This window comes from Triticum urartu, chromosome 1A (assembly GCF_056163025.1).
Source record: "Triticum urartu cultivar PI428250 chromosome 1A, HENAU_Tu73, whole genome shotgun sequence".
Taxonomy (NCBI): Eukaryota; Viridiplantae; Streptophyta; class Magnoliopsida; order Poales; family Poaceae; genus Triticum; species Triticum urartu.
Genome location: NC_141873.1, coordinates 114,948,013 through 115,020,101, shown reverse-complemented (window position 1 = coordinate 115,020,101; position 72,089 = coordinate 114,948,013). Strand labels below are relative to the sequence as shown.

The 72,089-nt window shown below is 47.6% G+C and overlaps 1 protein-coding gene across 8 annotated transcripts; it reads left to right on the top strand.

Moving 5' to 3' along the window:
- Nucleotides 1-24,900: 24,900 nt before the first annotated feature.
- Nucleotides 24,901-31,222, top strand: LOC125551064 (uncharacterized). Of its 8 annotated transcripts, none has more exons than XM_087515120.1 (9): nt 24,908-25,289; nt 25,391-25,489; nt 25,613-25,690; nt 25,809-25,979; nt 26,076-26,177; nt 26,257-26,307; nt 26,386-26,529; nt 27,276-27,867; nt 27,964-28,396. In XM_087515120.1, the coding sequence occupies exons 1-8, from the start codon at nt 24,908-24,910 to the stop codon at nt 27,311-27,313; spliced, it is 1,065 nt and encodes a 354-aa protein (XP_087371246.1). In that variant the 3' UTR covers nt 27,314-27,867; nt 27,964-28,396. The 8 variants fall into 8 exon arrangements, with proteins under 8 accessions (XP_087371241.1, XP_087371246.1, XP_048570182.2 ...); XM_048714225.2 differs by having other exon boundaries at nt 24,910-25,289; nt 26,664-27,867; XM_087515115.1 differs by having other exon boundaries at nt 24,901-25,289; nt 25,809-25,973; nt 26,386-27,867.
- The last annotated feature ends 40,867 nt before the right edge of the window (nt 31,223-72,089 follow it).

The following is a 72,089-nucleotide window of genomic DNA, read 5'->3' as shown; positions in this document are numbered from 1 at the left end:
CATCCTGACATGGTATACAAGCTCAACAAGGCACTGTATGGCCTCAAACAAGCCCCTCGGGCCTGGTATGACACACTCAAATACTTCCTGAAGAGCAAAGGCTTCATACCTGGTTCTCTCGAACCCACTCTCTTCATGAAGACATATGATGGTGAACTGTTTGTGTGCCAAATATATGTGGATGACATTATCTTCGGCTGCACCAATCAGAAGTACAGTGAAGAGTTTGGATATATGATGCAAGAGAAATATCAAATGTCTATGATGGGAGAGCTGAAGTTCTTTCTCGGTCTTCAAATACGACAGCAACACAACGGCATCTTCTTATCTCAAGAGAAGTATCTCAAAGATTGCCTGAAGAAGTTCGGTATGCAAGACTGCAAAGGCTTCACGACGCCAATGCCAGCCAAGCATCATCTGGGTCCTGACGACAATGGTAAAGAGTTCGATCAAAAGGTATACCGCTCCATGATTGGTTCTTTACTTTATCTATGTGCATCTAGGCCAGATATTATGCTTAGTGTTTGCATGTGTGCTCGATTCCAAGCGGCACCAAAGGAGTCGCATCACTTAGCTGTGAAGCGAATTCTTCGATATTTGGCTCACACCCCAACTCTAGGATTATGGTATCCAAAGGGCTCAGAGTTTGATCTGGTTGGATTCTCGGATGCTGATTATGCTGGTGACAAAGTTGATCGCAAGTCTACATCAGGCACATGTCACTTTCTGGGACGATCACTTGTATGTTGGTCTTCAAAGAAGCAGAACTGTGTATCTCTCTCCACTGCTGAATCTGAATACATTGCTGCTGGATCTTGCTGCGCTCAGCTTCTGTGGATGAAGCAAACGCTCAAGGACTATGGCATTCATCTGAAGTAAGTGCCACTCTACTGCGACAATGAAAGCGCCATCAAGATTGCCAACAACCCAGTTCAACACTCGAAGACAAAGCACATTGAAATTCGTCATCACTTTCTCAGAGATCATGTTGTGAAGGAAGATATTGATATCATACACGTCAACACTGAAGAGCAATTGGCAGATATCTTCACCAAGCCCTTGGATGAGAAGAGATTTTGCAAGTTACGGTGTGAGCTAAATATCCTGGAATCCTCAAATGTCCTGTGCTCAGGCACACATCCTAACCCTTATGCATATTGATGACTTAGATGTGCAACACACGAAGTAAAGTATATCTTCAATCGACGAATACATACATTCTAAGTGTGAATACATTAATGTGGAATTTGACTTCGGAGCGCCACGATAATTGTGTGCCGTGTCTGGGTCTAATACTTCCTATACGGTGGGTAACGCCACCACCAAATGTTCTATTTTGAAGTGTTTCACTCATGGCGTTACCTTGCTATGTCTTCACATTTGTTTTGGCTTCAATCTCAACATGTCTTCATGATTATCTTCACTATGTTGATTATATATATATACTAGTGTTCTGTCCTCTACAGCATTCACTTATAGCTATGTCTTCTTGTTGAATCTTTTGAACTAAGTGAATGTGATTGGACCCTAACCTCTCTATGCTATCTATCTCAAACTCTATCTCTCCAAATCATATGCATTCTATTGAAACTGTCGAATGTCTTCTCTGCGTCCTTGTCAGCAGAAGATACAAAGACAAACCTTAAATCCACTTTCAATGCTCATTCCTCCACCTGAAACCCGGAGAAGTAGGAACAACCACCCGATAATCCAGGCGTGCGTGGGACATGGAACAAACCCCAAAATTCTGCATGATGGCCACATGTTCCTCAGATGCGAATCGCCAGGGGCACCTGTGTAATAACGCAGTGCCGCCCCTGTACCTATAAATACACACTTCACAGTGGTCATTATCTCTTCTTCCACTCTCGCACGAACCCTAGCGCCACCGCTAGCCCTCGACGACGCCGGCGACGAAGCGCTTCGCTGCCGCAACCTCTCCGACGCCGTCTTCACGCCGACCGCGAATATCGTCCTCTCCGCCGTCACCGTAGGTGTCCTCCATCACCAAGTTAGGGCACGGAAGATCGAACTGCTCGACCTCATATTCCACTCCGTCTAGCAGTTCTTAGTGTGGTAAATAAAAGTTCCTTTTTACAGCACCGTTGATCCTATGGCTTTGCCACTTTCTACCACAAGCAGTTTCTATTCACACAAGTTAGATCTCTCTCATACTGCATCTCATAACATGCCTAGTATATTCAGTTATGCTTCACAAAGTAGTTAGATTCCTCACTTGTACTGATCCCTGGATTCGTACAAATCTGGAACCAACTCCTATCTATGAGTGAATGTCTTCGCACGATGAGGTCAATGTCTTCTAAACTGATTTATATTCAAAATCATCTGAGAATGCATATGACCTCTTCCCCTTCCCTCGCACCTTAATGCTGTCACAGGTACATGTCCGTGGGAGAATCCCTTGGTTCTCATAGTCTGCATTCATTTGCAGAATTCTTACAGCATCATATAAATTCTCCCGAAGCAAGTTCCTATCTGTCCAGCAAGCGAAAATCTTTGAAGCCTTTGAACGTGTTGAAGCCTTTCAGTTTAAAGTTCATGGCTTCAGAGAAATCAGCAAGGAAGGGTGGCAGAAAGCGTCGTGGAGAAACATCTAGAGATCTGCCAGATGACCTCTCAGAACTGTACAAGACAGATCCTAAAGAGGATTACAATCAGCGCAAGACCCGAATCCAATGGATTCGAAGATATTGGGCAGAACAATGGTTCAAATACCGATTTGTAACCCAGGAATATGCTGAGAAAAATGCCATCAAGAGACCGTGGGGAGACATCCTATACAAGAATCTTCAACCCAGGTCTAGAGATGAAGCCATTGAACAAGGCTTCTATCCCTGCATGGTCCGTGGGCCACAGCCTGCTGATGCACACCCATCGTCACTACTATGGTGTCGTGACGACATTCTGTTCAAGCGCAACTTCCAGTTTGCCCAGAACTCAGCGAAGCAAAACAAGAAGACATTGGGACTAGACTTCAACCCTGGTCCCTCAGCTCCAAGGGTTGATGGCACACGAGATGCAGAACCCAATGTCGTCGGTCCTTTCTACAACCTTGAAGGCCTCATCACCCATATCTTGGTTCAAGGGACCACGGTGAATGAGCCTGGAGCTGACGCTGAATCAGATAAAGCGCCTGCAGCGCCGAAGCCAAAGAAGTTGAAGAAGCCTAAAGCTTCAAAGCATGCCCCTTCACCAAAAATCTCACGGGCGAAGCCACTGGCAACTGCACCTCCTGAAGACAGTGTGCAGTCCGAAGATTTATCATGCATCTCCAAGCCCCAGAAGGTCAAGATGCCTCTGCCACACACCGACCAAGAGCTAACAGCTGCTGCCATTCTGCGCAATGATGCCATTGATCTGTCAAGTGATGAAGATCTTGCAGATGAGGCACTTGAGAAACTCATCAAGAGCAAAGAAGAAGCAGAAATCTTCAATGATCTGCCTCTCTTTGATGTAATAGTCATTCACAACTTCATTGATGAATGGTTTGACACGCCAAACATCAGTTTCGACGATCTCCAACTACCCATTGGCCTTAGTGTCGCCTTCCATGGCGCCATTGCTTCAGAGTTAGCTATCGCCCAGCGCATTGTTGAACTGAAGCAGAAGATTGACTTTGAGAAATCTCAGTTCAAGAAGCATATGGCCAAGCTTAGCGTGCAAGACGTGAAGAATTTCAAGATTATGCTGCACGAGCTCAAGGAAGCCTTTCTAAAGAAACGTGCAGAAGCTCAGGGTTCTCGTGAGCGCATGAAGGTCCTGGCTGATAGGTGTGTGCAAGCCTATAATGAGGCTGAGAAGCGCAAGGCCCTTGGGCGTCCTGGCATCGACCCCAGGATGGCTGCCAAGAAGCAGAAGAAGCCCGCTATGGCTGAACCTGAAGTACCAAGGCAGGAGGCAGATCCCCTTGTCTTCCCAACTAGCATGACTGGCCCGAAGCCAAAGGCCAGGTCAACCGCTTCAGAACTGAAGAAGACCAGGACTACTGAGGCTGAAGCAAGGAAGAGAAAACATCCTGAAGCCTCTGCTACTGCCCCCGCCAAGAAGAAAAGAAAGACCAAGAAGGAACGGGCTGCTCCCACAGAGCCCTTGATTGTTGAACCCATTTCCATGGTTAACCCGATGCCGATCCACAAGAACGTCAACTGACTGTCCATGAGCCTGCTTTCACAAAGGCTCATGAAGCTGAAGACTTTCCAGCAGCTGCTCCCATCGCTGCTGAAGACATTGGTCATCATGACCATGTTGAAGATGATGCAGCCCTTCCTTAGCTAGAACACCAACAGGTATCATCGCCTGTGCTAACGCACAGCAAACTCATCAGCATTGGTCGTCCACTGACGCCAATTGCTCAGGATGCTTCATGGGCTGATCGCCCACAAGAGGAAGAAGACTTTGAGGCCCAGCCAACTCCAACTACACAGGCGTCGCCTGCGTTGCGCAGGCTTCGCAAAGGTCCAAGGCTTCAAGTCTCTGCTGAAGACAATCCTGCTCGTCGAGTGGAGGTTGAAAATCTTGAGGCTGCCACCACCAACACCACTGAAGCCACTGACGCTGTCATGGCTGAAGCTAATGTGGAGCCCTCACCAACAAAAGCACCAGAAGTCAGCAAAGCCACTGATCCCGCCACTTCTGTTCCTGAGTCTGCTGCCGGTCCCCAGTTCGACTATCATGTTGAGCACAGGCCTCAGGTACAGAAGCCAATCCCAAGATTGCCAAGGTTCCCAGGTCCTGCATCAGCACCTGGCTCCTTCAATATCAATGGCTTCAGAGCAGACAACACATTCTTCAACGGCTCCAGGAACCCCTACTCCAGGGAAAGAATATCATCTGATCGGTTCTGGAGTTATCCGCAGTGAAGCTATTACTCATGCGTTCTTTACAACCAAGGTCGCATCTTCCCACACAAGCGCCTTAACATTGAAGCAATAGCTGGTCTGCCCTGTCTGGAAGAAGCTCTGTATTGCTTCAAAGAGGTTGGACTGCTGCCGTTCGTCACTGACCAAGAGCATTGGAATGAAGAGTTGCTGCTCCAATTCTATGCCACACTTCACATCCACGGGTATAGCAGAGATCCAAAGACTTGGGTCCTGGAGTGGATGACTGGAAACGTTCATCACGAAGCCAAAGCCTTCGACATCATTGAGCTCACTGGTTTGCCCACTCCTGGCGATCTCTACGAGCATGGCTGTCAGCTTCATAGTGAAGCTATTGAGAGCATCTTTCAGAAGACTGAACCTAATATGAGTCAGATGCTCAGTATGATGAAGCCATTGCCCCAAGATGCTGCTTATCCCACGGAGTTCTTCGTTGAAGACCTTGAGTATCTGCCAAGAACCATTTATCACATCATAAGGCGAACTCTCTGGCCAATCAAAGGACATTCTCCCCATGCCAAGCTGGAAGGTGCAATGAAGACTTTAGTCTTCTACATTCTTCATGGAAAATGCTTCAATACACAGGATTTCTTCATTCACCAACTTGTTGCATCTGGCTCTAATCTGTTTGGTTTGAAGTTCTACGCCCCTTGGGTGATGCGGCTGATCAAACTTCACTCCACTATCTCATATCAGCCCTCGGCCTGCAACCATCGGATCTTTTTGCCTGATGTGGATATGTCTATTGAAGCCATCTATCCTGAGCCTGCCAAGGAACCTCTCAGTCTTCAGAATGCAGAGCATCAAAGTTTCACTCAGAACGTTGAAGGCGTTGAAGCCGTAACTCGTGTGTATCCTTTGGCTGGCACTACACGTGCACCGCATCCTGCTCTCACTGAAGCCACTGACAGTACAACTGCTCCACGACCCAAGAAGCGCACTCGTGTTCTCAATGACCGAGAGCTTCTTGTGGCTCTTCATCAGAAACAGGATAGGAATCATGACTAGCTGAAGCATCAGATGCAAAGCCTCCTGGTGGATGTTAATCGCATTCGCAATCTTGCCACCAAGAATGCTTTTGTTTCCCATGAAACCTCTCGCCGCACATGGAAAGGGCTAACACTGATGTGTTCTGAAGATGATCTTCAAGAGGATGGCTTCACTGAGCGATTCAAGTTTGACTCCACACCTCCTCGAAGGGCAGTGCTGCGACGAACTCCATCCCTTGAAGACTCTGAGTTCTCTTCCTCTTCTGCAATTGTGAATGCCAGAGTAATCGAGGATGAAGATGATGCTACTTCACCGCCACCTCCTTCAGCACGCTTCGACTCTGCTCCAAGCTCTTCAGCACCACCAAACACAACCAACGACCCTGCTGCTTCACCTACTCCTCATGGGAACGAGTAGATGCTCTATGTCTTCAAACCTTTTTGGTCCTTACTGACAAAAGGGGGAGAAGCATATGAGGTTGATAGTCTTCAAGCGGGTCCATATGGGCGGGTGCTTTATATTTTGCTTCGTGCTTACAACTCTCGTTTTGCTACATTTGGTTCTTTGAGTTGTAACACTTAAACTCGATGGTCGTCTGCTACTTATTTGCCACCTTGTGTTGCGATGATAAATTTCGCATGTGCGACGATAAATTCCGCACTTAGATCATTCTGCAGACGTCCTTTTTCCATTATGCATGTCATTATCTTCATATACTTTCACATGCATAGTGGATTGTCATCATAAGTTGAAGTGGATCTCCACAAGTACAACCTGCCATGTGCATTTGCATTCCAAAAGCAAATTACTTATATGCACATCTTCAGGGGGAGCCCTTGCAACTTATGAAGACAATTCCTTATCCTTTACAATTTCATAGATTATATTCCCCGTTGAAAACTTCAACTAGTTTGTCATCAATCACCAAAAAGGGGGAGATTGTAAGTGCATCTAGTGCCACCCCTAGTTGGTTTTGGAGTATTGACGACAAACCTAGTTGAGGGACTAATGTGTTTGTGAGAATTGCAGGATAACACAGGTAGAAGTCCCTCATTGATTCGGTTTTCCTACCAGAGATGACCCCTAAAAATGTATGAATACATTGAAGTCAAAGGTGGTATATGAAGATATTCACATTGAAGACTATGACAAGAGAAGACACCACATGAAGCCTATGGAGCTCGAAGACTTAGATCTTCCGTAGTTCTCTTTCTTCTGTGTTGAGTCATAGGAACCACCGTACTGTTAAGTGGGGTCCAAGAGAACCAGTCAGAATGACTGAAGTGATGCTTAAACAAAACCTATGCCTTCGAGTGAAGACTTTGAGAGCGAATCTTGTCCAGAGTCGGGCAAGTCAGCTTTGCTTGAAGCCCAAGTAAAGTTGCCGTGTGAGTTTGAAATCTGACCGTTGGAACACGTGTCAGTTCCTTAGTGACCCAGGGTCATTTCGGACAAATCAGGCCGGGTTGCCAAGTGGCTATAAATAGCCCACCCCCTACAACCATAAACGGTTGGCTGCTCAGATTCAGAGTACGGCTTTTGTCGTTTGAGAGCAACCCACCTCGAAGCCTTTGAGAGAGAATTCCTTGCGAGGATAAAGCCCTAACCACCCAGAGCCAAAGAGAATTAGGCATCACTTAAGTCTTCTTGTCTGTGTGATCTGAAGACTTATTACACTTGAGGACTGTGCATCCTCCAGCCGGTTAGGCGTCGCGTTCTGAGCATCCAAGAGAAATTGTGGATTGCTGGTGAACAAAGTCTGTGAAGGTTTGGGAGTCTACCTTGAAGACTTACCAGAGTGATTGGGCGAGGTCTGTGTGACCTTAGCTCAAGGGGAATACGGTGAGGACTTGGTGTCCTGAGCTGCGTGTTCAGGACTGGGTGTCCGGGACTGTGTGTCCTAAGGTTTAAATACCTAGCCGCCCTAACCAGACGTACAGTTGTCACAGCAACTGGAACTGGTCCAACAAATCATTGTCTTCAGCGAGTCACTGGTTTCATCTTCCCTTCCCTTTACTTACTGTTACTCCTTGTGAAGTCATTGTATGTTCGCACTATCTTTTGTCTTCACTGAGTGACTGCGTGTTCTGTGTGGCTTCACAATATCTTCCTACCTGATCCTTACTACATTGCTGCTATTAGTCATTGTGCTTTCACCCTATTGAATACTTGACTATGGCTTGCCTAGTGTAGTCTACCTTCCGCTGCAAGGTAATAGGTTTATTTCTATCGTTTGTCTTCATAACTTCCACGTTTTGAAGACTTTCATAAAAATCGCCTATTCACCCCCCTCTAGTCAATATAACGCACTTTTGGAGAGACACTTGGCACCATTAGAACTCATACATTCCGATCTTTGTGAGATGAATGGTGTGTTGACTAAAGGTGGAAAGAAATACTTCATGACATTGATAGATGATTCCACTAGATATTGCTATGTGTATCTGTTAAATAATAAAGATGAGGCTCTACACTATTTTAAAATCTATAAGGCAGAAGTTGAGAACCAACTTGAAAAGAAAATTAAACGAGTCCGGTCAGATCGTGGTGGAGAGCACTTCTTGAGTGAGTTTGATTCCTTCTGTGCGGAACATGGCATTATTCATGAGAGGACGCCTCCCTATTCACCCCAGTCAAACGGGGTTGCCAAGCGGAAAAACCGTACTCTAACTGATTTGGTTAACGCCAAGTTAGATACATCGGGTTTATCCAAGACATGGTGGGGGAGGCTATATTGATGGCATGTCATGTCCTGAATAAAGTTCCGACAAAGGATAATGAAATCACTCCCTATGAGAAATGGGCAAAGAGAAGGACAACACTCTCGTACTTGCGTACTTGGGGCTGTTTGGCAAAAGTCAATGTGTCGATCCCCAAAAAGCGTAAGCTTGGACCAAAGACTATGGACTGCGTTAATTTGGGCTACTCTAAGAACAACGTTGGCTACAGATTTCTAGTAGTGAAATCTGAGGTACCTAACCAGAAGGTCCGTACAATTATGGAGTCTAAGGATGCTACATTCTTCGAGGATACTTTTCCAGAAGGTCAGTACAATTATGGAGTCTAAGGATGCTACATTCTTCGAGGATATTTTTCCTATGAGAGATATGCAAAGCACTTCTAGACAGAAATCTGAGGAGACTCTTGAACCTGCCATCCCTATGGAATATTATGAACAAACACATGATGAAAATCCCGAGGAGGATGACGAGGAAACCCTTGGTAGGGGCAAGAGACAAAGGACTGCAAAGACCGTTGGTGTTGATTTCTTCGTGTACCTCATGGATGATACTCCTACTTCTATTTCAGAAGCGTATGCCTCACCAGAAGCTGACTGCTGGAAGGATGCGGTCCGTAGCGAGATGGATTCCATCATGGCTAACGGGACATGGGAGATCACTAAGCGTCCCTATGGTTGCAAACCATTGGGATGTAAGTGGGTGTTCAAAAAGATGCTTAGGCCCGATGGTACGATCGAAAAGTACAAGGCTAGGCTTGTGGCCAAGGGCTATAACCAGAAAGAAGAGGAAGATTTCTTCGATACTTATTCACCTGTGCCTAGACTGACCACCATTAGAGTATTACTCCTGTTGGTGGCCTCGCATGGTCTTCTCGTCCACCAGATGGATGTTAAGACAGCTTTTCTGAATGGAGAGCTAAATGAGGAAATCTATATGCAACAGCCAGATGGCTTTGTGATAGATGGTTAGGAAAGAAAGGTGTGTAGGTTGCTGAAATCTTTATATGGCCTGAAGCAAGCACCTAAGCAATGGCATGATAAGTTTAATACAACTCTGACATGTGTTGGTTTCGTTGTTAATGAGGCTGACAAATGTGTATACTGTCGCCATGGTGGGGGCGAAGGAGTTATACTGTGCTTGTATGTTGATGACATACTGATATTCGGAACCAACCTCAAAGTCATTGAGGAGGTCAAGTCGTTTCTGTCTCAGAACTTTGAGATGAAAGACCTTGGTGTGGTTGATGTTATCTTGAACATCAAGCTACTAAGAGATAATGAGGGTGGGATTACACTTATGCAATCCCACTATGTTGAGAAGGTGTTGAGTTGTTTTGGATATTCGGACTGCACACCATCTCAAACACCATATGATCCTAGCGTGTTGATTCGAAAGTCCAAAGGCGCGACTATAGATCAATTGAGATACTCTCAAATTATTGGTTCACTGATGTACCTAGCGAGCGCAACGAGGCCTGACATCGCGTTTGCTGTGAGCAAACTGAGCCGGTTTGTTTCCAAATCGGGTCATGTACATTGGCATGTTGTTGAAAGAGTTATGCGCTATGTGAAAGGTACTATGAACTATGGACTTCACTATACCGGATACCCGTCGGTACTTGAAGGGTATAGTGATGCAAATTGGATCTCTGATGCTGATGAGATGAAGACCACAACTGGGTATATGTTTACTCTTGGAGGTGGCGCTATTTCCTGGAAGTCTTGCAAGCAAACGATCTTAACGAGATCGACAATGGAAGCAGAATTAACAGCATTAGACACATCTGGTGTCGAAGCAGGATGGCTTCGAGATCTTTTGATGAACTTGCCATTGGTTGATAAACCGGTTCCGGCTATCCTTATGAACTGCGATAATCAGACTGTCATCACCAATGTGAAAAGTTCAAAGGACAACATGAAGTCCAACAAACACATAAGAATGAGATTAAAGGCTGTCAGAAAATTAAGAAACTCTGGAGTGATAGCGTTGGAGTATGTCCATACGGCTAAGAATCTGGCAGATCCCTTTATGAAAGGGCTATCACGTGTAGTGATAGATAATGCATCGAGGGAGATGGGTATGAGACCCACATGAGTTGCCATGGTAGTAACCCAACCTATGTGATTGGAGATCCTGTGAATTAGGACCTGGGAAAACAAGCCAGTGGTGAACTGAGGAGAGTACTATACTAACCCACTACGTTGGAGATGCAATACTCTCGATACTGTATGGTAGGATGACTACTGTATTAATGTGTTCTGAAGCTTATATAAGCAAGATGCTATCCTACAGAGCGATCTTTGGAGGAACACACATATATGACCCCGACTGCTGGTCACAGTCTATGAGATTGGGGTGATCTCTAGTAAGCTCATGAATAGGCCAGGAGTGTGACTTATATGCTCCACCCGAGGGGTCAGCCTTCGGCAGCCTAGTACTAGTATGACATGTGGTGAAACTTCTTTACACCAAACTGACATTTCAAGGCATAGTCCATTGTTCAGTTGTGAAGGAGTGTAACTACTTGCTCTAGGTGAAGCTCAACCTTAACAGGTCTTCACTGAAACACTCGTATATCGAAACAGTAATTGGAACAGAGGACACAATGGGCCCTCGAGATCTGGTGGGGGATTGCTAAAATTTGAGATGGGCTCTAGGCCCATATAGCAATTTCAGAAAAATCTCCAAGGGCCCATGTGGGTTATATGGCACTAGGTGTAGTGGGAAGTTTAGTCCCACCCCAGAAGTGGAAGGGGAGTTGGACCTCCTTATATGGGTTTCTCTTCTACATGCTATTGGAGCTTGAGAAGAGAAGAGGCCCTCGTGCACTCCTCCTCCGCCGCCCGCCACGCCATGCCACGCCTCGCCACGACGCGCCACGGGTTGCGGGATTGAGCCGAGCCGAGCTCACACCTACGCGCTTATTTTTGCCAGTCACTAACAGAGATTTCTCAGAAAGCTGGGCCACGATCTAAGACGTCGGATCGTGGGCTGTCACGGACTCGTACGTGGGTCGAGCCCACGTATCTCCACGCGGCTGTGCCTATATAAGTGTGTGGTATCTCCTAACCCTAGCCGCTACGAACAGATCACATCTGCTCCCACGCGGACGCCCACCGTTGTTCCCTTGCTGCTGCTGCCGCCGGTGACTCCATCCTGTCCGTCGCGTACATGGTCGACGGGAGAGCAGGTCTCCGAAACCACGCCCTTCTGGTTCCTGTACGGGGTGAGGGGCGAATAGGTTTTTGGGCAGCGATTAGCCGACAAGAAGGACGCCGCTGCCGCCACCAAAGCCGCAGCCTCTACATGGCCTACTGGAGGGTATAACTCGTTTATCCCGCTCCTACTGTTTTCTGTTTTAGCCATGCTAGCGTTATACGTAGATCTTTCTGCAATTAGCGTAGTATGTGCTAGCTTGACTGAATATCAGTATGCGTTTATTTGTGTCAATGCCATGCTAGTGATTTACTCATGGATTAATTTAAGCGAGAAATTGCCTATTTACTCAACAATCCAAAAACCTATTATGTGTAGGAATTTTTCGGCAAGTGGCTTTGCCGCTGCACTAAAACCGGATAAGTTTACCGGTTCGTATTTTAAGCGTTGGCAGACTAAGACCACTTTATGGCTCAGGGCTATGAACGTGTTCTGGGTCACCGGTGTCTCCACGAGAACGATTGCTCCTGAACAGGAGAAGGCATTCAAGGAGGCCACCGTTGTGTTCCTCGGAGCAGTTCTTAGCGTGATTGGAGATCAACTGGTCGACGCATATTTACATGTGCATGTCGCCAAGGACTTGTGGGAGGCGCTCGAATCTAAGTTCGGGGCCGCCGATGCCGGGAGCGAGATGTATATTATAGAGCAGTTCCACGATTACAAGATGGTTGAAAACCGTCCTGTATTGGAGCAGGCTCATGAGATAATATGCATTGTTAAGGAGCTTGAACTTCTTAAGTGCGAGTTACCAGGCAAGTTTGTCGCGGGCTGCATAATGGCTAAGCTCCCTAATTCCTGGAGGAACTTTGCCACCACTATGAAACATCAGAGGCGTGAATTCTCTATGGAGGATGTCATTGGCCATCTGAGTGTTGAGCAGAATTCAAGGGCAAAGGACTCGCACGAAAACGGGGCCGAAGGGACTTCTGTCGCCAACATGGTGAACTAGAAGAACTTCAACTCCCACAAGCCCAAGGGAAAGAACGGTATCCAACACAATACCGACTTTAAGAAGAAGACTAAGAAGACCTTCAAGAAGAACAAGAAGGATGAGGGCTGGTTTACTTGCGGTTCGGTTGAACATTGGGCCAACAAGTGCCCAAACAAGTACAAGAAATCAGGACAGGACTCCAAGTCCGTCAACATGATTGTGTACAACAATGAGAATGGTGTACCTGGGTACGGTAATTTATTTACTGTTTTTCGGTGTTTCAGCCCACCAATTGGTGGGTGGACACAGGTGCAGGTGTACATGTGTGTGCTGACATTTCATTGTTCACTTCTTACCAGATCACAGGCCACGGGTCCGTATTGATGGGGAATTGCGCGAGTGCTTCTGTTCATGGTGTTGGCACGGTCGATCTGAAGTTTACTTCGGGAATAATCGTGCAGCTGAAGAACGTGCAACATGTCCCCGCCATCAAGAAGAACCTCGTTAGTGGCTCCCTTCTATGTAGAGAAGGGTTTAAGTTGGTTTTCGAGTCTAATAAATTAGTTGTTACGAAATATGGACTCTTTGTTGGAAAAGGTTATGATAGCGGAGGGATGTTCCGCCTTTCCCTCGCAGATTTTTGTAATAAAGTCGTGAACCATGTTCATTCGAATGTTAATGAACCTAAAGTTTGGCATTCACGTCTTTGTCACATTAGTTTCGGTGTTATGACACGGCTAGCGAAGTTGGATTTAATCCCGAGTTTTACTTTAGCCAAAGGTTGTAAGTACCTCTCATTTGTGCAAGCTAAGAAACCTCACAAGCCTCACAAGGCCGCGGAGGAGAGACACTTGGCACCATTAGAACTCATACATTCTGATCTTTGTGAGATGAATGGTGTGTTGACTAAAGGTGGAAAGAAATACTTCATGACATTGATAGATGATTCCACTAGATATTGCTATGTGTATCTATTAAATACTAAAGATGAGGCTCTACACTACTTTAAAATCTATAAGGCAGAAGTTGAGAATCAACTTGGAAAGAAAATTAAACGAGTCCGGTCAGATCGTGGTGGAGAGCACTTCTCGAGTGAGTTTGATTCCTTCTGTGCAGAACATGGCATTATTCATGAGAGGACGCCTCCCTATTCACCCCAGTAAAACGGGGTTGCCGAGCGGAAAAACCGTACTCTAACTGATTTGGTTAACGCCATGTTAGATACATCGGGTTTATCCAAGGCATGGTGGGGGAAGGCTATATTGACGGCATGTCATGTCCTGAATAAAGTTCCGACAAACGATAATGAGATCACTCCCTATGAGAAATGGGCAAATAGAAGGACAACACTCTCGTACTTGCGTACTTGGGGCTGTTTGGCGGAAGTCAATGTGCCGATCCCCAAAAAGCGTAAGCTTGGACCAAAGACTATGGACTGCATTAATTTGGGCTACGCTAAGAACAGCGTTGGCTATAGATTTCTAGTAGTGAAATCTAAGGTACCTGACCAGAAGGTCGGTACAATTATGGAGTCTAAGGATGCTACATTGTTCGAGGATATTTTTCCTATGAGAGATATGCAAAGCACTTCCAGACAGAAATCTGAGGAGACTCCTGAACCTGCCATCCCTATGGAATATTATGAACAAACGCATGATGAAAATCCCGAGGAGGATGACGAGGAAACCCTTGGTAGGGGCAAGAGACAAAGGACTGTAAAGACCTTTGGTGTTGATTTCTTCGTGTACCTCGTGGATGATACTCCTACTTCTATTTCAGAAGCGTATGCCTCACCAGAAGCTGACTACTGGAAGGATGCGGTTCGTAGCGAGATGGATTCCATCATGGCTAACGGGACATGGGAGATCACTAAGCGTCCCTATGGTTGCAAACCATTGGGATGTAAGTGGGTGTTCAAAAAGAAGCTTAGGCCCGATGGTGTGATTGAAAATTACAAGGCTAGGCTTGTGGCCAAGGGTAATGACTAGAAAGAAGAGGAAGATTTCTTCGATACTTATTCACCTGTGCCTAGACTGACCACCATTAGAGTATTTCTCTCGTTGGCGGCCTCACATGGTCTTCTCGTCCACCAGATGGATGTTAAGACGGATTTTCTGAATGGAGAGCTAAATGAGGAAATATATATGCAACAACCATATGGCTTTGTGATAGATGGTCAGGAAAGAAAGGTGTGTAGGTTGCTGAAATCTTTATATGGCCTGAAGCGAGCACCTAAGCAATGGCATGATAAGTTTAATACAACTCTGACATGTGTTGGTTTCGTTGTTAATGAGGCTGACAAATGTGTATACTATCGCCATGGTGGGGGCGAAGGAGTTATACTGTGCTTGTATGTTGATGACATACTGATATTCGGAACCAACCTCAAAGTCATTGAGGAGGTCAAGTCGTTTCTGTCTCAGAACTTTGAGATGAAAGACCTTGGTGTGGCTGATGTTATCTTGAACATCAAGCTACTGAGAGATAATAAGGGTGGGATTACACTTCTGCAGTCCCGCTATGTTGAGAAGGTGTTGAGTCATTTTGGATATTCGGACTGCACACCATCTCAAACACCATATGATCGTAGCGTGTTGATTCGAAAGTCCAAAGGCACAGCTATAGATCAATTGAGTTACTCTCAAATCATTGGTTCACTGATGTACCTAACGAGCGCAATGAGGCCTGACATCGCGTTTGCTGTGAGCAAACTGAGCCGGTTTGTTTCCAAATTGGGCGATGTACATTGGCATGCTGTTGAAAGAGTTATGCGCTATCTGAAAGGTACTATGAACTATGGACTTCACTATACCGGATACCTGTCGGTACTTGAAGGGTATAGTGATGCAAATTGGATCTCTGATGCTGATGAGATGAAGACCACAACTGGGTATATGTTTATTCTTGGAGGTGGCGCTGTTTCCTGGAAGTCTTGCAAGCAAACGATCTTAACGAGATCGGCAATGGAAGCAAAATTAACAACATTAGACACATCTGGTGTCGAAGCAGGATGGCTTCGAGATATTTTGATGGACTTGCCATTGCTTGATAAACCGGTTCCGGCTATCCTTATGAACTGCGATAATTAGACTGTCATCACCAAGGTGAAAAGTTCAAAGGACAACATGAAGCCCAATAAACACATAAGAATGAGATTAAAGGCTGTCAGAAAATTAAGAAACTCTGGAGTGATAGCGTTGGAGTATGTCCACACGACTAAGAATCTGGCAGATCCCTTTACGAAAGGGCTATCACGTGTAGTGATACATGATGCATCGAGGGAGATGGGTATGACACCCACATGAGGTTCCATGGTAGTAACCCAACCTATGTGATCGGAGATCCCATGAATTAGGACCTGGGAAAACAAGCCAGTGGTGAACCGAGGAGAGTAACTATACTAACCCACTCCGTTGGAGATGCAAAACTCTCGATACTGTATGGTAGGATGACTACTGTCTTAATTGTTCCGAAGCTTATATAAGCAAGATGCTATCCTACAGAGCGATCTTTGGAGGAACACACCTATATGAGCCCGACTGCTGGTCACAGTCTATGAGATTGGGGTGATCTCTAGTAAGCTCACGAATACGCCAGGAGTGTGAATTATATGCTCCACCCAAGGGGTCAGCCTACGGCAGCCTAGTACTAGTAAGACATGTGAAACTTCTTTACGCCAAACTGACAATTCAAGGCATAGTCCATTGTTCAATTGTGAAGGAGTGTAACTACTTGCTCTAGGTGAAGCTCAACCTTAACAGGTCTTCACTGAAGCACTGGTATATCGAAACAGTAATTGGAACAGAGGACACAATGGGCCCTCAAGATCTGGTGGGGGATTGCTAAAATTTGAGATGGGCTCTAGGCCCATATAGCAATTTCTGAAAAATCTCTAAAGGCCCATGCGGGTTATATGGCACTAGGTGTAGTGGGAAGTTTAGTCCCACCCCAGAAGTGGAAGAGGAGTTGGACCTCCTTATAAGGGTTTCTCTTCTACATGCTATTGGAGCTTGAGAAGGGAAGAGGCCCTCGCGCACCCCTCCTCCGCCGCCCGCCTCACCACACCACGCCTCGTCACGACGCGCCGCGGGTTGCGGGATTGAGCAGAGCCGAGCTCACACCTACGCACTTATTTTTGCCAGTCACTAACGGATAGTTCTCTGACAACTGGGCCACGATCTGAGACGTTGGATCGTAGGCTGTCACGGACTCGGACATGGGTCGAGCCCATGTCTCTCCATGCGGCTGCGCCTGTATAAGTGTGCGGTCTCTCCTAACCCTAGCCACCACGAACAGATCACATCTGCTCCCACGCGCACGCCCACCGTCGTTCCCTTGCTGCTGCTGCCGCCGGTGACTCCATCCCGTCCGCCGCGTACACGGTCGACGGGAGAGCAGGTCTCCGAAACCACACCCTTCTGGTTCCTGTACGGGGTGAGGGGCGAATAGGTTTTTGGGCAGCGATTAGCCGACAAGAAGGACACCGCTGCCGCCACCAAAGTCACGGCCTCTACATGGCCTACTAGAGGGTATAACTCATTTATCCCGCTCCTACTGTTTTCTGTTTTAGCCATGCTAGCGTTATACATAGATCTTTCTGCAATTAGCGTAGTATGTGCTAGCTTGACTGAATATCAGTATGCGTTTATTTGTGTCAATGCCATGCGAGTGATTTACTCGTGGATTAATTTAATCGAGAAATTGCCTATTTACTCAACAATCCAAAAACCTATTATGTGTACGAATTTTTTGACAAGTGGCTTTGCCGCTGCACTGAAACCGGATAAGTTTACCGGTTCGTATTTTAAGCGTTGGCAGACTAAGACCACTTTATGGGTCACGGCTATGAACGTGTTCTGGGTCACCAGTGTCTCCACGGGAACGATTGCTCCTGAACAGGAGAAGGCATTCAAGGAGGCCACCGTTGTGTTCCTGGGAGTAGTTCTTAGCATGATCGGAGATAAATTGGTCAACGCATATTTACATGTGCATGTCGCCAAGGACTTGTGGGAGGAGCTCGAATCTAAGTTCGGGGCCACCGATGCCGGGAGCGAGATGTATATTATAGAGCAGTTCCACAATTACAAGATGGTTGAAAACCGTCCTGTATTGGAGCAGGCTCATGAGATAATATGCATTGTTAAGGAGCTTGAACTTCTTAAGTGCGAGTTATCGGGCAAGTTTGTCGCGGGCTGCATAATGGCTAAGCTCCCTAATTCCTGGAGGAACTTTGCCACCACTCTAAAACATCAGAGGCATGAATTCTCTGTGGAGGATGTCATTGGCCATCTGAGTGTTGAGAAGAATTCAAGGGCAAAGGAGTCGCACGGAAAAGGGGCCGAAGGGACTTCTGTCGCCAACATGGTGAACTAGAAGAACTTCAACTCCCACAAGCCCAAGGGAAAGAACGGTGTCCAACACAATATCGACTTTAAGAAGAAGGGTAAGAAGACCTTCAGGAAGAACAAGAAGGATGAGGGCTGCTTTACTTGCAGTTCGGTTGAACATTGGGTCAACAAGTGCCCAAACAAGTACAAGAAGTCAGGACAGGAGTACTCCAAGTCCGTCAACATGATTGTGGACAACAATGAGAATGGTGCACCTGGCTACGGTAATTTATTTACTGTTTTTTCAGTGTTTCAGCCCACCGATTGGTGGGTGGACACAGGTGCAGGTGTACATGTGTGTGCTGACATTTCATTGTTCACTTCTTACCAGGTCACAGGCCACGAGTCCGTATTGATGGGGAATGGCGCAAGTGCTTCTGTTCATGGTGTTGGCACGGTCGATCTGAAGTTTACTTCGGGAAGAATCGTGCAGCTAAAGAACATGCAACATGTCCCCGCCATCAAGAAGAACCTCGTTAGTGGCTCCCTTCTATGTAGAGAAGGGTTTGAGTTGGTTTTTGAGTCTAATAAATTAGTTGTTACGAAATATGGACTCTTTGTTGGAAAAGGTTATGAGAGCGGAGGGATGTTCCGCCTTTCCCTCGCAGATTTTTGTAATAAAGTCGTGAACCATGTTCATTCGAATGTTAATGAATCTGAAGTTTGGCATTCACGTCTTTCTCACATTAGTTTCGATGTTATGACAAGGCTACCCAAGTTGGATTTAATCCAGAATTTTACTTTGGCCAAAGGTTCTAAGTGCCTCTCATGTGTGCAAGCTAAACAACCTCGCAAGCATCACAAGGCCGCGAAGGAGAGACACTTGGCACCATTAGAACTCATACATTCTGATCTTTGTGAGATGAATGGTGTGTTGACTAAAGGTGGAAAGAAATACTTCATGACATTGATAGATGATTCCACTAGATATTGCTATGTGTATCTGTTAAATACTAAAGATGAGGCTCTACACTACTTTAAAATCTATAAGGCAGAAGTTGAGAATAAACTTGAAAAGAAAATTAAACGAGTCCGGTCAGATCGTGGTGGAGAGTACTTCTCGAGTGAGTTTGATTCCTTCTGTGCAGAACATGGCATTATTCATGAGAGGACGCCTCCCTATTCACCACAGTCAAACGGGGTTGCCGAGCGGAAAAACCATACTCTAACTGATTTGGTTAACGCCATGTTAGATACATCAGGTTTATCTAAGGCATGGTGGGGGAGGTTATATTGACGGCATGCCATGACCTGAATAAAGTTCCGACAAAGGATAATTGAGGGAGTCCTGGATTAGGGGGTGTCCGGATAGCCGGACTATACCTTCGGCCGGACTCCTGGACTATGAAGATACAAGATTGAAGACTTCGTCCCGTGTCCGGAAGGGACTTTCCTTGGCGTGGAAGGCAAGCTTGGCGATACGGATATGTAGATCTCCTACCATTGTAACCGACTCTGTGTAACCCTAGCCCTCTCCGGTGTCTATATAAACCGGAGAGTTTTAGTCCGTAAGACAAACAACAATCATACCATAGGCTAGCTTCTAGGGTTTAGCCTCCTTGATCTCGTGGTAGATCTACTCTTGTACTACCCATATCATCAATATTAATCAAGCAGGACGTAGGGTTTTACCTCCATCAAGAGGGCCCGAACCTGGGTAAAACATTGTGTCCCTTGCCTCCTGTTACCATCCGCCTAGACGCACAGTTCGGGACCCCCTACCCGAGATCCGCCGGTTTTGACACCGACAATAATGAGGTCACTCCCTATGAGAAATGGGCAAAGAGAAGGACAACACTCTCGTACTTGCGTACTTGGGGTTGTTTGGTGAAAGTCAATGTGCCGATCCCCAAAAAGCGTAAGCTTGGACCAAAGACTATGGACTGCGTTAATTTGGGCTACGCTAAGAACAGTGTTGGCTATAGATTTCTAGTAGTGAAATCTGAGGTACCTGACCAGAAGGTCGGTACAATTATGGAGTCTAAGGATGCTACATTCTTCGAGGATATTTTTCCCATGAGAGATATGCAAAGCACTTCTAGACAGAAATCTGAGGAGACTCCTGAACCTGCCATCCCTATGGAATATATGAACAAACACATGATGAAAATCCCGAGGAGGATGACGAGGAAACCCTTGGTAGGGGAAAGAGACAAAGGACTGCAAAGACCTTTGGTGGTGATTTCTTCGTGTACCTCGTGGATGATACTCCTACTTCTATTTCAGAAGTGTATGCCTCACCAGAAGCTAACTACTGGAAGGATGCGGTCCGTAGCGAGATGGATTCCATCATGGCTAACGGGACATGGGAGATCACTGAGCGTCCCTATGGTTGCAAACCATTGGGATGTAAGTGGGTGTTCAAAAAGAAACTTAGGCTTGATGGTACGATTGAAAAGTACAAGGCTAGGCTTGTGGCCAAGGGTTATGACCAGAAAGAAGAGGAAGATTTCTTTGATACTTATTCACCTGTGCCTAGACGGGCCACCATTAGAGTATTACTCTCGTTGGTGGCCTCGCATGTGTTGGCGTTCTAGGAACGGGGGTCCCCAGACTTGCCTGCCTGCGGCCTGCGGCGTGGCTCAAGTGGGGGCCCAGCGCGACCCATCTTCATCAGCTCAGGCTCAAGACCCTCGCGAGGGACCAAGCCTCGTGGGGCGGACGACCGGAAGCTTCCTCAGAGGCAGCCTCATCAGGCAGGCTCGCGAGGAGGCGGAGAGATCAAGGCAGGGGTACCTCACGAGGAGCCCGTGACGCAAGCCATGACGATCGAGACCAGGCGGGCGCCGGCCTGCGCAGTGTCCTTGTTTCCCCTTTGGTGCAAAGGGGGCAAGCACAGGCCAAGGCACCGGGCAAAGGTTACCATTCTGGTGCAACGATACCAAGACCAACAGCGGTAGGACGAAGGTCACCGTGGAGCCCAAGACGATGTCATCACCAGTACTTTTGGCACCCGAAGACCACCTTTGGTCAGGATAACTTGTACTAGATGTTCCCCTTCAAAATGGCCAATTGTTGGCGCCCTTCCCGCTCATTATTTGGGAAGAGGCCCAGGGCCTCTATAAATAGAGCTAGCGACCACAGAGTAGAAGAACACCCCGGAGAGATCAACACACCCAAAGGGCTAGAGATCTGATAGAGCCCTAGCAGAGAGAGAGGCGACTGAACTCGCCCAAGCAGTTCATCGCACCAGCTCAAGAACACCTCTTGAGAGGCTGTTCTTCCCTTGTACTGTTCATCATCAGCCCCTGAGGCAATCCACCACACCACACACTGGAGTATGATATTACACCACAACAGTGGCCCGAACCAGTATAAACCTTGTGTCCCTTGTGTTGTTCATTGTTTCCAGCTTAGATCACGCGAGGAGATTGGACGTAGATCGGTAGGGGAGAGATCTCCATGCGCACCCCAGTGTTCGAACCTCAAGGTTCTGCTGGAACCCGAAATCCGACATTTGGCGCGCCAGGTAGGGTTGCGCCGGAATCCTTCTTCCTCCGCATCGCGTTCCGTCGCCTCGCCGTTCAGATGTCAAGCGACCCGGCTGCCAACGCCGACCGCTGGGTAGCATGGCCCGCCCACGCCGTGTCACTGGCCCAAGGCGACCTCAACCTTGCGCCTCAGGCAGCCTGCGCTCCGCAGGGCGCTGCGGGGCGCGGGCAACGCGGCCAGACGCCGCCTACCCTCACACCATGACAGGTGCGGGCCGCAGCAAGGGCCTCAAACCACGCCGCGGCCACGGCGTCGTACACCCGACGGGAGCAAGCAAACTCCAGGGTCGCGCTCACGGTGGCCCGAGAGCTGCTACGGTGTCTGCTGCTGGAGGGCGGCCGCGACGTGTTGCTGGAGCGAGTCGCCGAGCTCCTAGACGCCGCCGCCTCAGGGACACCTCCTTTCTGCGTCCAGCTGCCACCCCAGACCCAAGGCAGGCCGTATGGCGGCGTCATGCGCGTGCATGCAACTTCTGGCGGACTCCAGGGCCATTCAGCGCCAACACCCCGCCGGCACCAGGCGACAAGTCGCGCCGGCCTCTTATCAGGCCAGCGAAGGGGTGCCCGCCGTGGCCTTCGGCTTCGACGGACCGCCGCGCCATCACCCCCAAGACGGTGCTCCAAGCCAGGCTGCATGGCATGCGGGGCGCTACAGCGAGGCGCACGGGGCGGTGGCCCCAGAAGCTTACGTGCCCCGCATGGTGGATCAGGGGTGCGCGCTGGAAGAAGATCATGGCTCATTCCTCAGGCCAGGCTGGGGCGAGGAGACGCTAGGAGCTGAGCTCTTTCAGGAACCACAAGAGAGCCTCGACAGCCGCACCGGCTGCGGCAACTATCGGGTACCACTCATCCCTCAGGAGCAAGCTTATGCTAACCATGGGTCGCAGGAGATACAGGTCGCCACAGCAGGTGGCTGCCCCAATTCTGCAGCCTCATACCCCTCAGGAGGAGGGCGCAGGGGGCTGCAGGAGAGGGGCCGAGTTTCGGGTTCGTCCCCATGGCGGTCGGAGCAAGGCATTCTCAGGAGGTAGGCCCCCTGCCGGGGAGGTGCCCCAGGGCCTGCCCCTGGCAGGGGACTCGTGGTCGTCGGGGGAACCGCTGGCGACCGCTCTGCCCCATTGGCGTCGTCCTTGGTTTCCGGTCGCCATCGATGGCGGCAGAGTGAGGCGCAAGGCGGGGCCCTTGTCTGGCGATATGAAGCAAGGCCAGTACCTGTGAAGAAGGCCCAGTGCCTGTGAAGCTCGCCGCCTGTCGGGGATATACCCCGCGGTATAACCCGGCCGAAAATATGACCCGGCCGGACTTGGCGGTTTACTTGAGACCCGGTTTACACTTGGCGATTCACTGGCGACCCGCCCTGATCAGACGGTTTACAAGCAACCTGCCTGAACATTATGACTCATTGATAACCTAGCAGGCGGGACAGACGGATGACAAGGCCCAAGGCCCAGAAGGCCGGTTTATGTTAATGGTGGGCCGGTTTAAGAGGAAAGGCGTGAGGAATATTTACCTTATAAGGAGTTAAGAACCAGACTTGTATCCGGTTTGTATTAGAAGGTAGACTAGTCCTAATCCTAATAGGAATCCACATGTAACCCGCCCCTCTAACTTATATAAGAAGGGGCAGGGCACCACAAGAGGAGAGGTTTTTGATAAGTTAGGTTTAGACAGACAACTCAATAGCTCTCGAGATAGAGCTCCCTTGTAATCGTGATCATCATCATCAATATCAATGAAGCAGGACGTAGGCTTTTACCTCCACCGTGAGGGGCCGAACCTGGGTAAAACATCGCGTCTCTCGTTCCACTCAACCCCTCTCAAGCTACCACATGGATGTGTTGGTCTCGCGACTAAGTCTTGACACTGAGGACATCTGCCGTGACAATTTCAGGTCAGTTGACGCCTACCGTGAGGCCTGCGTACGATGATGTTAAATTCTTGAAGGGCTCACGATCGCCAGGATGAAGAAGAATCCAAGAAATTAGGGTTGCGCTAGGTGCGCTGCCTTAAAGTCGCCGAGTTGACAAGACTGATGCAACACCCAATCCAAAACCAGATCAACTTTGTTTTTTTAAAGCAGTCACGTGTCGGCGAGACTGATTGGATCAGCGTCAAGCGTCGCCATGGTTCAGAAGCATGGGCATTGCAGATGTCTTCTGTCCACAACAGCTGTGCAATCATGGAGCATCAAGTGGCACAGAATTCTAAACTTGTCAGCAATTTTTCTAGCACTACATCGACAGATCAGAGTTCCGTGGATTGATAAATAATACTCCATTGGTCCAGATTTGCCACACAGCTCACGGCGGAAAGGACGGAGCAATACAAATTGTCAGAACTAGCAGAGACTCGCCGAAATAAACGTGCAATCTCGAGCAGGCCTGCCTCCGCTTCGCCGAGTCGACTCCATGGACCCCACTCTTTGTTTTTGCGGCCTCGACCACGGACTCGAGCGCCGCCTCCTTGGATAACCACGCCTTCGTCATCGAGTCCGCCTTGGTGCCAAGAGTCGCCGCACCCATTCCGAGTCGCCCAAGGACTTTTCTTCGGGCTCGGACTCAAGCCGCAAGGTCGCTGTCATCTTCGTCCGTGAGCCGCCTCCGCATGACCCGGCCGTGGCCGCCCTCGCGGTGAGCCACCGCGGATTGAACAACCACCTTAGCTGGGTCATCTCCGGCGCACCGGCCTCGAGTTGCCTCGCCACACCCTCGCACTGACTCTGTTGGGATCCACGGCAGAGGCCTCACTGACGCACCTCTACTGACATTCCACCACAACCAGCCGCTTCTGCTCGAAATCGTTCCGAGCCACCCGGCCTCGAGGCGTCTCTGTTCCGCCTCCGTGCCTTATTCTAAATATACTAAACCTGGCCAGGTTTAGTTTATCACGTTTTTCTGAATTTTTTCTATCATAGAAAAACGACCAATGGATGTGCAACACGTGTAATAGTGGGGGACACAGGCGGGTACGCAGCTGGGTGCACGGAGCGGCCGTCGATGGGAATTATTAAAAAATGATGCCGCCCTTGCTGATTGGTTGCATGCTATGCGTTGCCCTCAGTTCCGTATTGGCTGCATGTCCTGCCTATGTGGAGACCAATTTGTCTACGTTTTGTTTTGGACCTTTCTGCATGCGCTGCTACTTATTTCCTTTTTTTATTTCTATTAGCTGCCACGTATGCTCGCCTGGAGTCGGTCGCCGCCTGCATCTTCCCGATCTCTCGCGCTGGCGGTTGCCACTTCGATGGAATCCTATGGGAATTTCTGCGCCGCCTTCGCTGCCCGTTTCCAATTTGGTTTCTTCTCTCCCGCCGTTTCCTATAAATACTGCTGCCCTTCTGCGCCCGTTCCTCATTCCCTTCGCTTCTGCCTGCCCTTCTTCTTTCTTGAGCAGTACTGACGGTCGGGCGATGGTTGGGCCTGCTGCTGTTCGATCCGGCGGACGCCGTCGGGGCCGCCCTCCTGGGATTCGGGTGGCCGTTATTGCCCGTGTGCGCCGCGCTGGTGATCGCCTTTCTTCCGTGGATTCGTCGTCGGCGATGGCAGCCGCTGGTGGGTGTGGCCGGCCAGCTACAGTTGATTCGGATTGCCGCTTCCGGTATGGTCCTCGCCGGCCGTTCCGTTCTTCTCGGATTGGTGAGCTCCTTTGTTTTTCTCTGGTTGTGCTTTTTTTCATATTGATCTTGTGCTCCTTGGTCTAGGTTGTCGTCGTTTTAATTGGTTGATTCATATTGTAGGTGCCCACCGATTCGATTCGCCGGAAGATTTTAATGTGGACGTTGATAGTCGCCGTCGGGAGATTTCATTAGGGAAGCGGCCTGTAGATTGTATCATTGGTGAGTGCGTTCAATTTTTTCTACATGTATGCGAATGCATGTGCGGCCTCTTATTGCTTTCCTGTGTTTCTTCTTGTTGATTTAATTGTTGTGGGTATTGATTTGTTGCTTTTTTGTCTGCAGGTTCTGCTATTAGTGCGGGTTCTTCTTCAGCGGTCGACGGGTTTGCTTCGGCTGTTCGGTCTGTCAGTGTGCGACCTGGTTAGCTTTCTGCTCTATCAGGCTACTTATTTCATACCTGTGGTGCTGCTCCATCTAGCTGTTCAATGTTGTGCTCATTTTTAGGATTCTAATGTGGTCCGTCCAATGTTTGTTTCAGATAGTTTGTCTGTCCAAGTTGTTGACGGATCGAATGTTTGTCCTGCCGGTTTTCCTGCTGGTGTTTGCCTTCATGGTTCATTGGGCGGCAGTACATTTTCCCGCTGTCGTCCAAGAGTGGTGCCCTTATGTGCTGGTGGTGCCTTCGGTCGGCCTACTCCTCTTGGTAATGGTAAGTTCAGTTTTGTAAATATGCCTGTGCTTTTCTTGGATTTTATGGTTCTCTTTCAAAAATGGTTCTAATTTGTGTACGTGGTTGTCATTTCAGTGTTGCCTACTCCTATTATGGAACACTTGCGTGTTTTGCGTGTTTTGCATGCCTGCCGTAAGCGGACGGTGGTGCGATCGTACTGGTTGGGTCGGAAAAGAGGTGCTCTTCTTGCTTGCTGTGTTTACTTTTTCCCAGTTGCTGTTGCATGTGTTTATGTATTTTTCCCGTTTATTTTCAGTGCGTGGGATGCAGCCTCCTTTTTCTAAGGATTACATCCAACTGCTTAAGGGTGAGTGCATATAATGTATGGTTTACGCGTACGTCTTGTTGTCGATCTGTTTTGCCGACTTGGTTTTCTGTCTTGCAGCTACTTTTAGGAGGCGTTCCTATTATGGCGGGCCGGATTTGTGTTGCCATCACTGTGGGGCTTTCTTTTGGTTCCGTGAAGGATCTGTTCACCATGCTGACGTAACTTCTCGCTCTCCTGTTTACACGGGATGCTGTCGGACGGGTAGGATTTCGTTGTCGAAATTTGGTGATTGGCCTTCTCCTTTGGATAGGCTGATGCGTTTTGATGGAGACGCGGTTTCCTCTCGGTTCATGCGATTAATACGGCAGTATAATTTTATGTTCTGTTTTACGTAGTTGGGTGCACAGGTTGACCGCAGTATCAATGTTGGAGGTGCTCCATATGTTTTCAAGATGAATGGGGTTGTCTACCATCGTATAGGTTCATTGTTGCCGGCTGAGGGTGCAACTCCCAAGTTTGCGCAATTGTTCATGATAGACTCTGCTGACTAGTTGGACTGTAGGTTGAATGTGTTTGACAGAGAAGAATCTTCTTCCCTTGAACCTGATCCTGAGATTGTTTCTTCATTGATAAACATGCTTAATGTGCATCACCGTTTGGTGCACAAATTTAGAATTGCACGACAGAGTCTCTGTACTCCTGGTGTTTCTGTTGTCTCGATTCGTTTTTTGGGCAACGATGGTGGTGCCCATGGTACACGTTTTTCTGGCCCTACTGCTTCTGAAGTGGCTGCCCTTATTGTTGGTGATCTGACACCTGAATGCAGAAGGTTTGACGTCATTGCTGAGACGCGGTCTGGTTCGTTGAAGCATATATCTTCACTTAATTGCAACCTTATGGCTTTACAATATCCTATACTTTTCCCATATGGTGACAAGAGCTATCACCGTGGCATTAGATATGTTCATGCTAGTGGTTTCCCGGCCACATGTTATGCAAATGTGCAGGCCGAAGGTTGTATGGACGGCGAAGATTCCGACGATGATGTCGACTGTAATCCCGAAGATGCTGGCATTTCTCGTGGTCAGGTTACCATGTTGGAGTACTATAAGTACTATGCTCGCTATCGTGAAGGCGAGGTGAATCCTTACACAAGTTGTGGTCGGCTGAGCCAGCAAATTGCTGTCAATGCTTACTTTTGTGTAGAGGCTGATCGTCTAGAGTATCATTTCCGTAAGCAACATAATCTTCGATCTGAGACCTATCAAGGCATATCTGATGCTATGGGTGAGGGTAATTCAACTGGCAAGAATGTTGGTGTGCAGTTTATACTGCATGGCAGTTTTACAGGCGGCCCGCGGTATATGCTTCTGAATTATCATGACGGGATGGCAATCTGTCGGCAGTATGGTGCACCTGATTTGTTTATTACTTTTACATGTAATCCTAGGCGGCAAGAGATTGCTGATGCTCTCGCTGCCGAACCTGGACAGACTACGGCTGATCGTCCTGATATTACTACTCGAGTTTTCAGTATGAAGTATGAGGAATTTCTTGATGGGGTTAAAGATGGTACCTTTTTTGGTGCCGTTCAAGCATGTTAGTTCTTTCTTCTACTTCTTTTCTTTTTGCAATAAGTTAACTCCTCTCTGTATGAATTTCTGACGTACCATAATTTCTTTTAAATATCTGTAGACTTATATGTTGTGGAGTTCCAAAAGAGAGGGCTGCCACATACGCACACGTTGGTGTGGTTGAAGGCGGATACCAAAGATCCTTCTCCTTCGTTTATAGATGGACTAATTTCTGCAGAGCTGCCGGATCCTTTAGTTGATCCATTAGGTTATGCTCTTGTTGATGAGTTTATGGTGCATGGTCCTTGTGGAGTGTATAATACTAAGTGTGCCTGCATGAAGAACAATTGTTGTTCCAAGCGCTTTCCTAAACCGTTGAGCGAGGATACAATGGTTGACCATGTTGGATATCCAGTTTACCGTCGACGTGATACTGGTTTGTATGTACTTAGACAAAAGGATTCGCTACGTCTGGGAAATCAATGGGTTGTTTCGTATAATATGAAATTGTTGAAGAGATTTGATGCACATATAAACGTTGAGTGGTGCAACAAGACGAACTTGTTAAAATATTTGTTCAAATATCTCACAAAGGGTCATGATGTAGTTCGTATGCGTTTCCACGTTGAAGATAGACCCCCAGGTGTTTTCACTGTTCCATGTCCTATTGGGAGGAATGAAATTGACGACTATATCAAATGCAGGTTTGTTAATATATTTACATATATTTATGTTTCTTATTGATTCGTTCTTATAAAATGAAATTTTGAAATGTATAAGTATCTGTCTGCTTGTGAGGCTTTTTGGAGATTGTTTGCATACAATATCCATGGTCGCCAACCTTCTGTCGAGCGGTTGGTTGTTCATTTGCCCAATATGAACAGAGTCATATTTGCAGAAACATAAGTTGGTCCCACAGACAGCGACGATCCTATTATCACATACACAGGCGCACACCCTCCCGTCGGACGTATGCAAGAATTTGCAAAATCACTTTATCATTACATCACAGGCACCAATCCTGCAGGAGGATATACTAGGATGATCTAATCCACTAGCAGCTACTTTTAGCTTATCAATATAACCTGTTTGTATCTTTACATACAGTTCTCTGTTTGCAGCGAATTGTATGTAGATCCAATAATTTGTTTGTCTCAAGAATGTGCCACTTTTAATTTGTATCTTTGTATCCCTGTGTTTGCAAGGTTTCAATATATTCGTATGTTTGGTCTATTTGTTATCTCTATATGTCATTTTGACATCAAATGAGCGTGCAGTGTTCTACTTTTAAATTAATAGAATACACATCTACGAGTTATCATCGAGCGCGGCGGGGTTAGGCTAGTCAGCCTCTACCGTGAGCCGCGCCTCGCTGTTGTGGGCTCGCCGGCGCGGCCACTGCCGCCTTCCTCCGCGGCCTCCACAAGTGCTGGATAAGAGAGCCCTCCTACTTCAAGTATGTGAACCACCTCGACCTCACAAAAAGCAGCCACTGCCGCCCTTGTTGCGGATCCGCAACCGGCTCGCCACTCGCGCCAAATCGCCATGACCCGCCGCGGCCCTCTCCTCCGCTGCGAGTCGTCTCTGACTCCGAATCACCTCGGTTTCTATTGCCGAACCACCAAAACCACGCGCCGCTTGCGCCGAGAGCCGCCTTTGCTTAGCCGACTCTCCCAGATGCTATTGGATTTCTGTCCGACCTGAAATACGGGCCGTTCATCAAAGACTGAACGAAAACAAGGCATTTTGGAGAAGCATTGCGCCCGTCTTGACGAGGTGGTCAAATCCTATCAGCATGCAACACTGGCTGTTTTCCCCGATGCTACTACTAATTAAGACAACATGTTAACTTCAGCTGAGGTCAAATGACTTATACATGAAGCTTACGCGTGCATGTGTTCTATCCGCTACAGATCATGGACAAGAGAAAGAAGATGAGCAATCAGCAGCAACCGCGTTCTGCCTCTGTCAAAATTGCCGCTGTGCTCGGCCACCTTCGGTTGAACTCCTGCAGCACTCGCCGCTTGCTCTGAAGCAAGCAAGCCCTGCCGCTATGGATCGATCCGCCCGGCCGGGTCCTCCGCCTCTGAAGCGCCTCCTCCGGCGCGTCCGCGGTCTCTCGCTTCTGCCGCGTTCCGGCGCGTCCGCTGTGAGCCGCCGTTGCCGCAGCATGTTCCGGCCGCCCGTGTCAACTGCTGAGCCGTCACTCGCCGTCAGACGAGCTGCCGCCTGCCTCCGATTTATGGCCTCACGCCGAGCTGGCGCGCCGAGCCGCTGCCGCACCTTGCCTCAACTCAGCGCTACGGCCGATGTTGTGGCCTCGCTCCAAGCCAGCCCTGTTTCCGCATGTGCAGTGTTAGAATTGTGTCAAATATTATTGTACAAGTTAGGTTACACTTGGACTTGGAATCGTATGGTGTGTAGACATGGAGTCGTGTCCTAGTAGGACGCTTGTATCCTAAACCTCTCATATATAGCGGGGCTAGACACACGATGTAACCCATGCCAACATAATAGCACGGGCACGCAGGGGGAGCCGGCGGCGTGTGCCGGCGCCCGGGCGGGCGGAGTGCGGTATTGTAACGGTGTCACGGGGAGGAGTGTCCGTAGTCAGGCCCCGGAGATGTAGCCATATCGGTGAACCTCGTTAACAAATCTCGGTGTCGTTCCTCATGTGATTGCTTGGTCCTCGGTAGATTGATGGTGGCCTTGGATTTATTCTAACAAGTGGTATCATGAGCAAGGTTCGATTTGAGGCTGCGGTTGTTGATCTGGAGGTGATGCCGAAGGCTGCGAAAGAAATTAGTTCGATCCGTGGTGTGTTAGGCGATCGGGAGCAATCTCATGGTAGTCGACGGAAAATCCAGGACGATCGATGGAATTTTCTGAAGCAGCAGAAGTCGGCGAGTGCAAGAAGCAATCCAGAGCAGGAGGCAAATCGATTAGCAGCTGGAGTTCTCGGCGGCGCACGGGTGTACGGCAGGCAGCGGGAGTCTCGGTCGGTCCCGTGTAGAAGCGCTGCAGCATGGCTCGCGTGGCGGTCCAGGAAGCTGCGTCAGGTGCGTACGCGGCGTGGTCTGAGGCTCGGCATGCAGGAGGTTCGATCACAAGTGCGCGCGGCGGCTGGTATCACGCTGAAGACGAGGACCAGCAGCGCTAGGGCATGCGGCCGTTGCACGATGCGCTAGTGAGTTCGTGCGGCCTGTGGGCGAGAGGCCCAAGAGTGCCTAGCCTAAGGCCCAGATGCAGCCAAGGCCTTAGGAGCCGAATGGCTGAAGGAGGCCTGGTGTGCAAGCGTGGCATGCATGCGTTTGCTGGGATTGAGATGTGCGTTGCTATGGTCAGATGTGAGATTTGTTTGGTTAAAAAAAAAGAGGACTTGCTAGGTCCAACGCGTGTGCACGGGAGTAGTTGGGATGGATCATTGAGATCTCATTTTCTGCTGGGTGCACAGAGAAGTTAATATATCAAACATGGGCAAGATAATTTGCAGACAAGAGATTTGTCCGTTCAAGTTTGCATGGAAGTTTTGCTAGGTTGGTTTGATCGGATGGCTTGGAGCGTGTGGACACGCAACGGAGCGCGCGGACAAGCGCGTTGTCAGGATCATGCAGACACAGGGCGTCGGGCAATGCACGGAGATGTGCGGGTGGACACGACGCATGGTGGAGTATGGTTGCAGTTGGATAATTTCTGCTGGGTCGGACTGGACTGTCTGACGGATCGACGGGGATGTCGGTCAAAGAAGAAGACGGCGGTGATTTGAGCAACGACAACATAGGAGCGTGATGCTGATGATGGCCAACTTTTGAGGCGTGGAAACACGTGGTGCAGGCCTGAGGGCTTGTGCGGCTTCGATAGACTATGGCGCGGGGTTGATTCAAGATGGTGCACATATGAGAGAGCTTGAAGTCGACAAGGCGCGGGGTAGCAAGGCGCAGCTACATGGAGTCACGTTGAAGGTGGAGTTGGAATCTGATGGATGACTACACTCTGTACTGATGGAGGGGCTACGGCGTAAATGCATGGAGAGTCGAAGCCTATTTCAGCGGGATAGTGAGAGACACGTGGATCAGACCGGGGGCCCAATGGTCTGATGAAGACGTGATACTCGGCATCGGTCGGTAATGATCGGTGGTTCTCTGCAGTGGGGGTTGAGGCAGTGAGGGCTAGCTACCTGGGAGACTCGACCAGGACAGCAGAGGCTCGACGCGGTTATAGCGGCGAGGCATGCGGTAAGCACGGGACACAGTGACAAGCCAAGGCACTGGTGGTCAGACATGTGGTCAGACAAATTGTGCAGGGGTGCTGAAGCAGTGTTGACGAGTACCAGATTCGAGTTGGTGACTGGGTCTATTGGTGCCGGTTGATGGACAGAAGTTGACCAGGGAGAATCTGCGAAAGTGGCGGAAAGTCCTAATGTCAAAAGCGGAGAGTGTACATGGCCGTATATTCTGTCGTGTTCAGTGCACATGGCACAGTGCAGATGATATATACAGAAGGAGGCGGAGTGCTATAGCCGTGGGACATACCAGAGACTATCCGGAAGAAGGGTGAGACAACTGCAAATTTGACTCAAGGTGACACAGGGCGACGGTGAAATTCCTTCAAGTTTCAGACAGGCGGTCAAGAAAGAGCGGTGATGTTGAGTTCAGGTAACTCTTATATGTGGCGTCCAATATGTGAGTTGTTCATTTTTCATGCAGACAGTAGTCGGTGCGTGATGGCATTGAACGGATTCTCCGGAAGTTGGGAGCACGGACTAGAGTAACAAGGAACTTAATTTTGCTCGAGTGTTGACTGTGGTCAAGAAAAGAAGGGACTACAAGTTGCAGGTGGAGTCACATGGAGTCTGGGAGTAGCAGCGATGCTCATGGCGTATCTCAAGTCCAATGTACAAGGGGGTTCGATGCATGGATGAATTCAAGGTGGTGAAGAATATTCGCCAAGGTGGAGTTTGTTAGAATTATGTCGAATATTATTGTACAAGTTAGGTTACAGTTGGACTTGGAATCGTACGGTGTGTAGACAGGATATGGAGTCGTGTCCTAATAGGACACTTGTATCTTAGACCTCTCATATATAGCGGGGCTAGACACACGATGTAACCTATGCCAACATAATAGAACGGGCACGCAGGGGGAGCCGGCGGCGTGTGCCGGCGCCCGGGCGGACGGAGTGCGGTATTGTGACGGTGTGTCACGGGGAGGAGCACCCGTAGTCAGGCTCCGGGGATGTAACCATATCGGTGAACTTCGTTAACAAATCTTGGTGTCGTTTCTCATGTGATTGCTTAGTCCTCGGTAGATTGATGATGGCTTTGGATTTATTCTAACATGAACCCCCGGCCCTGTTTCCGCTGCTCGTCTTCGCCTACATACCCGTGATGCCATTGCTACTCAAAAGGCTGTTGATAGGGGAAGGGTTCGGCTGGGGATTCAATTACTGTTAGCGGTCTTTCGCTCCTCCTGGTGATTTCAAGATGGCGTTGCTCACACTAGAGCGAAAATATACTGAAGGCAAAAGTCCAGCCGAGCTGAGGTCCGGATGCCATCTTGATGCCTAGTAGCTCTGGAAGAGATCTCTGGATCAGGTCATAACAAGCAGGCAACTAGTGCCATTTGAATTTTATGGAATAAGCTAAATACGCAGTGTCAGTTAAGCTTTGCTAGAAGGTCAAGAAAATTCCACGTCGTTGGACAGATGGCTTCCGTCCAGTGATACATGCATCATACTTGAGGCGGCTCCTAGCTAATTCAGGAATCAAGGGCATTTGCTTCAAGGGCCTTTCCTCCTAATGTTGTCAGCAAATTGGGCATTAAACACGTAAAGCATCAGTCAGATCCTTGCTGGACCAAGGGCACTGCGCGCGTAGCCCTACCGCCTGTCAACACTGTCATTGTGCTGCATGAGCCATCATGATTTGCGTGGAACCCGGCTCCTACCTACGCGTCGATGACCCGCCGCTTGCTTCTGCCCCCTATCAATAATTAGAATGAGCAGAAATACGAGCTACTATACGGACAATTTGAGGCGATGCATGCCAAAGTGCAACAAGAGAAAAACTGAAAGATTAGTTACTAGTCTCCCAAGAACAGTGGATACTGGCATACTATTGATGGATAAGATATTTGGATTTGATACTGAAATGAAGAGCGGGCAAGTCAATATTTGCATGGCCGTAACATTACTGGAGTTATCTACGGCTACGGAAGCTACTTAAAGATCATTGGTCGATCAAACAAATCAGATGATATCTATCCAAATTTATTTTATTAACACATATTATCTTTATCAAAAACAGTTACTTGGTCTATGATATTTTTAAACAGGACCATTATTCCTTGCAAAAAGGTGTCGCAAAAAGGGCATGAGCAATTATTATTTTGGCACCGGCGCTCGTCCTGCACAAGTTGCCACCCCCGCTACATCAACACACACGACTGATTCATTGTCCGTGCTCATGGCCGAATTGCCTGCGTCTGTGCCGCTTCCAACGCCGTGGACGACTCTCTTGTCTGCACCGGCTTACAATGCCGCGGCCGACTCATTTGTCCGAGCCGCCCCTGGTTCTGCGATCATCTTTGTTGTCCGTCTCTCGCGGCCTGGTCTACATCAACACAGCGGGCCGCACCTGTCTGCATGAGCTGTTTATTGAGTATAAAGCCAGCCACTACTCGGGTAGACCGGTTTTGTTTTCAACAAATTGGAGGCAAATTATCATATACTATCAACCGCCGTCTGCTCTGGATGGCTCAATGGGCAGGCGCACAAGTCGCCGCCACTACAGTTTGGTTAACTTTAAATAGCCAGTTGGAAGGAACCATTGGCCGAGTTGATGACACGGCTCATACAGATCATTTCTAACCCGCCGCAGTCACCTCAACCTTCTGTGGATTCACATCGTGCTATCAACACCAATGATATACAACTTATGCCGGTTTATATCACGGTCAAACATGGAGAATCTCAAGTCAACTCCTCGAGTCACCTTGAGACTCGGGGGCTACAATGATATGACTCAGCAAATGTTCCGGTTTTCAATGAAATCAAGAACCCCAAGACATTGGAGGGAAAGATAACCCAGTCCCGGAGGCTACTACCATATGGATGAAAATTTAAAGGCCGTCAAAAAATTTCCGGTTCAAAATGAAGAATGTCGGTTTAAAATCCGGCTCAAGGTAAACCCCTTTCCCACACAGCGCTGAAGCCCTTAGTATCTGGTTCAAATCCGGTTTGAGAGGAAACTATCTCTTGCAAAGCTCTGACGCTCTCAATATCTGGTTCAAAATCCCGGTTCAAGAAGAATTTATCTCTTGCAAAAAGTTAAAGGTTGCCGAAGAGGACATGCTGTCATGATGCACGGTTCAAACATGGGTATCCCGCCTTATTGGCTTATCATATTATTAGTCACTTGGGGGCTTGGTCGTATTCGACCCATAGCTACACCTCTTGATCGGCATAAGGCCACCAGGGAAATCACTTGGCGCCCTGGTCGTATTCGAACCATAGCTACACCTCTTGATCGGCGTAAGGCCACCAGGGAAATCACTTGGGGGCTTGGTCGCATTTGAACCATAGCTACACCTCTTGATCGGCTCAAAGCCAGAAGGAAATTACTTAGGGGCCAAAGAGAGTGTTGCAAAAGAACAACTCATAGGCACCCACTGAGCATAGCTCAAAATATTGCTTGGGAATTCTTTGCTTCGCAATGAACAAAGAATCTACACTTGTAATAGGCTATCAAGCCACGGCTTGGAAGCCTGGTGTATACACCTAAAACCCCGGGTTAGCCTGCCTTTTTAAGTAAGCCACTCCATCCAGGTAAACCTGGTATGACCCGCCAAACTTTTGACAAGTCAATCTCATAGACCCTGAACTTGTCAAAGTTAAAACGACGATTGGTTAAAGATTAAGGTCCATCTTAAAAGGCTTTGTAAAATGGTTTTACTCAGTGGCCTGGAAGCCCATGAAAAGCCTCGAATTTGGGGCCTGGCAGCCCGTGAAAAGCCTCGACTACAAGTTTTCATATGCTTTTATTTGCCAAGTTTTTTCTCCTTTAATGAGATTTATAATGGTTTTGATAAACCGGCGTTCACTAACCCCGCTCAGCTTTCAATTACAAGTTGTCAGTACATGATCAAGCATAATCCGACGCTTTTTAACCCGGTCTGGTTTCGACTATAAGTCGCTAGTATTATATATGGATAATCCTGTGTTTATTACAACCCGGTACGGTTTTACTATAAACCGGCAAGACATGGGAGGAGTTATCAGTACTCAAAATTTGGGTTATCACCCTTACTACAAAAATTTGGTAAACCAACGATGTGATTCAATGTCACAGGTATGATATATTTCATATTTGATTATTCTTAAGTGCAGCCTTGGTTATAAACCCAGGCTATATGTTGGGCATTATGACCCGTCCAATGGTAAACCGCCAGGACACTTTAAACTTGTTGTATGCAGAAACAGGTTGAATAAAGAAGGATTATAAATCACCGGCGTTTATTAACCCGGCCTGACTTTCGACTATAAGTCGCCAGTATGATGATAAATTATCAAGTGTTTATTAACCCGGACTGGCTTGGGATTATAAGTCGCTAGTATATATTTGGATTGCGCCATTGGAATCATGCGCTCATAAATCATTGGATTATATTATTCAAATCTCCCAATAGCCAACATGGCGAGATTTTATTATGGTTATTAATAACCAGTATTATGATTAAGGTTTTCAAAGTCGCTTTAGCGCAATGACTATTATATTATCAATGGACATGATTTATTCTACAATTGAAGGAATAGTCCCGAGTCGCTGCAGGCTTACGACCCGGCACTTGGGGCTACATTATTCAAATTGAGATTATATCAAATATGCAAGTCTCATGTCACTGCAAGCATGCACCATGATACTTGGGGGCTAATGCAAAGTCATTTTTATTGGCCTTATTGAAGACTCGACTCATCACATCATAATGAGCCGGCCCTTGGGGGCTACCTATTGCTCCTATCAATGATTCAAAGTACACAAGTCTTAATCCATTATATTGAAGGATCCACTGCTCAGTTGGTAAAGCACAAAGCTCTTAACCTTGTGTACGTGGGTTCAAGCCCCATGATGAGGTTACATCATATGACGTTATTTTCAATGAAGTATATATATATATATATATAGTCCCTGCTCATTATTGCATAATGACCCGACCCTTGGAGGCTACACATTGCTGACTCAAGTCTACATGATCATATTTATAAAGCCCCTGCTCATTATTGCATAATGACCCGGCCCTTGGGGGCTACACTGGTTGAAGTTTTTATGAGCATAAAGGCAATTATAAGTCACAGGCTGCTGCAAGCATGACAACCCGGCACTTGGGGGCTACATATGTGGAATATTCAATTTTGACTAGTGACTAAGATGAACAATCTGGATTTCTTCAAAGGTTGTAACATTTATATTGAAGCAAGTCTTAAGCTATCACTATGTTCTCCTCTTAAGACTTGGGGGCTACAGGTAATATGCATATAAAGGAGGAACATCTTCAAATTCTAAGTTTTGAGCAAAGCAGGAAGATTAATTGTGTGACCCGATGTTGGTAACAATCATGACCCGGAATTATCAGTTTTTATAACCCGGCAATGGTGGTAATCATAAACCGGCAAGTTCTACATCTTCAAGTCGGCTGGATATTAGTTGAATATTTCAAAGACCAATATTTTTGTCAAGTCAGAGCATTGAAGGCCGACTCAAATGGATTCTTGATTTACAATATTTCTTATGCAAGCAACTTGATTATGAAGCTGGTCTATTGACCCGGATTTTCTAGAAGAAGGAAATGACAAGGACTTAAGGATGTTCAGGTGCTGGTTTACAAGAATTTCTTAACCCGGGGCACAACCTGTCAAATTTGTTCTTGTGTTTTTTGCAGCATAAGTTTACCATGGATAAATCCAAGCTAAACTGGGGGCTAATGTCGGGGATATACCCCGCGGTATAACCCGGCCGGACTTGGCGGTTTACTTGAGACCCAGTTTACACTTGGCGATTCACTGGCGACCCGCCCTGATCAGACGGTTTACAAGCAACCTGCCTGAACATTATGACTCACTGGTAACCTAGCAGGCGGGACAGACGGATGACAAGGCCCAAGGCCCAGAAGGCCGGTTTATGTTAATGGTGGGCCGGTTTAAGAGGAAAGGCATGAGGAATATTTACCTTACAAGGAGTTAAGAACCGGACTTGTATCCGGTTTGTATTAGAAGGTAGACTAGTCCTAATCCTAATAGGAATCCACATGTAACCCGCCCCTCTAACTTATATAAGGAGGGGCAGGGCACCACAAGAGGAGAGGTTTTTGATAAGTTAGGTTTAGACAGACAACTCAATAGCTCTCGGGATAGAGCTCCCTTGTAATCATGATCATCATCATCAATATCAATGAAGCAGGGCGTAGGCTTTTACCTCCACCGTGAGGGGCCGAACCTGGGTAAAACCTCGCGTCTCTCGTTCCACTCAACCCCTCTCAAGCTACCACATAGATGCGTTGGCCTCGCGACTAAGTCCTGACACTGAGGACATCTTCCATGACAATTCCACGACACCGCCCGTGACACTCTCACGTAATAATGAGTGGGGCTGTACACGCCCCGGAGTCTCCGGAGAGCCGCCCTCGGGCCTCGGGGGCTCCCGCCCATGCCCAGTGGCAGCACTCAGCTCCGCGCTGGTGAGAAGACGTCGAAGACTAGACTAGGTGCCGGACGTGGCCTTTTGCTTTTGCCTTTCCTTGTTGACGAAGTTCTTCGATTTGGATTTAAGTTGGATTTGAGCTCGATGCTTGTGTGTGTTTGGGGGAAGGGGTGTTTAGTCTCGTTCGAGTAATCTCTCACGTTCTAGTTTTGGCTTTGCGTCCAAAGTGAACATCGGCTGCCCCCCCTCGCGAGCCCCTCGTGAGCCGGGCCGGGCCAGGCACGTTCACAACCAGGACCGCTGTTACCGCACCCTTTCCGGAGATTTTCATCGCGGGATCCACAAGTTAATTAGAAGACACCCGAGGTGCAGCGGCCCCCACAGGCCCGCTCGGGACTCGTCGGGGTCGGAAGGTACACAAGCCAGCTGACCCATCACCGGGCCAGCGGCTAAGTTCACACGCAACATCATGCTTACCAGGGTACTAATTGCAAACCTTTACATGAGGGGCTTCCCCTCCCAAAATGCTCTTACATCCTTTAGGGCCAAGCCCGAACCTTCTTCGTGCAGGTTAAACAGCAGTGACATGCGGTCAGTCGGACATATCACTCACCGCGTCTTCTTGAGTATCCTCGGAGGCATCACTGGCGTCGTTGACATTGCCACTGCCAGCATCTCCATCAGCGCCAGGCTCGTCCACAACGCCGCCTTCATTGGCGCCCACGACCACGCCGTCGTCATCAGACGCAAAGGCCCTGACGAGGGCGTCCACGTTGTCCTCCACCCACCGCGCCAGGTCGCCCCGGACGGCAATGGGCACGGGTGCGATGGCAGCGTCGAAGTCGAAGTGGGGGTCCCTGTCCTGCAGATGGCTGAAGACGTGGGAGAAGGCACGCCCGAGCAAGGCTCGGCTCCTCTCTTCGACAAGCCAACGGGACCTCTCGGATCGGTTCTCCAGAAGCGTCACCACATCGGTGAAAAATTGGAGGTTGCCGGCGTAGTTGACCTCGTGCGGCTCCTTAGCGACAGCCTCGCAGATATAGCCCAAAGCTGTGTTGGCGCTCTCTCTGAGCGTTTGAAGCATGGTGGCATGCACATGCTCCAGAACCCGCCGCCGACGGATCTTGTCCTCATTCCGTTGCGCGACAGCCTCGGCGTCATCAACCCTCTGTTGGAGAAGAAGCTGCTCGGCCCGGGAAGAGGACAACTCCGCCTGCGCCATGCTGAGGGCGGCTGCGGAGGAGTCCGCATGCCGCGTCACTTTGGTCTGTTTGGCACTGAGGGCTGCGGTCCAGCCCTCGGCCTCGGCCTTGATCAGCCCCAACCTCGTCTCGTATTCACGCTCGAAGGCCGAGCGAGCTTCCGCCACGCGGCGATCGACTCCTTCCTGGGCCCAGGCTTCGCGCGCGGCAACGTCATCCTCCGCCCGGGCCACCAGGCGCTCCCTCATCTCCAACCGCTCAAGGTCAAGGTTGCGCTCGGCGGCCTCCAGCATCAGCGCCTCCTCGCGCTTCAGAAGCTCCGCCCGGTCAACAGAGGGCCCCTCCATCGACTCAAGGGCCGCCTGGCGCAGTTCCACTTGCTACTCCAGGGAGTTGCTCCAAGCTTGGAGCTCCCATGCGCGCTCCTCCGCAGCCTTGCGCCATCGGTCTGCTTCCCGAGCCTCCTCGACGGCCTGGGAGCAGGCCTCCCGCGAAGCTACCAGCTACGCTTCAGCCTTCGCGTTGTCAAGATCACGTTGGTGATGCGCGAGGGCGACGGCTACCTTTAGTTTGCGCTTCTCCTCGGCAAGGCGCAAACCTTCAGCCCCGAGGCGCGCATCCTCGTCAGCAAGCTCTGCCCCGATCCGGCTCACCGCATCCGCCGCCCTCTGGAGGAACTCTTCGCAAAGAGCGCGTCGCTCCCGAGCGCGCCCGAGCACGTCTTCTGCATCACCCTCTTCCACCGGAGCATGCGGAGGGCCCCGGGGCGGCAAGCCCCCTCCCGGCACGGGGCTGGGGGCTGGCGCCCTAGTCATCGCCAGATGGACCTCTTTGGGAATCCGGCCTGGCGTCGGTCCACCCACGGAAGAAGAGCCAAAGACAGACCTCAGCCATCCACCATCTATGATCAGAGGAGGAACGCGGGGCAAGCCGGATGTGCCCCAGGAGGACTCATGAAGAAAGGACAGCGGGCGCGCAGGCTCGAGGTGCCCTGTGGAACAGACCACTCCACCGACCGGTCTGGCAGCAGGGGTGCCGCTCGAGCTCGCCGAACCCAGGGCCAGCGGAGAAGGCGAAGCTTGGGGGGATGGCTCCCGGGCTGACTCGGCAAGTTTCGCAGGGCAGGGCCTGAAAGGGCCACAATCAGTCGCAGGGATAGCAAAGTAAATGAGCAAGGAAAGAAGAAGACTTACTCGTCCATGGCAAAATACTTCCTGCGCTTCAACAAGCGGCAAGGGTGTTCATTGCCACCCAAGGCCTCCTTCCTCTTGCGGAGAGCCTCGAAGTCTACGTGGAACCGACCTAAGCGCTCGGTGCAGGGGTCAGCCTTTGGTGCGGAAGAAGCGACAAGATGATCAGTGTTGGAGGAGTCAGGCTGGGGGCGCCGTCAGGCGTCGCCTCATGAGGAACGGTTGGGGCCTCGGGGGCCCCGGCCTCAGGAACCATAGGCCACGACTCCGCACCTGCCGCCGCTCCAGGGCGGGCCTCGGGAGACGCTGCCTTCAAGACTTCTCGCGGCATCGGCACCTCGACATCGGGCGCCTCAACTCCCACCGGTTCTCGTCTCCCCACCCTGTCGCCCGAGGAAGGACTGCTGTGGGCAGCAAGGGTGGCAACCACGGTGGCTGGGTTCTCGCGGGGCCCCGTGAAGCCAGCAGGGCGCAGTCCCCACTCGTCAAAGCTGGGCATCTGCCTCACAAAATCGGCCCTGCCGGAGCAAAGATACAAGAGGGCACCATTACTCTGAAGACTGCCTGGGGAAGGATCGTCGGTCAAGACCTGAGCATCGTCCGCAACGCTTCAGGCGCCAAGCCCTCCTCCTGAAGCCACATGTGGTCTATGTGCCCCGCAAAGTCCCACATCCGGCGAGAGTGGCGCTGGAGAGGAGCAATGCGACATTGGAGGAACTCCTTCACCACCTTGGATGCTGTCACATTGAGCGCCCTCAAACTCTGGAAGCGGCGCCAGACGAAGGCGAACAGGGGGCTCGCGGGCACCTCATGATCCCAACCCGCGTGGGGAACATCAGGCGAGGTCGGGTGCGGGAGCAGAGGATTGGGCACTCCGACGTCCACGTACAGCCACCGCTCTCTGAACCTGGCCTCGGGAGAAGGAAGGCTGAAGTCGATCCCTGAAGCGGCCGTCTCTGGCACGACGAAGAAGCTCATGCACCCTGAGCACTGAGTGGGGTCGCTCATGCGCAAGGAAAAGAAGTGGCGCAGCAGGGCAACGGAAGGAGGAATGCCTATCATCGCCTCGCAAACAAAAGGAAAGACAGCCAGAAGGGTAATGGACTCCGGCCCGAGGTGCATCATACGGATCTGATAATGGGAGAGCACCGCATTGAAGAAGGCGGAAAAGGGGGGAACCAGACCCGCCCATAGGGCATCGGCGAAGAATCGGACCTCCGTGATGATCCTATCAAGGGAGGCATGGGACGCAGGCCAGACTGTGGTCCCGCCGCACTCGTTGAAGGTCGTGGCAAGGGCAGAGCGGACCTTGTTCAAGGCTTCTGTATTGAGTATGATTGACCGAGCAACGGCGGGGGCCGCCGCCGGAGGTGTGCGGAGCAAAGGTGCGGGCTTCTTTCCCCTTCCTTTCTTCGTCGGTGCCATGGCGGTGAAGAGAGGGAAGAACTCGAGCCGGGTTGGCGGCAGAGGCTGGAGCTCGAAGAGGAAGGAAAGGTAGGAGGCGAGCGAGCAGCGGAAAGGAGGAACAACTGTGTGCAATTGCGAGTCCGCTTAGCCGGGCGTGCAACAAGGCGTCATGGGGGAGCGCAGACGCCCACGTCCAATCAATCGCCATGCGGCGCCCGAGGCTGCAAGCTTTTGGGGTCCGCGGCGCCTCGCGCTCGCCCCTTCGCTTCCCTGCTAGGCCAAGCCCGGGCGCGCCTTGGGCCCGGGGGCTACTGTCGGCGTTCTGGGAACGGGGGTCCCCAGACTTGCCTGCCTGCGGCTTGCGGCGTGGCTCAAGTGGGGGCCCAGCGCGGCCCATCTTCATTAGCTCAAGCTCAAGACCCTCGCGAGGGGCCAAGCCTCGCAGGGCGGATGACCAGAAGCTTCCTCAGAGGCAGCCTCATCAGGCAGGCTCGCGAGGAGGCGGAGAGATCAAGGCAGGGGTACCTCACGAGTAGCCCGTGACGCAAGCCATGACGATCAAGACCAGGCGGGCGCCAGGTGGGCGCCGGCCTGCGTAGTGTCCTTGTTTCCCCTTTGGTGCACAGGGGGCAAGCACAGGCCAAGGCACCGGGCAAAGGTTACCATTCTGGTGCAACGAGACCAAGACCAACAGAGCGGCAGGATGGAGGTCACCATGGAGCCCAAGACGGCGTCATCACCAGTACTTTTGCAGCCGAAGACCACCTTTGGTTAGGATAACTTGTACTAGATGTTCCCCTTCAAAATAGCCAATTGTTGACGCCCTTCCCGCTCATTATTTGGGGAGAGGCCCAGGGCCTCTATAAATAGAGCTAGCCACCACAGAGTAGAAGAACACCCCGGAGAGATCAACACACCCAAAGGGCTAGAGATCTGATAGAGCCCTAGCAGAGAGAGAGAGAGAGAGGAGACTGAACTCGCCCAAGCAGTTCATCGCACCAGCTCAAGAACACCTCTCGCGAGGCTGTTCTTCCCTTGTACTATTCATCATCAGCCCCTGAGGCAATCCACCACACCACACACTGGAGTAGGGTATTACACCACAACGATGGCCCGAACCAGTATAAACCTTGTGTCCCTTGTGTTGTTTGTTGTTTCCAGCTTAGATCATGCGAGGAGATTGGACGTAGATCGGTAGGGGAGAGATCTCCGCGCGCACCCCAGTGTTCGAACCTCAAGGTTCTGCCAGAACCCGAATCCGACAGCATGGTCTTCTCGTCCTCCAGATGGATGTTAAGACGGCTTTTTCTGAATGGAGAGCTAAATGAGGAAATCTATATGCAACAGCCAGATGGCTTTGTGATAGATAGTCAGGAAAGAAAGGTGTGTAGGTTGCTGAAATCATTATATGGCCTGAAGGAAGCACCTAAGCAATGGCATGATAAGTTTGATACAACTCTGACATCTGTTGGTTTTGTTGTTAGTGAGGCTGACAAATGTGTATACTATCACCATGGTGGGGGCAAAGGAGTTATACTGTGCTTGTATGTTGATGACATACTGATATTCGGAACCAACCTCAAAGTCATTGAGGAGGTCAAGTCGTTTCTGTCTCAGAACTTTGAGATGAAAGACCTTGGTGTGGTTGATGTTATCTTGAACATCAAGCTACTAAGAGATAATGAGGGTGGGATTACACTTATGCAATCCCACTATGTTGAGAAGGTGTTGAGTTGTTTTGGATATTCGGACTGCACACCATCTCAAACACCATATGATCCTAGCGTGTTGATTCGAAAGTCCAAAGGCGCGACTATAGATCAATTGAGATACTCTCAAATTATTGGTTCACTGATGTACCTAGCGAGCGCAACGAGGCCTGACATCGCGTTTGCTGTGAGCAAACTGAGCCGGTTTGTTTCCAAATCGGGTCATGTACATTGGCATGTTGTTGAAAGAGTTATGCGCTATGTGAAAGGTACTATGAACTATGGACTTCACTATACCGGATACCCGTCGGTACTTGAAGGGTATAGTGATGCAAATTGGATCTCTGATGCTGATGAGATGAAGCCCACAACTGGGTATATGTTTACTCTTGGAGGTGGCGCTGTTTCTTGGAAGTCATGCAAGCAAACGATCTTAACGAGATCGACAATGGAAGCAGAATTAACAGCATTAGACACATCTGGTGTCGAAGCAGGATGGCTTCGAGATCTTTTGATGGACCTGCCATTGGTTGATAAACCGGTTCCGGCTATCCTTATGAACTGCGATAATCAGACTGTCATCACCAAGGTGAACAGTTCAAAGGACAACATGAAGTCCAACAAACACATAAGAATGAGGTTAAAGGCTGTCAGAAAATTAAGAAACTCTGGAGTGATAGCGTTGGAGTATGTCCACACGGCTAAGAATCTGGCAGATCCCTTAACGAAAGGGCTATCACGTGTAGTGATACATAATGCATCGAGGGAGATGGGTATGAGACCCACATGAGTTGCCATGGTAGTAACCCAACCTATGTGATCGGAGATCCCGTGAATTAGGACCTGGGAAAACAAGCCAGTGGTGAATTGAGGAGAGTAACTATACTAACCCACTCCGTTAGAGATGCAATACTCTCGATACTGTATTGTAGGATGACTACTGTCTTAATGTGTTCCGAAGCTTATATAAGCAAGATGCTATCCTACAGAGCGATCTTTGGAGGAACACACCTATATGAGCCCGACTGCTGGTCACAGTCTATAAGATTGGGGTGATCTCTAGTAAGCTCATGAATAGGCCAGGAGTGTAACTTATATGCTCCACCCGAGGGGTCAGCCTTCGGCAGCCTAGTACTAGTAAGACATGTGGTGAAACTTCTTTACGCCAAACGGACAATTCAAGGCATATTCCATTGTTAAGTTGTGAAGGAGTGTAACTACTTTCTCTAGGTGAAGCTCAACCTTAACAGGTCTTCACTGAAACACTGGTATATCGAAACAGTAATTGGAACATAGGACACAATGGGCCCTCGAGATCTAGTGGGGGATTGCTGAAATTTAAGATGGGCTCTAGGCCCATATAGCAATTTCTGAAAAATCTCTAAGGGCCCATGTGGGTTATATGGCACTAGGTGTAGTGGGAAGTTTAGTCCCACCCCAGAAGTGGAAGAGGAGTTGGACCTCCTTATAAGGGTTTCTCTTCTACATGCTATTGGAGCTTGAGAAGAGAAGAGGCCCTCGCACACTCCTCCTCCGCCGCCTGCCTCACCACGCCACGCCTCGTCACGATGCGCCGCGAGTTGCGGGATTGAGCCGAGCCGAGCTCACACCTACGCGCTTATTTTTGCCAGTCACTAACGGAGAGTTCTCTGACAGCTGGGCCACGATCTGAGACATCGGATCGTGGGCTATCATGGACTCGCACGTGGGTTGAGCCCACGTCTCTCCACGCGGTTGCGCCTATATAAGTGTGCGGTGTCTCCTAACCCTAGCCGCCACGAACAGATCACATATGCTCCCACGCGCACGCCCACCGTTGCTCCCTTGCTATTGCTGCCGCCCGTGACTCCATCCCGTCCGCCGCGTACACGGTCGACGGGAGAGCAGGTCTCTGAAACCACGCCCTTCTGGTTCCTGTACGGGGTGAGGGGCGAATAGGTTTTTGGGCAGCGATTAGCCGACAAGAAGGACGCCACTGCCGTCACTAAAGCCGCGGCCTCTACATGGCCTACTCGATGGTATAACTCGTTTATCCCGCTCCTACTATTTTCTGTTTTAGCCATGCTAGCATTATACGTAGATCTTTCTGCAATTAGTGTAGTATGTGCTAGCTTGACTGAATATCAGTATGCATTTATTTTTATCAATGCCATGCCAGTGATTTAGTCATGGATTAATTTAATCGAGAAATTGCCTATTTACTCAATAATCCAAAAACCTATTATGTGTAGGAATTTTTCGGCAAGTGGCTTTGCCGCTGCACTGAAACCGGATAAGTTTACCGGTTCGTATTTTAAGCGTTGGTAGACTAAGACCACTTTATGGCTCACGGCTATGAATGTGTTCTGGGTCACCGGTGTCTCCACGGGAACGATTGCTCCTGAACAGGAGAAGGCGTTCAAGGAGGCCACCATTGTGTTCCTTGGAGCAGTTCTTAGCGTGATCGGAGATAAACTGGTCAACACATATTTACATGTGCATGTCACCAAGGACTTGTGGGAGGCGCTCGAATCTAAGTTCGGGGCCGCCGATGCCGGGAGCGAGATGTATATTATAGAGCAGTTCCACGATTACAAGATGGTTGAAAACCGTCCTGTATTGGAGCGGGCTCATGAGATAATATGCATTGTTAAGGAGCTTGAACTTCTTAAGTGCGATTTACCGGGCAAGTTTGTCGCGGGCTGCATAATCGCTGAGCTCCCTAATTCCTAGAGGAACTTTGCCACCACTCTGAAACATCAGAGATGTGAATTCTCTATGGAGGATGTCATTGGCCATATGAGTGTTGAGCAGAATTCAAGGGCAAAGGACTCGCACGAAAAAGGGGCCGAAGGGACTTCTGTCGCCAACATGGTGAACCAGAAGAACTTCAACTCCCACAAGCCCAAGGGAAAGAACGGTGTCCAACACAATACCAACTTTAAGAAGAAGGGTAAGAAGACCTTCAAGAAGAACAAGAAGGATAAGGGCTGCTTTACTTGCGGTTCGATTGAACATTGAGCCAACAAGTGCCCAAACAAGTACAAGAAGTCAGGACAGGACTCCAAGTCCGTCAACATGATTGTGGACAACAATGATAATGGTGCCCCTGGGTACGGTAATTTATTTACTGTTTTTTCAGTGTTTCAGCCCACCGATTGGTGGGTGGACACAGGTGCAGGTGTACATGTGTGTGCTGACATTTCATTGTTCACTTCTTACCAGGTCACAGGCCACGGGTCCGTATTGATGGGGAATGGCGCGAGTGCTTCTGTTCATGGTGTTGGCACGGTCGATCTGAAGTTTACTTCGGGAAGAATCGTGCAGCTGAAGAACGTGCAACATGTCCCCGCCATCAAGAAGAACCTCGTTAGTGGCTCCCTTCTATGTAGAGAAGGGTTTAAGTTGGTTTTTGAGTCTAATAAATTAGTTGTTACGAAATATGGACTCTTTGTTGGAAAAGGTTATGAGAGCGGAGGGATGTTCCGCCTTTCCCTTGCAGATTTTTGTAATAAAGTCATGAACCATGTTCATTCGAATGTTAATGAATCTGAAGTTTGGCATTCATGTCTTTGTCACATTATTTTCGGTGTTATGACGCGGCTAGCTAAGTTGGATTTAATCCCAAGTTTTACTTTAGACAAAGGTTCTAAGTGCCTATCTTGTGTGCTAGCTAAGCAACCTCGCAAGCCTCACAAGTCCGCGAGGAGAGACACTTGGCACCATTAGAACTCATACATTCTGATCTTTGTGAGATGAATGGTGTGTTGACTAAAGGTGGAAAGAAATACTTCATGACATTGATAGATGATTCCACTAGATATTGCTATGTGTATCTGTTAAATACTAAAGATGAGGCTCTACACTACTTTAAAATCTATAAGGCAGAAGTTGAGAATCAACTTGAAAAGAAAATTAAACGAGTCTGGTCAGATCGTGGTGGAGAGTACTTCTCGAGTGAGTTTGATTCCTTCTGTGCGGAACATGGCATTATTCATGAGAGGACGCCTCCCTATTCACCCCAGTCAAACGGGGTTACCGAGCGGAAAAACCGTACTCTAACTGATTTGGTTAACGCCATGTTAGATACATCGGGTTTATCCAAGGCATGGTGGGGGAGGCTATATTGACGGCATGTGATGTCCTGAATAAAGTTCCGACAAAGGATAATGAGATCACTCCCTATGAGAAATGGGCAAAGAGAAGGACAACACTCTCGTACTTGCGTACTTGGGGCTGTTTGGCGAAAGTCAATGTGCCGATCCCCAAAAAGCATAAGCTTGGACCAAAGACTGTGGACTGCGTTAATTTGGGATACGCTAAGAACAGAGTTGGCTATAGATTTCTAGTAGTGAAAATCTGAGGTACCTGACCAGAAGATCGGTACAATTATGGAGTCTAAGGATGCTACATTCTTCGACAATATTTTTCCTATGAGAGATATGCAAAGCACTTCTAGACAGAAATCTGAGGAGACTCCTGAACCTGCCATCCCTATGGAATATTATGAACAAACACATGATGAAAATCCCGAGGAGGATGACGAGGAAACCCTTGGTAGGGGAAAGAGACAAAGGACTGCAAAGACCTTTGGTGTTGATTTCTTTGTGTACCTCGTGGATGATACTCCTACTTCTATTTCAGAAGCGTATGCCTCACCAGAAGCTGACTACTGGAAGGATGCGTTCCGTAGCGAGATGGATTCCATCATGGCTAACGGGACATGGGAGATCACTGAGCGTCCCTATGGTTGCAAACCATTGGGATGTAAGTGGGTGTTCAAAAAGAAGCTTAGGCCCGATGGTATGATTGAAAAGTACAAGGCTAGGCTTGTGGCCAAGGGTTATGACTAGAAAGAAGAGGAATATTTCTTCGATACTTATTCACCTGTGCCTAGACTAACCACCATTAGAGTATTACTCTCGTTGGCAGCCTCGCATGGTCTTCTCATCCACCAGATGGATGTTAAGACGGCTTTTCTGAATGGAGAGCTAAATGAGGAAATCTATATGCAACAGCTAGATGGCTTTGTGATAGATGGTCAGGAAAGAAAGGTGTGTAGGTTGTTGAAATCTTTATATGGCCTGAAGCAAGCACCTAAGAAATGGCATGATAAGTTTAATACAACTCTGACATCTATTGGTTTCATTGTAAATGAGGCTGACAAATGTGTATACTATCGCCATGGAGGGGGCGAAGGAGTTATACTGTGCTTGTATGTTGATGACATACTGATATTCGGAACCAACCTCAAAGTCATTGAGGAGGTCAAGTCGTTTCTGTCTCAGAACTTTGAGATGAAAGACCTTGGTGTGGCCGATGTTATCTTGAACATCAAGCTACTGAGAGATAATGAGGGTGGGACTACACTTCTGCAATCCCACTATGTTGAGAAGGTGTTGAGTCGTTTTGGATATTCGGACTGCACACCATCTCAAACAGCATATGATCCTAGCGTATTGATTCGAAAGTCCAAAGGCACGGCTATAGATCAATTGAGATACTCTCAAATCACTGGTTCACTGATGTACCTAGCGAGCGCAACGATGCCTGACATCGCGTTTGCTATGAGCAAACTGAGCCGGTTTGTTTCCAAATCGGGTGATGTACATTGGTATGCTGTTGAAAGAGTTATGCCCTATCTGAAAGGTACTATGTGTTGGGGAACATAGTAATTTCAAAAAAATTCCTATGCACACGCAAGATCATGGTGATGCATAGCAATGAGAGGGGAGAGTGTTGTCTACGTACCCTCGTAGACCGTAAGTGGAAGCGTTATATCAACACAGTTGATGTAGTCGTACGTCTTCACGATCCGACCGATCCAAGCACCGAAAGCACGACACCTCCGAGTTCTGCACATGTTCGGCTCGGTGACGTCCTCGCCTTCTCGATCTCGATCCAGCAAGAGGGGCGAAGTAGTAGATGAGTTCCGGCAGCACGACGGCGTGGTGACGGTGTTGGTGAGGAACAATCTTTGCAGGGCTTCGCCTAAGCACTACGAAAACTATGACGGAGGATAAACTAGAGGAGACGGGGTTGCCGGCACATGGCTTGGTGTTTCTTGATGTGTCTTTGGTGCTAGCCCTACCCCTCTATTTATATGTTGAGCCCTGGTGTCGAAACTTGGAGTAAAAGCCTCCTCAAAGTCGGTTTCACCCGAAAGGCAAGAGTCCTTCTCGGACTCCAGGGCTAGACGCCAGGGTTCCCGGCGTCTACCCCCTAGACGCCAGGGTTCCTGGCGTCTATCCTCTGGTCTCCGCAAAACTTCCTTTTGCACTTTCCAAAAGCCTCATGGGCTTTCCCCTTTGGCCCAGATAAAGTGTTCTCGTGCCCAAACATTTCGGGAAACATCCGGAACCCCTTCCGGTGAATTCCGGAACCCTTCCGGAGATCAAACACTACTATCCACAAATCAATCTTTACTTCCGGACCATTCTGGAGTTCCTCGTCATATCTGTGATCTCATCCAAAACTCCGAACAACATACGGTCACCAACATACATAACTCACATAGTACTATATCGTCAACGAACGTTAAGCGTGCGGACCCTACGGGTTCGAGAACTATGTAGACATGACCGAGACACCTCTCTGGTCAATAACCAATAGCGGGACCTGGATGCCCATATCGGCTCCTACATATTCTACGAAGATCTTTATCGGTCAGACCGCATAACAACATACGTTGTTCCCTTTGTCATCGGTATGTTACTTGCCCGAGATTCGATCGTCGGTATCTCAATACCTAGTTCAATCTCGTTACCGGCAAGTCTCTTTACTCGTTCCGTAATACATCATCCCGCAACTAACTCATTAGTTGCAATGCTTGCAAGGCTTATAGTGATGTGCATTACCGAGTGGGCCCAGAGATACCTCTCCGACAATCGGAGTGACAAATCCTAATCTCGAAATACGCCAAACCAACAAGTACCTTTGGAGACACCTGTAGAGCACCTTCATAATCACCCAGTTACGTTGTGACGTTTGGTGGCACACAAAGTGTTCCTCCGGTAAATGGGAGTTGCATAATCTCATAGTCATAGGAACATGTATAAGTCATGAAGAAAGCAATAGCAACAAAACTAAACGATCAAGTGCTAAGCTAACGGAATGGGTCAAGTCAATCACATCATTCTCCTAATGATGTGATCCTGTTAATCAAATGATAACTCATGTCTATGGTTAGGAAACATAACCATCTTTGATCAACGAGCTAGTCAAGTAGAGGCATACTAGTGACACTCTGTTTGTCTATGTATTCACACATGTATTATGTTTCTGGTTAATACAATTCTAGCATGAATAATAAACATTTATCATGATATAAGGAAATAAATAATAACTTTATTATTGCCTCTAGGGCATATTTCCTTCAGTCTCCCACTTGCACTAGTGTCAATAATCTAGTCTACATCGCCATGTTTAATACCAATAGTTCACATCACCATGTGATTAACACCCATAGTTCACATCGACATGTGACCAACACCCAAAGGGTTTACTAGAGTCAATAATCTAGTTCACATCGCTATGTGATTAACACCCAAAAGGTACTAAGGTGTGATCATGTTTTTCTTGTGAGAGAAGTTTAGTCAACGGGTCTGCCATATTCAGATCCGTAAGTATTTTGCAAATTTCTATGTCAACAATGATCTACACGGAGCTACTCTAGCTAATTGCTCCCACTTTCAATATGTATCCAGATTGAGATTTAGAATCATCTGGATCAGTGTCAAAATTTGCATCGACGTAACCCTTTACGATGAACCTTTTTATCACCTCCATAATCGAAAAACATATCCTTATTCCACTAAGGATAATTTTGACCGCTGTCCAGTGATCTACTCCTAGATCACTATTGTACTCCCTTGCCAAAAACAGTGTAGGGTATACAATAGATCTGGTACACAGCATGGCATATTTTATAGAACCTATGGCCAAGGCATAGGGAATGAGTTTTATTCTCTTTCTATCTTCTGCTATGGTCGGGCTTTGAGTCTTACTCAGTTTCACACCTTGTATCACAGGCAAGAACTCTTTCTTTGACTGTTCCATTTTGAACTACTTCAAAATCTTGTCAAGGTATGTACTCATTGAAAAACTTATCAAGCGTCTTGATCTATCTCTATAGATCTTGATGCTCAATATGTAAGCAGCTTCACCGAGGTCTTTATTTGAAAAACTCCTTTCAAACACTCCTTTATGCTTTGCAGAATAATTCTACATTATCTCCGATCAACAATATGTCATTCACATATACTTATCAGAAACGATGTAGTGCTCCCACTCACTTTCTTGTAAATACAGGTTTCACCGCAAGTCTGTATAAAACTATATGCTTTGATCAACTTATCAAAGCGTATATTCCAACTCCGAGATGCTTGCACCAGTCCATAGATGGATCGCTGGAGCTTGCATATTTTGTTAGCACCTTTAGGATTGACAAAACCTTCTGGTTGCATCATATACAACTCTTCTTTAATAAATCCATTAAGGAATGCAGTTTTGTTTATCCATTTGCCAGATTTCATTAAATGTGGCAATTGCTAACATGATTCGGACAGACTTAAGCATAGATACGAGTGAGAAACTCTCATCGTAGTCAACACCTTGAACTTGTCGAAAACCTTTTGCGACAATTCTAGCTTTGTAGATAGTAACACTACTATCAACGTCCGTCTTCCTCTTGAAGATCCATTTAATCTCAATGGCTTGCCGACCTTTGGGCAAGTCAATCAAAGTCCATACTTTGTTCTCATACATGGATCTCATCTCAGATTTCATGGCCTCAAGCCATTTCGCGGAATCTGGGCTCATCATCACTTCCTCATACTTCGCAGGCTCGTCATGGTCAAGTAACATGACCTCCAGAACAGGATTACCGTACCATTCTGGTGAGGATCTCACTCTGGTTTACCTACGAGGTTCGGTAGTAACTTGATCTGAAGTTACATGATCATCATCATTAGCTTCCTCACTAATTGGTGTAGTAGTCACAGGAACAGATTTCTGTGATGAACTACTTTCCAATAAGGGAGCAGATACAGTTACCTCATCAAGTTCTACTTTCCTCCCACTCACTTCTTTCGAGAGAAACTCCTTCTTCTAGAAAGGATCCATTCTCAGCAACGAATATCTTGCCTTCGGATCTATGATAGAAGGTGTACCCAACATTTTATTTTGGGTATCCTATGAAGACGCACTTCTCCGATTTGGGTTTGAGCTTATCAGGTTGAAACTTTTTCACATAAGCATTGCAACCTCAAACTTTAAGAAACGACAGCTTAGGTTTCTTGCCAAACCATAGTTCATATGGTGTCGTCTCAACGGATTTAGATGGTGCCCTATTTAATGTGAATGTAGCTGTCTCTAATGCACAACCCCAAAATGATAGTGGTAAATCGGTAAGAGACATCATAGATCGCACCATATCTAATAAAGTACGGTTACGATGTTCAGACACACCATTACACTGTAATGGTGTTCCGGGTGGCGTGAGTAGTGAAACTTTTTCACATTGTTTTAACTGAAGGCCAAACTCGTAACTCAAATATTTTACTTCTACGATCATATCGTAGATACTTTTATTTGTGTTACGATGATTCTCCACTTCACTCTGAAATTCTTTAAACTTTTCAAATGTTTCAGACTTGTGTTTCATCAAGTAGATGTACTCATATCTTCTCAAATCATCTGTGAAGATCAGAAAATAATGATACCTGCCGCGAGCTTCAATATTCATTGGACCACATACATCAGTATGTATGATTTCCAATAAATCTGTTGCTCGGTCCATTGTTCCGGAGAACGGAGTCTTAGTCATCTAGGCATGGTTCACAAGCATCAACTGATTCATAATCAAGTGATTCCAAAAGCCCATCAACATGGATTTTCTTCATGCGCTTTACACCAATATAACCTAACCGGCAGTGCCACAAATAAGTTGCACTATCATTATTAACTTTGCATCTTTTGGCTTCAAAAAATGTGTATCACCACGATCGAGATCCAAGAAACCATTTTCATTGGGTGTATGACCATAGAAGGTTTTATTCATGTAAACAGAACAACAATTATTCTCTAACTTACATGAATAACCGTATTGCAATAAACATGATCAAATCATATTCATGCTCAATGCAAACACCAAATAACACTTATTTAGGTTCAACACTAATCCCGAAAGTATAGGGAGTGTGCGATGATGATCATATCAATCTTGGAACCACTTCCAACACACATCGTCACTTCACCCTTAACTAGTCTCTGTTCATTCTGCAACTCCCGTTTCGAGTTACTAATCTTAGCAACTGAACCAGTATCACATACCAAAGGGTTGCTATGAACACTAGTAAAATACACATCAATAATCTGTATATCAAATATACCTTTGTTCACTTTGCCATCCTTTCTTATCCGCCAATTACTTGGGATAGTTCCGCTTCCAGTGACCAGTCCCTTTGCAGTAGAAGCACTCAGTTTCAGGCTTAGGTCCAGACTTGGGTTTTTTCACTTGAGTAGCAACTTGCTTGCCGTTCTTCTTGAAGTTCCCCTTCTTCCCTTTGCCCTTTTCTTGAAACTAGTGGTCTTGTTAATGATCAACACTTGATGCTCTTTCTTGATTTCTACCTTCGTCGATTTCATCATCATGAAAATCTCGGGAATTGTTTTCGTCATCCCTTGCGTACTATAGTTCATCACGAAGTTCTACTAACTTGGTGATGGTGACTAGAGAATTCTATCAATCACTATTTTATCTGGAAGATTAACTCCCACTTGATTCAAGCGATTGTAGTACCCAGACAGTCTGAGCATATGCTCACTACTTGAGCTATTCTCCTCCATCTTTTAGCTATAGAACTTTTGTTGGAGACTTCATATCTCTCAACTCGGGTATTTGCTTGAAATATTAACTTCAACTCCTGGAACATCTCATATGTTCCATGACGTTCAAAACGTCTTTGAAGTCCCGATTCTAAGCCGTTAAGCATGGTGCACTAAACTATCAAGTAGTCATCATATTGAGCTAGCCAAACATTCATAACGTATGCATCTGCTCCTGCAATAGGTCTGTTACCTAGCGGTGCATTAAGGACATAATTCTTCTGTGCAGCAATGAGGATAAACCTCAGATCATGGATCCAATCCGCATCATTGCTACTAACATCTTTCAACTTAGTTTTCTCTAGGAACATATCAAAAATAAAACAGGGGAGCTAAACGCGAGCTATTGATCTACAACATAGATATGCTAATACTACCAGGACTAAGTTCATGATAAATTAAAGTTCAATTAATCGTATTACTTAAGAACTCCCACTTAGATAGACATCCCTCTAATCATCTAAGTGATCACGTGATCCAAATCAACTAAACCATAACCGATCATCACGTGAAATGGAATAGCTTTCAATGGTGAACATCAATATGTTGATCATATCTACTATATGATTCACGCTCGACCTTTCGGTCTCAGTGTTCCGAGGACATATCTGCATATGCTAGGCTCGTCAAGTTTAACCTGAGTATTCCGCGTGTGCAAAACTGGCTTGCACCCGTTGTAGATGGACGTAGAGCTTATCACACCCGATCATCACGTGGTGTCTGGGCACGATGAACTTTGGCAACGGTGCATACTCAGGGAGAACACTTTTATCTTGAAATTTAGTGAGAGATCATCTTATAATGCTACCGTCAAACAAAGCAAGATAAGATGCATAAAATATAAACATCACATGCAATCAATATAAGTGATATGATATGGCCATCATCATCTTGTGCTTGTGATCTCCATCTCCGAAGCACCGTGATGATCACCATCGTCACCGGCACGACACATTGATCTCCATCGTAGCATCATTGTTGTCTCGCCAATCTTATGCTTCCACGACTATCGCTACCGCTTAGTGATAAAGTAAAGCATTACAGCGCAATTGCATTGCATACAATAAAGCGACAACCATATGGCTCCTGCTAGTTGCCGATAACTCGGTTACAAAACATGATCATCTCATACAATAAAATTTAGCATCATGTCTTGACCATATCACATCACAACATACCCAGCAAAAACAAGTTAGACGTCCTCTACTTTGTTGTTGCAAGTTTTACGTGGCTGCTACGGGCTTAAGCAAGAACCGTTCTTACCTACGCATCAAAACCACAACGATAGTTTGTCAAGTTGGTGCTGTTTTAACCTTCGCAAGGACCGGGCGTAGCCACACTTGGTTCAACTAAAGTTGGAGAAACTGACACCCGCCAGCCACCTGTGTGCAAAGCACATCGGTAGAACCAGTCTCGCGTAAGCATATGCGTAATGTCGGTCCGGGCCGCTTCATCCAACAATACCACCGAACCAAAGTGTGACATGCTGGTAAGCAGTATGACTTATATCGCGCACAACTCACTTGTGTTCTACTCGTGCATATAACATCAATGCATAAAACCTGGCTCGGATGCCACTGTTGGGGAACATAGTAATTTCAAAAAAATTCCTATGCACACGCAAGATCATGGTGATGCATAGCAACGAGAGGGGAGAGTGTTGTCTATGTACCCTCGTAGACCGTAAACGGAAGCGTTATATCAACACGGTTGATGTAGTCATACGTCTTCACGATCCGATCGATCCAAGCACCGAAAGCACGGCACCTCCAAGTTCTGCACATGTTCGGCTCGGTGACGTCCTCGCCTTCTCGATCCAGCAAGAGGGGCGAAGTAGTAGATGAGTTCCGGCAGCACGACGACGTGGTGACGGTGTTGGTGAAGAACAATCTTCGCAGGGCTTCGCCTAAGCACTACAAAAACTATGAAGGAGGATAAAATAGAGGAGACGGGGTTGCCGACACACGGCTTGGTGTTTCTTGATGTGTCTTTGGTGCTAGCCCTACCCCTCTATTTATATGTTGAGCCCTGGGGTCGAAACTTGGAGTAAAAGCCTCCTCAAAGTCGGTTTCACCTGAAAGGCAAGAGTCCTTCTCGGACTCCAGGGCTCAACACTACTATCCACATATCAATCTTTACTTCCGGACCATTCCGGAGTTCCTCGTCATATCTGTGATCTCATCCAAAACTCCGAACAACATTCGGTCACCAACATACATAACTCACATAGTACTATATTTTCAACGAACGTTAAGCGTGCGGACCCTACGGGTTCGAGAACTATGTAGACATGACCGAGACACCTCTCTGGTCAATAACCAATAGCGGGACCTGGATGCCCATATTGGCTCCCACATATTCTACGAAGATCTTTATCGGTCAGACCGCATAACAACATACGTTGTTCCCTTTGTCATCGGTATGTTACTTGCCCGAGATTCGATCGTCGGTATCTCAATACCTAGTTCAATCTCGTTACCGGCAAGTCTCTTTACTCGTTCCGTAATACATCATCCCGCAACTAACTCATTAGTTGCAATGCTTGCAAGGCTTATAGTGATGTGCATTACCGAGTGGGCCCAGAGATACCTCTCCGATAATCGGATTGACATATCCTAATCTCGAAATACGCCAACCCAACAAGTACCTTTGGAGACACCTGTAGAGCACCTTGATAATCACCCAGTTACGTTGTGACGTTTGGTGGCACACAAAGTGTTCCTCCGGTAAACGGGAGTTGCACAATCTCATAGTCATAGGAACATGTATAAGTCATGAAGAAAGCAATAGCAACAAAACTAAACGATCAAGTGCTAAGCTAACGGAATGGGTCAAGTCAATCACATCATTCTCCTAATGATGTGATCCCGTTAATCAAATTATAACTAATGTCTATGGTTAGGAAACATAACCATCTTTGATCAACGAGCTAGTCAAGTAGAGGCATACTAGTGACACTCTGTTTGTCTATGTATTCACACATGTATTATGTTTCCGATTAATACAATTCTAGCATGAATAATAAACATTTATCATGATATAAGGAAATAAATAATAACTTTATTATTGCCTCTAGGGAATATTTCCTTCACTATGAACTATGGACTTCACTATACCGGATACCCGTCGGTACTTGAAGGGTATAGTGATGCAAATTGGATCTCTGATGCTGATGAGATGAAGACCACAACTGGGTATATGTTTATTCTTGGAGGTGGCGTTGTTTCCTAGAAGTCTTCCAAGCAAACGATCTTAACGAGATCGATAATGGAAGCAGAATTAACAGCATTAGACACATCTGGTGTCGAAGAAGGATGGCTTCGAGATCTTTTGATGGACTTGCCATTGGTTGATAAACCGGTTCCGGCTATCCTTATGAACTGCGATAATCAGACTGTCATCACCAAGGTGAAAAGTTCAAAGGACAACATGAAGTCCAACAAACACATATGAATGAGATTAAAGGCTGTCAGAAAATTAAGAAACGCCGGAGTGATAGCGTTGGAGTATTTCCATATGGCTAAGAATCTGGCAGATCCCTTTACGAAAGGGCTATCACGTGTAGTGATAGATAATGCATCGAGGGAGATGGGTATGAGACCCTCATGAGTTGCCATGGTAGTAACCCAACCTATGTGATCGGAGATCCCGTGAATTAGGACCCAAGAAAACAAGCTAGTGGTGAACTGAGGAGAGTAACTATACTAACCCACTCCGTTGGGGATCCAATACTCTCAATACTGTATGGTAGGATGACTACTTGTCTTAATGTGTTCCGAAGCTTATATAAGCAAGATGCTATCCTATAGAGCGATCTCTGGAGGAACACACCTACATGAGCCCGACTGCTGGTCACAGTCTATGAGATTGGGATGATCTCTAGTAAGCTCATGAATAGGCCAGGAGTGTGACTTATATGCTCCACCCGAGGGGTCAGCCTTTGGCAGCCTAGTACTAGCAAGACATGTGGTGAAACTTCTTTACACCAAACTGACAATTCAAGGCATAGTCCATTATTCAATTGTGAAGGAGTGTAACTACTTGCTCTAGGTGAAGCTCAACCTTAACAGGTCTTCACTGAAACACTGGTATATCAAAACAGTAATTGGAACAGAGGACACAATGGGCCCTCGAGATCTGGTGGGGGATTGCTGAAATTTGAGATGGGCTCTAGGCCCATATAGCAATTTCTGAAAAATCTCTAAGGGCCCATGTGGGTTATATGGCACTAGGTGTAGTGGGAATTTTAGTCCCACCCCAGAAGTGGAAGAGGAGTTGGACCTCCTTATAAGGGTTTCTCATCTATATGCTATTGGAGCTTGAGAACAGAAGAGGCCCTCGTGCAGTCCTCCTCCGCCGCCTGCCTCGCCACGCTACGCCTCGTCACGACGCGCCGCGGGTTGCGGGATTGAGCCGAGCCGAGCTCACAGCTACGCGCTTATTTTTGCCAGTCACTAACGGAGAGTTCTCTGACAGCTGGGCCATGATCTGAGACGTCGGATCATAGGCTGTCACGGACTCGAACGTGGGTCGAGCCCATGTCTCTCCACGCGGTTGCGCCTATATAGGTGTGCGGTGTCTCCTAACCCTAGCCGCCACGAACAGATCACATCTGCTCCCACACGCACGCCCACCGTCGTTCCCTTGCTGCTGCTGCCGACGGTGACTCCACCCCGTCCGCCGCGTACATGGTCGACGGGAGAGCAGGTCTCCGAAACCACGCCCTTCTGGTTCCTGTACGGGGTGAGGGGTGAATAGGTTTTTGGGCAGCGATTACGCAACTGCTCACTTCCGATCATCTACTTCCTCGACGTCCGCGTCGCCTTCATCATCACCATGTCCACCGACGCCAAACGTGCCACCGCCGAGAAAGCTGAAGCCGACAAGAAGGCCGCCGAGGACGCCGCTGCCGCGGCCTCTACATGGCCTACTGGAGGGTATAACTCGTTTATCCCACTCCTACTGTTTTAGCCGTGCTAGCGTTATACGTAGATCTTTCTGCAATTAGCGTAGTATGTGCTAGCTTGACTGAATATCAGTATGCGTTTATTTGTGTCAATGCCATGCTAGTGATTTACTCATGGATTAATTTAATCAAGAAATTGCCTATTTACTCAACAGCCTCTGCTTCCCGCTCGACCTGCTTCTCTACTTGCTCTCCATCTTCGGACGCCTGCTCCCGCACTCGCTGCTGCTCTCCTTCCCGCCCTCCCTGCTCCTGCTCCGCCCCTCAACTTCTGCTCCACCGCGGCTGGAAAGGAGTGGGGAGTGTGTGGATGAGATGAAACAGAAGAGGAATCATGGCTTGAATTCCTACAAACGAAGGGTGTTTGTTGTAAAAAACGAAACATTTTCCACATCCACTTAAAGAGGGACCGCGGGTTCAATTCCTAAAAACCACAGGGACTTTTTTGCAAAAAATTTGATGACGGACGACCAACTGAACATATAAATGATGAAGGGGGTGCTAGGCAGGACCGTTGCCTCCACATCCTCGCTATGAATAGTGCAAGGCGCCTGCTACGGATCAACCGACTTATGTTCCAGAGAAATCAGTCGGGTCCTGGTCCGTTAGATACAACGCTTGTAACTCGTTGGATTCAGTCAACGCTCTCTCGCGGGCTCGTCCCTGCTGTCATCGCAGCAACACACGAGCAACCAAAGCGCGTCGTTGTTGGAAGCAGCGCCACCCCGGCTTGCAGCAGGAGTCGCACCACGCCAGTTGATACGTCTCCAACGTATCTATAATTTTTGATTGCTCCATGCTATATTATCTATTGTTTTGGGCAATATTGGGCTTTATTTTCCACTTTTATATTATTTTTGGGACTAACTTATTAACCGGAGGCCCAGCCCAGATTTGCTGTTTTTTGCCTATTCAGTATTTCGAATAAAAGGAATATCAAACGAAGTCGAAACAGAACGAAATCAACTGGAGAAGTTATTTTTGGAAGGAAAACAACCCAGGGAACTTGGAGTGCAAGTCAGGGGAGACACGGGCTGCCCACGAGGGTGGGGGCCGCGCCCACCCCCTAGGGCGCGCCCCTGCCTCGTGGGGCCCCCTGGCTCCTCCGACGTACTTCCAGCACCCATATATATCGTCGTACCCTAAAACTTCCAGAATGGATATTAGATTGGGAGTTCCGCCGCCAGAAGCCTCTGTAGCCACCGAAAACCAATCTAGACCCGTTCCGGCACCCTGCCGGAGGGGGCAATCCTTCTCCGGTGGCCATCTTCATCATCCCGGTGCTCTCCATGACGAGGAGGGAGTAGTTCTCCCTCGGGGCTGAGGGTATGTACTAGTAGCTATGTGTTTGATCTCTCTCTCTCTCATGTTCTTGAGATGATACAATCTTGATGTATCGCGAGCTTTGCTATTATAGTTGGATCTTATGTTTCTCCTCCCCCTCTACTCTCTTGTAATGAATTGAGTTTTCCCCTTTGAAGTAATCTTATCAGATTGAGTCTTTAAAGATTTGAGAACACTTGATGTATGTCTTGCCATGGATATCTGTGGTGACAATGGGATATCACGTGATTCACTTGATGTATGTTTTGGTGACCAACTTGCGGGTTCCCCCCATGAACCTATGCATAGGGGTTGGCACACGTTTTCGTCGTGATTCTCCGGTAGAAACTTTGGGGCACTCTTTGAGGTTCTATTTGTTGGTTGAATAGATGAATCTGAGATTGTGTGATGCATATCGTATAATCATACCCACGGATACTTGAGGTGACATTGGAGTATCTAGGTGACATTAGGGTTTTGGTTGATTTGTGTCTTAAGGTGTTATTCTAGTACGAACTCTAGGGCTGTTTGTGACACTTATAGGAATAGCCCAACGGATTGATTGGAAAGAATAACTTTGAGGTGGTTTCGTACCCTACCATAATCTCTTCGTTCGTTCTCCGCTATTAGTGACTTTGGAGTGACTCTTTGTTGCATGTTGAGCGATAGTTATGTGATCCAATTATGCTATTATTGTTGAGGGAACTTACACTAGCAAAAGTATGAACCCTAGGCCTTATTTCCTATCATTGCAATACCATTTACGCTCACTTTTATCATTCGTTACCTTGCTGTTTTTATATTTTCATATTACAAAAACTATTATCTACTATCCATATACCACTTGTATCACCATCTCTTCGCCGAACTAGTGGACCTATACAATTTATCATTGTATTGGGTGTGTTGGGGACACAAGAGACTCTTTGTTATTTGGTTGCAGGGTTGCTTGAGAGAAACCATATTCATCCTACGCCTCCTACGAATTGATAAACCTTAGGTCATCCACTTGGGGGAAATTTTCTACTGTCCTACAAAACCTGTGCACTTGCAGGCCCAACAACGTCTACAAGAAGAAGGTTGTGTAGTACACATCAAGCTCTTTTCTGGCGCCGTTGCCGGGGAGGTGAGTGCTTGAAGGTATATATTTATATCTTGCAATCGAGTCTTTTAGTTTCTTGTTTTATAAAAGAAAACAAAAAAATGGAATTGAGTTTGTCTCATACGCTTCACCTTTTTAATATCTTTCGTGAGTATGATGGAAAGGATAATTGTGCTCAAGTGCTAGAAGAAGAAATCTATAAAATGTTTGGCACTAAATATTTGAATGATGAGCATGATTTCAATATTGTTAGTATGAATTCCTTGAATATCCATGATGCTAATGATATGCAAAGCCACAAGCTTGGGGAAGCTATGTTTGATGAAGATGATATCTTTTGTCCCCCAAGTTCTGATGAGCAAATTTATTATGATGAAAGCATGCCCCCTATCTATGATGGTTATTGTGATGACATGTATGCTTTAAAGAATAATGATAACCATGAAACTTGTCATCTTGATCTTAATTTTCAATCACATGATAGTTATTTTGTTGAGTTTGCTCCCACTATTATTCATGAGAAGAATTTTGCTTGTGTGGAGAGTAGTAAATTTTATATGCTTGTAGATCATGAAAAGAATGCTTTAGGTGCTGGTTATATTGTTGAATTCATTCATGATGCTACTGAAAATTATTATGAGGGAGGAACATATGCTTGTAGGAATTGCAATAATATCAAGTTTCCTCTCTATGTGCTTAAAATTTTGAAGTTATGCTTGTTTTACCTTCCTATGCTAGTTGATTATTGTTCCCATAAGTTGTTTGCTCACAAAATACCTATGCATAGGAAGTGGGTTAGGCTTAAATGTGCTAGTCATATTCTTCATGATGCTCTCTTTATGTTACAATTCTTATCCTTTATGTGAGCATCATTGAAATCATCATGCCTAGCTAGGGGCGTTAAACGATAGCGCTTGTTGGGAGGCAACCCAACTTTATTTTTGTTCCTTACTTTTTGTTCCTGTTTAGTAATAAATAATTCATGTAGACTCTGTTTAGATGTGGTTTTATGCTTTTAATTAGTGTTTGTGCCAAGTAAAACCTTTGGGAAGGCTTGGGGAAAGTCTTGTTGATCATGCTGTAAAAAACAGAAACTTTAGCGCTCACGAGAATTGCTGCCATTTTTATTTGGAGAGAGATATTTAGTTAATTCTTGTTGAAGATGATTAATAGATAAATTCCTCAGGTCCAGAAATTTATTTGAGAATTTTATGAGTTTCAGAAGTATACGTTTGATTCAGATTACTACAGACTGTTCTGTTTTTGACAGATTCTGTTTTTCATGTGTTGTTTACTTATTTTGATGAATCTATGGCTAGTAAAATAGTTTATAAACCATATAGAAGTTGGAATACAGTAGGTTTAACACCAATATAAATAAATAATGAGTTCATTACAGTACCTTGAAGTGGTGATTTATTTTCTTATACTAACGGAGCTTACGAGTTTTTCTGTTAAGTTTTGTGTTGTGGAGTTTTCAAGTTTTGGGTAAGGATTCGATGGACTATGGAATAAGGAGTGGCAAGAGCCTAAGCTTGGGGATTCACAAGGCACCCCAAGGTAATATTCAAGTACAAACAAAAGCCTAAACTTGGGGATGCCCCAGAAGGCATCCCCTCTTTCGTCTTCGTTCATCGGTAACTTTACTTGGAGCTATATTTTTATTCGCCACATGATATGTGTTTTGCTTGGATCGTCAATTTATTTTGTTAGGATTTGCTTTATTTTATTTAGAACAATGTTTTGCATCTTTTATTTCATTAAAAGTGGCATTGATACCCTTTACTATGCCTATGTTACAAGTATACATGTTGCTGTTTGAAAACAGAAAGTTTACCGCTGTTGCAATAATTCCCTAGAAAAGTCAGTATTTGATAAAATGTTTAAACCTTTTGCATATTAAGCACTGATAAATTTACTATAGTGGGAATTTTCTTTCATAATTGTTTGAGCTAGGAAAGTATGGATGTTGCTGCATTCTTTACAGACTATCCTGTTTTGGCAGATTGCTGTTATGTTTGCATTGTTTGCATATGTTGCTTCTTTAATGATTCTATTTGAGAATAGGACTATTAAATATGCAGAGGCATTTAGTATGCAATGTTGAAAAATAATTTTAGTGATTTTCTACAGTAGAGTATGATAAGGTTTTTGCAATGGTTTATACTAACTTATCTCACGAGTCCTTGTTGAGTTTTGTGTGGATGAAGCTTTTGAGATTTAGGGAGACCGTGATATGAGAGGAATTAAGGAGACACAAAAGCTCAAGCTTGGGGATGCCCAAGGCACCCCAATATAATATTTCAAGAAGTCTCAAGCGTCTAAGCTTGGGGATGCCCCGGTTGGCATCCCACCTTTCTTCTTCAACAATTATCGGTTAGTTTCGGTTGATCCTAAGTTTTTGCTTCTTCACATGATGTTTGCCATTCTTAGAATGTCATTTTATTTTGCTTTGCTTGCTTTTTGAATAGAATACCAAGATCTGAAATTATTAAATGTTAGAGAGTCTTCACATAGTTGCATAATTATTCGACTACTCATTGATCTTCACTTATATCTTTCGGAGTAGTTTGTCATTTGCTCTAGTGCTTCACTTATATATTTTAGAGCACGGTGGTAGTTTTATTTCGAAGAAATAGATGAACTCTCATGCTTCACTTAGATTATTTTGATAGTCTTAAATAGCATGGTAATTTTCTTAAAATCCTTATATGCTAGGTATTCAAGAATAATAAAATTCTCTTATGAGTGTGTTGAATACTAAGAGAAGTTTGATACTTGATAATTGTTTTGAGATATGAAAATGGTGATATTAGAGTCATGCTAGTTGAGTGGTTATGAATTTGAGAAATAATTGTGTTGAAGTTTGTGATTCCCATAGCATGCACGTATGGTGAACCGTTATGTGATGAAGTCGGAGCATGATTTATTTATAGATTGTCCTCCTTATGAGTGGCGGTCGAGGACGAGCGATGGTCTTTTCCTACCAATCTATCCCCCTAGGAGCATGCGCGTGGTACTTTGTTTCGATAACTAATATATTTTTGCAATAATTATGTGAGTTCTTTATGACTAATGTTGAGTCCATGGATTATACACACTCTCACCCTTCCACCATTGCTAGCCTCTCTAGTACCGCACAACTTTCGCCGGTACCATAAACCCACCATATACCTTCCTCAAAACAGCCACCATACCTACCTATTCCGAGATATATTGCCATGCAATTTTCCACCGTTCATAATTCTTTCATACATGTCACTCTTGGTTCATTGCATATCCCGGTATACCACCGGAGGCATCCATATAGAGTCATACTTTGTTCTAGTATCGAGTTGTAAATAAATAAAAGTGTGATGATCATCATTCAATAGAGCATTGTCCCAAAAAATAGAAAGGCCATAAAAAAGAGAAGGCCCAAAAAAATAAAAAAAATAAAATAAAAGGGGCAATGCTACTATCTTTTTTCCACACTTGTGCTTCAAAGTAGCACCATGATATAGCGAGTCTCATATATTGTGCTTCAAAGTAGCACCATGTTCTTCATATAGAGAGTCTCATATTTTATCACTTTCATATACTAGTGGGAATTTTTCATTATAGAACTTGGCTTGTATATTCCAACAATGGGCCTCCTCAAGTGCCCTAGGTCTTCGTGAGCAAGCAAGTTGGATGCACACCCACTTAGTTTCTTTTGTTGAGCTTTCATATACTTATAGCTCTAGTGCATCCGTTGCATGGCAATCCCTACTCACTCACATTGATATCTATTGATGGGCATCTCCATAGCCTGTTGATACGCCTAGTTGATGTGAGACTATCTTCTCCCTTTTTGTCTTCTCCACAACCACCATTCTATTCCACCTATAGTGCTATGTCCATGGCTCACGCTCATATATTGCGTGAAGATTGAAAAGGTTTGAGAACATCAAAAGTATGAAACAATTGCTTGGCTTGTCATCGGGGTTGTGCATGATTTAAATATTTTGTGTGGTGAAGATGGAGCATAGCCAGACTATATGATTTTGTAGGGATAGCTCTCTTTGGCCATGTTATTTTGAGAAGACATGATTGCTTTGTTAGTATGCTTGAAGTATTATTATGTTTATGTCAATATGAACTTTTGTCTTGAATCTTATGGATCTGAATATTCATGCCACAATTAAGAAGAATTACATTGAAATTATGCCAACTAGCATTCCACATCAAAAATTATCTTTTTATCATTTACCTACTCGAGGACGAGCAGGAATTAAGCTTGGGGATGCTTGATACATCTCCAACGTATCTATAATTTTTGATTGCTCCATGCTATATTATCTACAGTTTTGGGCAATATTGGGCTTTATTTTCCACTTTTATATTATTTTTGGGACTAACCTATTAACCAGAGGCCCAGCCCAGATTTGCTGTTTTTTGCCTATTTCAGTGTTTCGAAGAAAAGGAATATCAAACGAAGTCGAAACGGAACGAAATCAATTGGAGAAGTTATTTTTGGAAGGAAAGCAACCCAGGGAACTTGGAGTGCACGTCAGGGGAGACACGGGCTGCCCACGAGGGTGGGGGCCACGCCCACCCCCTAGGGCACGCCCCCTGCCTCGTGGGGCCCCCGTGGCTCCTCCGACGTACTTCCAGCACCCATATATATCGTCGTACCCTAAAACTTCCAGAATGGAGATTAGATCGGGAGTTCCACCGCCAGAAGCCTCCGTAGCCACCAAAAACCAATCTAGACCCGTTCCGGCACCCTGCTGGAGGGGGCAATCCTTCTCCGGTGGCCATCTTCATCATCCCGGTGCTCTCCATGACGAGGAGGGAGTAGTTCTCCCTCGGGGCTGAGGTTATGTACCAGTAGCTATGTGTTTGATCTCTCTCTCTCTCTCTCTCTCTCGTGTTCTTGAGATGATACGATCTTGTTGTATCGCGAGCTTTGCTATTATAGTTGGATCTTATGTTTCTCCTCCCCCTCTACTCTCTTGTAATGAATTGAGTTTTCCCCTTTGAAGTAATCTTATCAGATTGAGTCTTTAAATATTTGAGAACACTTGATGTATGTCTTGCCGTGGATATCTGTGGTGACAATGGGATATCACGTGATTCACTTGATCTATGTTTTGGTGACCAACTTGCGGGTTCCGCCCATGAACCTATGCATAGGGGTTGGCACACGTTTTCGTCGTGATTCTCCGGTAGAAACTTTGGGGCACTCTTTGAGGTTCTATTTGTTGGTTGAATAGATGAATCTGAGATTGTGTGATGCATATCGTATAATCATACCCACAAATACTTGAGGTGACATTGGAGTATCTAGGTGACATTAGGGTTTTGGTTGATTTGTGTCTTAAGGTGTTATTCTAGTACGAACTCTAGGGTTGTTTGTGACACTTATAGGAATAGCCCAACGGATTGATTGGAAAGAATAACTTTGAGGTGGTTTCGTACCCTACCATAACCTCTTCGTTCGTTCTCCGCTATTAGTGACTTTGGAGTGACTCTTTGTTGCATGTTGAGGGATAGTTATGTGATCCAATTATGCTATTATTGTTGAGGGAACTTACACTAGCGAAAGTATGAACCCTAGGCCTTATTTCCTATCATTGCAATACCGTTTACGCTCACTTTTATCATTCGTTACCTTGCTGTTTTTATATTTTCAGATTACAAAAACTATTATCTACTATCCATATACCACTTGTATTACCATCTCTTCGCTGAACTAGTGCATCTATACAATTTATCATTGTATTGGGTGTGTTGGGGACACAAGAGACTCTTTGTTATTTGGTTGCAGGGTTGCTTGAGAGAGACCATCTTCATCCTACGCCTCCTACGAATTGATAAACCTTTGGTCATCCCCTTGAGGGAAATTTGCTACTGTCCTACAAACCTCTGCACTTGGAGGCCCAGCAACGTCTACAAGAAGAAGGTTGTGTAGTAGACATCACCAGTACGCCACCACCTCACCGGCAGCGCAGCCATGCTCCACCGCCGGCAACGCTTCGCTGCAGCGCCAACAGCGGCGTGGCGCTGCTCCATCACAGCACCCTACGACCGCCGGCGATGCTTCACTATAGCGCCAAAGCTAGCATGGCAGTGCTCCATCGCAGCACCCTACGACCGTCGGCGATGTTCCAGTGCAGCGGCGCACCTGACGCGGCGGGTCCATCTCTCCACCAGATGGCCGCTGGTGAAGCTTCATTGCAGCACGACCACCGGCGCGGCAGTGCTCCATAGCAGCACGACGACGACGGGGAGCTGCGATGAAGCATGATGCGGCGGTGGAGGCGGCGACGAAGCACGATGTGGTGGTGGAGGCTGCGACGCAGCACGACGGCGCTCCATAGCAACATGACGACGACGAGGTGCTGCCACGGAAGCACGATGTGGCAGTGAGGCTACGACGCAGCACGGCGGCGCTCCATAGCAGCACGACAACGACGAGGTGCCGTGATGAAGCACGAGGCGGTGATGCAGCATGGCGGCGCTCCATAGCAGCACGGCAACGACGGGGTGCTGCAACGAAGCACGAGGCGGCGGCGGAGGCGGCGACGCAGCAGAGCGGCGACGAGAGGCTCCAACGAGCATGCGTGGGGATGAGAGGGGATCGCGGCGTGGTGGCTGCTGCCATGGCCGCATGCCATCCTTTGGCCTACAGCAGTGGTGGCTGTTGTCATGGCTACAACTGCGGTGCTGAGTTCTATGGCAAGGGCCAGTGAGAGAGATGAGGAAAAGGAAAAGTGACCGAAGAGATGCGAGGGGAGGGGAGAGGATAAGGTTGGGGATGAAGCGGTGGATGGACCCTGCAGGGCACGTGTCGTGTCGGAGAGGAGGTTTACGTGAGTTGAAAATCAACCGGATGATTTTAAACATTTCCCATAGTGCAAAGCACACGGGCAGCGATACGGAAGGGCAATGGGAGCAGCAATAGCAAGAGGAGAAAAAGGGCAGCGGGCAGTGGGAAGTCGTGGCCAATCCGGAATCTATGCTACACATCTTCTGCTTCGCCACCCCCGGCACCGACACATGGGTCAGACGCTGCACCGCGCCTCGGGGCGCTTGAGGCCCCCTCCCCCGTCTCCGCCCCTGGCGAGGCCCCCGCCCACCCACCCTCCCCTGCCTCCACCACGGGCTGCACCAGTGGCTTGCTAGCGGCGACGGAAGTCCTCCCCAGGATCGGCTTAACGTGCCACAAGATGGTATGACGCCTTCTCCTTTTTTCTTGGATCTCGCTTAGCATTCTCGTGCTCGCAAAGATACTTGAGACGAGGGATTAGGAGGGCGGCCGGTGAAGAGGTACGACCCTGGGCAGAGAGACAGCGGTCGTGCGGGAGTAACTTGGATCCTGCAGCCGGCGGTGTGAGGTGCGAATCAAGATGCCGCCAGGTCACGCCCGACCTCGTAGGTTCAGGCCAACAGCAGCCGATGACCCTCTCCCGTCTGTTGCACCTTCCTATCCTATTTCCTCTCACTTTCTCCATCGGCGGTGGCTGCGGCAGCAAGAGGAAAGAGGGTCTCGGGGGAGACGCGGGGTAGTTAGGGAAAAGAAGAGTCCTTCTCGGCTTGGTTTTGGTGGGTGCGTGGACCGAGGACGCAACGATGAACGACGCGATATAGCCTATGAAGTCGCAGAAGAATGACTCGTTTTTTGCCTTTTAAATCTCAGCCGTCGATCTTTATAGTTTACATATAATTGACAGATATAGAATGTTGGCTTATGGAGAACTATGAAAGTTTCTGTCCTTTATTATTAGGTAAAGATAAATATGGTGCGATCTATGATGTCTCTTACCGATTATCGTTTTGGGATGCATTAGAGACAGCTGCATTCACGTTAAATAGGGCACCATCTAAATCCTTTGAGACAACACCGTACGAACTGTGGTTTGACAAGAAACCTAAGCTATCGTTTCCTAAAGTTTGGGGTTGCGATGCTTATGTGAAAAAGCTTCAGCCTGATAAGCTCGAACCCAAATCAGAGAAGTGTGTCTTCATAGGATACCCAAAAGAAATTGTTGGGTACACCTTCTTGTTGGGGAACGTAGTAATTTCAAAAAAATTCCTACGCACACGCAATATCATGGTGATGCATAGCGACGGGAGGGGAAGAGTGTTGTCCACGTACCCTCGTAGACCATAAGCGCAATCGTTATGACAACACGGTTGATGTAGTCGTACGTCTTCATGATCGACCGATCCTAGTACCGAAAGTACGGCACCTCCGCGATCTGCACACGTTCGGCTCGGTGACGTCCCACAAACTCTCGATCCAGCTGAGTGTCAGGGAGAGCTTCGTCAGCACGACGGCGTGATGACGATGATGATGATGCTACCGTCGCAGGGCTTCGCCTAAGCACTACGATGATATGACCGAGGTGGATTATGGTGGAGGGGGGCACTGCACACGGCTAAGGGATCAATGATCAACTTGTGTGTCTATGGGGTGCCCCCTTCCCTGTATATAAAGGAGTGGAGGAGGGGGGAGGGCCGTCCCTCTATGGCGCGCCCTAGGGGAGTCCTACTCCCACCGGGAGTAGGATTCCCCCCTTCCAAGTAGTAGGTGTAGGAGAGAAGGAAGGGGAGGTGAGGGGAAAGGAAAGGGGGGGCGGCCCCCACCCAATTCGGATTGGGCTAGGGGGGCGCGTGTAACGCCCCGTATGTAACTTGCCATATTTGTATTCCAACTCTTGCTATTTTCAGCACTAAGTTATGATATTCCCTCGTGGTTGGGTTTTGTCTTCGTTTTGATTTTTGTCCATGTCATGCATCTCATATCATGTCATCAGGTGCATCACATTTGCACACGTGTTCGTATCATGCATCTGAGCATTTTCCCTGTTGTCCATTTTGCATTCCGGCACTCCTACGTCCTCCGGCGTCCCCTTTTGCTTCTTTCCGTGTGCGGGTGTTAAACGTTCTCGGATTGGACCGAGACTTGCCAAGCGGCCTTGGTATACTACCGGTAGACCGCCTGTCAAGTTTCGTGCCATTTGGAGTTCGTTTGGTACTCCAACGGTTAACCGAGGAACCGTAAAGGCCTCGTGTGTGTTGCAGCCCAACACCTCTCCAAAGTGTCCCAAAACCCATCTAAACCCCCTCCATCCTCTCGGTCGTTCGATCATGATCGCGTGGCGGAAAACCGCACCTCATTTGGACTCTCCTAGCTCCCTCTACCTATAAATAGATGCCCCCCTCCAAAAATCCCGCAGTCCAAAACCCTAGAAATTTTCCCCTCTCCGCGCCGGACGTGTCTGCCCGCCGCCACACATGCTCCGCCGCCGCCCACGCCCAATCGGATCTCGCCACCTGTCTCGCGCAGCCGCCCCCGCTGCCGCAGCCCACCGGGCCCAGGGCAGGCCCTCCCCGACCCGTGCGCCCGCCGCCCGCGCCCGCACAGCACCGCCGCCTGGCGCCCGAGAGTGCCGCCCGCCGCCCGGTGCTCCCCTCCGCCTTCGTCGGCCGCCGCCGTTGCCGCCGTCCCGCCGAGCCGCTCTAGTGCCGTCCGCCACCGCCTCATCTGCCTCCAGCGTCGTCGCCGTCGACATCCGCCGCCGCCCGCTCCAGCTCCGGCCGGGTCCGGCCAGATCCGCTCCAGTCCGACCCCGCCGGCGCCTCCCCGAGCTCATTCCGGTCACCTCCTCCAACTCCGGCCAGAGTTTTTCCGACGATCCTCGGGATCCGCGCAAGCAAACCCTAGATCTGGAGGTCTATTTTCATCTAAGTCTTTTTCCTGTTCATATTTTCTAGGCATGTTCATCAGGCCATATCTCATCATCCGTTGCTCCGTTTCGT

Bases quoted from the DNA above. Each gene is read 5' to 3' on its own strand.
- LOC125551064 (XM_048714213.2), top strand. From the start codon at position 26,904: ATGCTTAATGTGCATCACCGTTTGGTGCACAAATTTAGAATTGCACGA. The intron at 27,868-27,963 runs GTTAGTTCTTTC...AAATATCTGTAG, and splicing joins TTTTGGTGCCGTTCAAGCAT to ACTTATATGTTGTGGAGTTC.